The 72,089-nt window shown below is 38.5% G+C and overlaps 1 protein-coding gene across 1 annotated transcript; it reads left to right on the forward strand.

Moving 5' to 3' along the window:
- The first annotated feature begins 35,585 nt into the window (after positions 1-35,585).
- LOC147637303 (uncharacterized) lies at positions 35,586-36,497 on the forward strand. The gene is made up of 2 exons (XM_086799921.1): positions 35,586-36,084; positions 36,308-36,497. Exons 1-2 carry the CDS (start codon positions 35,827-35,829, stop codon positions 36,365-36,367), a joined length of 318 nt encoding a protein of 105 aa, XP_086656047.1. The 5' UTR covers positions 35,586-35,826; the 3' UTR covers positions 36,368-36,497.
- The last annotated feature ends 35,592 nt before the right edge of the window (positions 36,498-72,089 follow it).

Here is a 72,089-nt window from a genome sequence, read left to right on the forward strand (position 1 = left end):
AAGAGGCCATGCAAATGGATGACATGAAGAAGTGGGAGAGAGCTATGAAATCAAAAATGGACTCGCTACTTAAGAATGAGATGCAGGATTTGGTGAAGGATAAGCACAAGAATTACCATGTAAATGGGTCTACAAGATGAAGGTTATGCCGAATGATAGCAAAACAAAGTACAAGGCAAGACTCGTTGGGTGCTAAATTCTTTAAGCAATAGCAGGGTATTGACTTTGATGAGATCTTTTCTCCTATTGTCAAGATGACTACCCTACGATGTGTTCTTGGGTTGGTTGCCAGGAGAGGACATGGAACTTGTCCAAATGGATGTTAAAATAGTGTTCTTGCATGGTGACCTTCATGAAGATATCTATATGCAGCAAACAAAAGATTTTATTAAGAAGAGCAAGGAAAAGTTGGTGTGCAAGTTAAAGAAGAGCCTTTATGGCTTGAAACAGGCACCAAGAGAGTGGTACAGGTTTTTAAACTACTAGTCACACGAGAAACTCTAAAAGTTCATCTTCATTTTGGTCAGTTGAGGTTTAATCCATCGGATATTAGGTCCACCGCATCCTCAATAATGTTGGATATGTAAGGTTTTTAAAAGGTTACAGAATTACATTTACAAGAGGCTTTTTTAAAAACCAAAGTTTATGAAGAAAAAGGGATCATTATGCTCCTAAAAATATGCCTAGGGTATTCTAGAGACTTTGGGTATAGACTACAAGGTAGATTCATGTATTAGAATCCTTCTTGCTATGTAGGGTGGTGGCCTTTCTAGCAAGGTTTGCAAGGTTTTGTGTGTCCTTAATGAGTGCTTGGTTCTTCACCAAGTTGACCTTTTCTTGGATGGAGTCTTGATATTCTTTTAGCTTTGGTAGGATAGCATTGTCCACCTTAATACATTTCTTATATGCTCTAAGGATGCTATCTAAGGTCTCATTCACCTTATCCACAAGTACCAAGCTACTGGAGTTTGTCTCCTTCTTCTAACTTGATTGCACTTCAACTTGGTCTAGAATCATAGCTCCATGTTTCACTTCTTCACCTAAATTTCCTCTCATAGGTGCATCCTCAACCCATTCCACATTCCAATTAGAATCAAAATAACTAGGGCTGGGCATTTTGTCCTATTTTTGTTGTTTCCTATGTCTTATCTTTTTTTTAATTGGTGATGGTTTTTCACTTTTTGCCTCAACCTTTTCCTTTTCCCTTCTTGCTTAGGCTCGTGTGATGACTCTCAAGGATGCCATTTCATTCTAAGTTTCCATTTCAAAAGATGTGGGGGAGATGGTACAACACCTATCAAACCCAGGGGTAGGTGCAAGTTCAATACACTTGTTTGGGAAATCTTTGGCAAGATGCTCAATACCACATCCCTAAGCACAATATCTAAGTACATGAGGCCAAACCTATGAGCCACTTGTGCCAAGCTACTCCCCTTTGCCTTCATCAAAGCTTAGCCTAGTATACCACCACATTCAAAACATGGTCTAGTGGTGAAGCCAACCTTGTGCTTGTAGTTCTCCTTAGATATCCTCCAAGGGATCTAAAAGCACATTAGGCAATAAAATACAAGGCTTGAGCTTGTATTTGCACCACTTGGCATTACCTACATCAAAATCACTCATTCATTGATTGCATGTTGTAATTATTAAGATATAGGCCTTGGAGCCTTAGTGAACAAGGGTGTAGAAGGTGTGTGGGTGTGAATGGTCCTAAGGGAGCCACCTAACCCTAGGCCACTAGCAAGTCTATTTAAAGGCACATACCAAAGGCATTTATATGAAGCATGAAGCTTAGTTGTATTTTGAGCAACTTAACAAGCAAGATATTTTCTTGTATATTGTGAGTCTCTCTCCTCCACATAATGATCTAGCATGAGCACCACGAAATTCTATCATGGTATCTAGAGCTTTGGTTGATTAGGCCTTTTTGTGGTGTAGAATAGGTCAAATTTTTCACTTTTTCTTGTGTGGAGCTGAACCTCCTGCCAATGGAGGAGCTCTGGCAGCTCGTGGAGGCAAAATCTTCAACTAAGAAAGTGAAGAGGACATGTGGGCGGACATTTTCTTATAGGTCACTAGCTGAATCGCCCTCTCTCCAAGACATTGCCACTTGTGCAGGCCGGCGCAGTACCTGGCTGCCGTCGATGTCGTACATGAATTCGACATCTGCGGTAGCGCATAATAGGCTGCGTGGGCTTTAGGGCTTTTGAATCCCATAGCCTCAAGCATCTACAATTCTAATCTCAGCCCCAATGGCTGCTCCATGCGTGTGCTACAATCAAAAGACCAGGCTACTCTTTTGGTAGCCATTGAAGCTCACCATTAAAGCTTCAAAATCTAAGGTTTTCTTTCACTAATCTCCTCTTATTAGCTTCAAATCTCTTAAGTGCTTCTTGAAAGTGTTTTGCTCTAGATTCTCTGATGTTGTGGGCATACACCATGAGGTATTCATCACTCAGCCTCATTCTCATCAAGCTTCATCAACAACTTCAAGTACACAAAGCTTCTCAAAGTGTGCTTATAAGCACTAATAGTGTTGCTTAACACTAATAGTGGTCATAACCATTAAAGGAGGAGGTATTTAACACTAAGGAGGCTCTTCTTCATCAATATTGGAGGCCGAGCACACACCATAAGTGTCGCATTATAAGTCTTCATCGTCAACCCGCTTCTATGCTTACCTTGGCAAGCTTCCAAGGAGAAATGGTGCAACCATAAACCATTGTCTTCATCCCATAAGCCAAAGAGGTTGAATTTTTCTCATTTTTCATCATTAAGCTCAGTTTCTTAAGTACCTTCAAACCCTAATGGGTATCATGTAACCAACATGCACAAAAGCTTTTGTTGTAATCAAGGAGTAGACAATACCCTTGACCAATCTATAAGGCAAGTGGTAAGACCCTCCCTTTCCCTTCCCCATATAAATCTACCTCATAACCATTACTCTAAAGAAGGCCCTCATTGCCCATGAGGAGGTATAATATGCAGATAAGCATCAAGCATGTTGAAGGAACATCTATGTGCAAACCACTTATTAAGCATGGGTGGTAGCCTTGTTTTGATCATTGTGTGAGAATGGTCAAATGGAAAGCATGTGGAAGCAATGACATCCAAAGCATGTCAACTACAAGAGATCAAGCAAGCACAAAGAGTGGGGTGCACCATTATTAAGGTGTACATCTTCATCGACATCAAATAAAGACTTAGATGGCATCATTGTATTAGCCTCTAAGGCTCTAAAAACATAGTTGTGAGTCCTAGATAACCACACCACCATGAACATTCTTGTAAGCCTAATGTTATAAAGGTATTTTTTTTCCATATGTCCAATACCACCCATTCCAAGCACATTTTCATGGCTGGTATTGAGGGGGGGTATTAAGATATAGGCCTTGGAGCCTTAGTGAACAAGGGTGTAGAAGGTGTGTGGGTGTGAATGGTCCTAAGGGAGCCACCTAACCCTAGGCCACTATCAAGTCTATTTAAAGGCACATGCCAAAGGCATTTGTATGAAGCATGAAGCTTAGTTGTATTTTGAGCAACTTAATATGCAAGATATTTTCTTGTATATTGTGAGTCTCTCTCCTCCACATAATGATCTAGCATGAGCACCACGAAATTCTATCACAGTAATGAGGTTAGATCATCCTCATACAATAAGGTCCTAATGGCACCATTTCCATAGAAGTTCCACTGTCATCTATATCCATAGAGTAGAGAGGGGTGGTTTATGGTGGTGCTAGTTGAGCCTTCAACCCAGGTCTCGCTCTCTCACTTGCTCTAGCATTTAGTGGAGCCATTAAAGGGCTAAGGTTTGATAATGGAGCTCCTCCTATTTCCTGCAATTAGTGCTATCTACTATAGCACTCATTTGTGCTATGATTGCCCATCTTTTGCAAGGGTCACACCATTTGAGAGGTCCTTGTGGGTTATCTATTAATAACGGTGGTGTTGGTTAGTAAGGGCAATATTGCATGCCTAGTTGATTATCTTGCCTTAGAAATTGTACTATTTTCTCTGCAATACTTTGTGAAATCACATCCTTGTTATGCCTTCTTGCAGTGCTTGAAGTAGTAATGAGGTTAGATCATCCTCGTACAATAAGGTCCTAATGGCACCATTTCCATAGAAGTTCCACTTTCATCTATATCCACATAGTAGAGAGGGGTGGTTTATGGTGGTGCTAGTTGAGCCTTCAACCCAAGTCTCGCTCTCTAACTTGGTCTAGCATTTAGTGGAGCCATAAAAGGGCTAAGGTTTGATAATGGAGCTCCTCTTATTTCCTGCAATTAGTGCTATCTACTATAGCACTCATTTGTGCTATGATTGCCCATCTTTTGCAAGGCTCACACCATTTGAGAGGTCCTTGTGGGTTATCTATTAATAACGGTGGTGTTGGTTAGTAAGGGCAATATTGCATGCCTAGTTGATTATCTTGCCTTAGAAATTGTACTATTTTCTTTGCAATACTTTGTGAAATCACATCCTTGTTATGCCTTCTTGTAGTGCTTGAAGTAGTATGCCTTTGTTTCTCATGTGAGTGAAGGTGATCACATTTGTCATCTAATCACTAAGCTTTGAAGCAACACACATCAAATTTAGTGTGCTTTTGAGCAAAGAGAGTCATGAAGAGTTAGGGATCTTTTAACCCTTCTAGAAGACATGAAACTAATCTTTCTTACTTCAACTTCTCAGAGATTGGAATCTAACTATGTGTACTATTTAAGCCTATTCATGCATTGATGCACTGTCTCACTACCTTTCTGCTTAAAATTAAGGATTTTAGTGACGATGTTATGTTTGATTCCAATATTTGTGTGTGCCTCAATGAAGCAATCGATAATATCTCATCCCCAAGATACTTTTTATGTTATGTTTCTGAAAGGTGGGTGAGATACCTTCCATGTGTCTAGGGGTTGAGACATTGTACATAGTTTCCCCTAGCCTAGCTGTAGTCCTCTTTGACATTGATTTCTATTTCTAAGGTAGAGCATACACTCCCAAATGAAATATTGGCTCACCATCACAAGTGTATGACCATAGAGCATCCTCACTAACAATCACATACTTATTCCCCCAATCACCCCTTATTTCAATTCTAACTATATGTCCTCTTTTTGATAGACATGCAACACTTGCTTGGGGGGATATGGACATCCATGCAAGCATATAGTTTTGTATACTATACCTACGAAGTGTTACATACTTACTATTGGTAAGACCCTTTTCATAAACATATGATACAATGCTAATTCAATTGGAGCTATTGGTTCAAAGCTTACCTCTCCATTCTTTACTTTGCCTTTATCCATCCTCATTTTTGGGCCCATCAAGGGTGGTGCAAATGGTGCATAACCTAGGCTTGGACTTCATCTTTCACCACTCTATCTTGGCTCATAAAGGGTGGTGCAGATGGTGCTAATTGGACTTTCCCTTTCACCACTTTATTTTGGCCCTTGATATATTGGTTCCAAATGTTCTTTCCTTTTAGGATTTGGATGTATCACTCCTGCATAATGCTTACATTCAAACATAGGTGAAAGCACATATCTCCATGAGACTCATGTATGGGCATGGTCACCTTGGTAGCTGACCTCAATGGGGGATGGTATGTCCTTAATTTAAACAACCATTTGGTTCATCAAATTGCTATAGAGCTTTGTGCCAAGAATATTCTTGCAAACATGTACAAGCTTAGTGTCAAATCAGAGAGAGGTCTAGAACCCCTCGTAGTGATGAAGTGGAGGATGCATGCATGTTTTGGTCCATGAACTCTTCCATTGGATAGGATGCCTCACCTCTTGTTGCAATTGGCATACCAAAAGATTGATCCTCCCTTATGATAGTGCCTTTTTTCCTTGCTTAATGTTCCCTTGGGTTGAGACCCATGTGTTAAGTAATAGTATGCTTTTGAAGATGATGAGTACTTTGAAAATTACTCCCTAATCACCCTGCAACCCTCTTACTAACAATTCTTAACACCCTAACCTATGCATTTTGTCAAGTTCCATTTTGTCAAGTTGAGTGAATCATGAAGTGATGTTATGGCCTATTGAGATTAGAAAGCACTCTCTTTACCCCCATAAAGGGTTCAAGATCATAACTAAGTAATAGTATGCTTTAAGATGATGACTAATATGATAATTACTCTCTGATCACCCCATAACCCTCTTACTAACAATGCTTAACATGCGAACCTACGCATTTTGTCAAGTTCCATTTTGTTAAGTTGAGTAGATCATGAAGCGATGTTATGGTCTATTGAGAGTAGAAAGCACTCTCTTCACCCATAAAGGCTTCAAGATCATAACTAAGTAATAGTGTGCTTGAAGATGATGACTAATATGATAATTACTCCTGGTTTTTTGGAAGCTTTCCATTGAAGCTTGGAAGCGGTGATGTATGGTGAAATAAATGCAAATCTAGCAAAGAAACATGTATGTGACAAGGATGAATGTATTGGCAACTCATGTACAAGCCCTACAACTGATTTTGGAGCAATTTGATGCATTTGAATGAGTGGAAAATTATTGGTTTTTGAGCTCTCACAAAACAGAGAAATAGAGGTCAAATTTTGATGAAATTAGAGCAAGGTTTTTGCAAAAATCATACCATTAATGGATTGTACACTTGCCTAGGTGTGTTGGGCATCTAATTGCATCATCAATTTTAGCACTATAACCTTCTCAAATCCTCTCTACAACAGGCGGCGCAGCCCATACAGAGAAACAGGGTAGTTTGTTTATTTTTTTGATGTGAGGAGGCCAAATACTACCTGGTTGCTTGATTAATTTCAAAATTGGTTTAGCAATTGGTTGATACATACACTTAAGAAGGAGGCTATATGATTGGATTGAGCAATTATCATCTATGGAGCTGGAAATGAGCTGATGTCTACTGGTTATTGTAGTGAAACAGAGTGTGATTATTTGACTAATTACTCTCTGGTCTTAAACAATTGGTCTGATTCCTTTTACATGGAGTTAGTGGACATCATTGCTAAGCTAATGAATGCCTAGTCTCTCAATTTTGACAAGGATTGAAGAAATTAGAGCAAATTTACTACTGGTTTTACTCGTTTTTCTATTTTTTCTCAAAACAAAGAAGGGGGTTTGACAAAATTGATATGTACGCATCCTGGATGGTGTTGATATTCAACATTGAGGTTGTTTAGGTGTCAATGCAAGTTATCCACACTTGATTGAACCACTACATTGCAATTTGGAGCCTTGGAAAGTGCGTCAAAGCAGGGTATCTTGGACTGTGTAAACCAGTTCATTTTGGATGCATACAGTTTGATTTTCTACATCAAAATTGAAGGTGGTTGTGTACTTTGGAGTATCTGGAACACTCATTACAGTGTGGTTGAGCTGAGGAAGGCTCGTTTATAGATTTGGACGTGTGCAGAAGGTGTATGCATTGAGCAAACATGTCGGATAGTCCAGTACAAATTGTTGGTGAGAAATTGGATAGGAAGAACTTTCAGGCATGGAAGTACAGGATCAAAAGTTTTCTGAAGGGAAAAGGTTTTTGGAATCTCATTACAAGTGCTGAGCTAGAGCCGAAACTACCCCTACAACCTACACAGCACAGCAGGTTATAGCTCATAATAAGCAATGGTCAGAAAGAGCATACAAAGTGTTGCATTATCTCTCTATATGTATTTCGGATGCTATACTCATACACATTCATGATGCTGAGAATCCCAAGGATGCATGGGATACATTGGTGAAGTTGTTTGATACAGACACTAGTGCTCGCAAGTCTCAGTTGCGACAACAGATTCATAATGTGAAAAGGAATAGAAGGAGCATCCATGATTATGTACAAGAGATAAAGAAGTATGCAGATGCATTGGCAACAATCAATGCCCCCATGCCTGATGATGATTTGGTAGACATTACCTTGCGTGGTCTTGGCAAGGAGTATAAATCTTTTGATACATCCATCTTAGTTCGGAGTACAGGTTTACCAGATTTTGATGAGTTGGTTTCACTCTTGCTTGTTGAGGAAATTAAACTCAGTGATTCTTTTCATGATACATCTACTAGCCATGATGATAATGGCAGAAATCAGGCTTTCTATTCACAAAGAGGCTTTAGAGGCAGGGGGAGATTTACATCACGTGGACGTGGTAATGGTCGTGGATGGCAGGACAGGTCATCACAACAAAATTTTCAGCCTTCATATGGTGCTAGAGGTGGTCATGGATATACACCTCAGAGAGGCAGAGGTAATCCTCATGGTAGAGGACGTTGGCAAGGCCAACAAACATCTATGCAAGATGTGGAATGCCATTACTATGGAAAATTTGGTCATATGGCACGTGATTGTTTTCGCAAACAAAATGATTTGAGAGGGGGTAGAGCACAACATCATGGACATTATGCACAACATGGTGCTGGTGGAAATTATGCATCAAGCAGTAAATGATGGCAGTGCAAATCACTTGTTTGCTATGAAACATGTTGTGGGATCTATGATAACAAATGCTGAAAATGATGATAATATGGACTCTAGAGCATCAAACCATATGACTTGTCATGGTGAATGGTTTGAGCATATGAAGCCTATGGATGTGAAAGGCTATGTGGAAACAGGAGATGATACCCAACATGCCATTACACATGTTGGAAGTGTACCATTGGTTATGCACAATGGTCAAACAAAGTCTATGTCAGATGTATTGTATGTGCCTTCTATCACAAAAAGCTTGGCCTCAGTTGGTCAAATGGTGGAACAAGGATTATAGGTTCGTTTCAAACAACGAGCATAATTGCTTCGTTGAGGATTTCAAAAATGGATGTAGAGTCATTAAGGCAAGAAAGAAGGCAGGTTGTTTAAGCTGGATGTTGGGATTTCTGAGTTGAAATCAGCCATGTTCTCTAAAAGCCGAAATGTGGTACAGGACATTGACATGTGGCATAAGAGGATTGGACATGTGAATATACAAAGGTTAAAGAACATGCAGGCAAGAGGCATTGTAAGTGGGCTGCCTAGATTCAAGTATGATGGGAATATGCATGTTTGTGAAGCATGTTTGTTTGGAAAGCAGGCAAGGTTGTGGTTTTCTAGAGAAGGCAACATGAGTAGCAGGCCACTTGAGATAGTACATAGCGATGTATGGGGTCCTGCACAAAACCCACATCCATTAAAGGCAGTTTATATTATGTGACATTCATTGATGATTTCAGTAGAATGACTTGGATATACTTTCTCAGAGAGAAAAGTGAAGTGTTGGGAAAGTTTATGGACTTCAAAGCTTTTGCAGAGAAGCAATATGGTTCTTGGATTAAATGTTTGAGGACAGATGGAGGTGGTGAATACACCTCACATGCTTTTGAACATTTCTTGAGAAAGCATGGCATAAGAAGACAATTAACTTGCAGGTATACACCTCAGCAAAATGGTGTTGCTGAGAGAAAGAATAGAGTCATTTGTGAAGTGGCCAGGGCAATGCTCAATGAAAAGAGCATGCCAGATTATTATTGGGCAGAAGCATGTGCCACTGCGGTGTATATACTGAATAAGACACCCACAACAGCCATACATGGAAGTACACCAGAGATGCGGCTTACAGGTTCTAGGCCAGACATTGGACACCTCAAAGTATTTGGTTGCATAGCTTATGTACATGTGCGTGGCGAGAGAAAGAGGAAGTTGGATCCTAAGGCAGAAAAGTGTGTGTTTGTTGGATATGCACAGGACCGTAAGGCATACAAATGTTACAATCCACAAACTAGGCAAGTGGTTATCTCACGAGATGTGGTGTTTGATGATCTTGCTAGTTGGTACAAAGCAAAGGATGAGGGTGTCATTGATTCTCTTGAAGCTGATGTGCATGTGAACTTGCCACAAGCAAGTTCTACTTCTACTTCTATGTCTGGGCCAGCAGAGGCTGAGAGTAGTACTGTACGTCCATGGTCGAGACGTTTGAGGCATGAGAGTGTGAGCACTGGGAGTAGTGCTATGGATAAAGGAATGAAGAAGGTTGAAGGAATTGGAATTACAGGTTATGAGTCGTCAAGTTCAGAGAGTTTGGATGAACTTGGCATACCTGTTTTACGCACACCTGGTGCAAGGCAGGATATATATGTGCCACCACATGCTAGAGTGACAGGTGTTCAGAGTGATCCACATGCATTGCGGAGATCCCAAAGGGTCAGATATCCAGTTAAAGGAATTGGAATTACAGGTTATGAGTCGTCAAGTTCAGAGAGTTTGGATGAACTTGGCATACCTGTTTTACGCACACCTGGTGCAAGGCAAGATATATATGTGCCACCACATGCTAGAGTGACAGGTGTTCAGAGTGATCCACATGCATTGCGGAGATCCCAAAGGGTCAGACATACCGTGATTTTGCTATGCATTATGCATATATGATGTCTTTGGTGAAGCATGTGGAACCTACATGCTATACAAAAGCTATTGGAAAGCATGTATGGGAGAAAGCAATGGATGTTGAGATGGACGCATTGGTTCATAATGATACATGGGATTTGGTTGCATTACCACAAGATAAAAATGTCATTGGTTGTAAATGGGTTTACAAAATGAAATGCAAGTCAGATGGTTCCATTGAGCGACATAAAGCGAGATTGGAAGCTAAGGGTTATGCCCAAACCCAAGGCTTGGACTATGAATGAAGCATTAGTCCAGTTGCAAAGATGGGAACAGTGAGAGTAGTCATTGCTATGGCTGTAGTTGGGAAATGCATCAAATGGATGTGAAAAATGCATTTCTAAATGGTGATCTACAAGAAAAAGTGTATATGGCACAACCAGAAGGATATGTACACCCAAAGTAACCCACTCATGTATGCAGATTGAAGAAAGCTTTATATGGTTTGAAGCAAGCACCTCGTGCTTGGAGTGATAAGATGAGCAGATATCTTTTCTCCCTTGGATTTCAGGTTTCTACAGCAGAGTCTTCACTCTATGTGAAGAAAACAGATCATGGGGATTGTTTTACTTGTCATCTATGTGGATGACTTGATTATCATAGGAGATCATGGTACATATGTGATGCATGTCAAGAAAGCATTGAGTGGGCAGTTTGACATGAAAGACTTGGGTGAATTGAGATACTTTCTTGGAATTGAAGTGATCAAAGACCATGCAGGTACATGGTTAGTGTAGCACCAATATGCATTGGATATGTTGGCAAAATATGGCATGACAGGGTGTAAGCCAATGAGTACACCTTTGGAGCAGAATGTAAAATTGCGGGCTGATTTTGGCAAGGAGTTGGATGATCCATCTATGTACAGAAAGATCGTTGGTAGTCTCATTTACATGACTATCACAAGCCCGGATTTGAGTTATGCTGTGGGGCTAGTAAGCGAGTTTATGTAGAGCCCCAGAAAACCTCATTTGGATGCAGTGAGACGCATTATGCGATATGTAAAGACCACTGCACATTATGGTCTTCTTTACGAGCATGGTAAAGGCTTGGATATACATGGCTACACAGATGCTGATTGGGTAGGTAGCTCATATGACAGGAGGTCTACTAGTGGTTATGCCTTTACACTTGGAAGAGCCGTGGTGAGTTGGAGTAGCAAGAAGCAACCTACAGTTTCTTTATCTAGTACAGATGCTGAATATAGGGGTGCAGCCATTGCTACTTGTGAAGGAATATGGTTAAAGAATCTTTTGGCTGATTTGGGTGAGCCTATTGATGGCAAAGTTTTCATTCATTGTGACAACATGAGCAGCATACAGTTGGCCAAGAATCCAGTGTTTCATGCATGGACCAAATACATAGAGGTCCATTATATCACTTTGTCAGAGAGAAAGTGCTGGATGGTACAGTGGATCTATAGTATGTGAAGACTGAAGAGCAGGTGGCATACATCTTTACAAAGCCACTTAGCAGGGAGAAGTTTGAGTACTTCCGTACTATGTTGGGAGAACGTGGGATGAGCTTGAGGGGGAGTGTTGAGTGCCTTGATAGCCCAAGCTCATCTACATCTTCATCTATGGCAATACATCATGAGCTTGAGAGGGGCTATTGAGATTCAAGCTCGATGTCAATTTGTGTGCCAGCTGTGCTATGTGCTGGCATGTTAGGTAGGAACATGTGTGAGACATAAATGACCGTGTTCAGCTGGTCATAGTGTGTGGACATTAGCTAGGGTTAGATGTGTGTGGACACAACACATAGTGTGTCTTGTGTATTATGGATTATGTCTTTATGCATTGTGTGAGAAGGGAGATGGCTTCCCTCTATGGTTAGGGTTTGCAATATACATTAGGGTTTTCTCCTGTGTGTGTATCTCCTCTCCCTCTACCTATTTTTCAACACCTCCTCTCGTCAGGCACATGTACATAACCTATGCAACCAAATACTTTGAGGTGTCCAATGTCTGGCCTAAAACCTGTAAGCTGCATCTCTGGCGTACTTCCATGTATGGCTGCTGTGGGTGTCTTATTAAGTATATAGACTGCGGTGGCACATGCTTCTGCCCAATAATAATCTGGCATGCTCTTTTCATTGAGCATTGCTCTCGCCACTTCACAAATGACACTTTTCTTTCTCTCAGCAACACCATTTTGCTGAGGTGTATACCTCCAAGTTAATTGTCTTCTTATGCCATGCTTTCTCAAAAGCATTTGAGGTGTATTCACCACCTCCATCTGTCCTCAAACATTTTATCCAAGAGCCATATTGCTTCTCTGCAAAAGCTTTGAAATCCATAAACTTTCCCAACACTTCACTTTTCTCTCTGAGAAAGTAAATCCATGTCATTCTGCTGAAATCATCAATGAATGTCACATAATATAAACTGTCTTTAATGGATGGGTTTTGTGCAGGACCCCATACATCGCTATGTACTATCTCAAGTGGCCTGCTACTCATGTTGCCTTCTCTAGGAAACTGTAACCTTGCCTGTTTTCCAAATTGATAGGCTTCACAAACATGCATATTCCCATCATACTGAATCTAGGCAGCCCACTAACAATGCCTCTTGATTGCATGTTCTTTAACCTTTGTATATTCACATGTCCAATCCGCTTATGCCACATATCAATGTCATGTACCACATTTTGGCTTTTAGAGAACATGGCTGATTTCAACTCAGGAATCCCAGCATCCAGCTTAAATAACTTGCCTTCTTTCTTTCCTTTGGCAATGACTCTACATCCATTTTTGAAATCCTCAAAACGAAGCAACCATGCTCATTGAAACGAACCTGTAATCCCTGTTCCACCATTTGACCAACTAAGGTCAAACTTTTTGTAATAGAAGGCACATACAATACATCTGACATAGACTTTGTTTCACCATTGTGCATAACCAATGGTACACTTCCAACATGTGTAATGGCATGTTGAGTATCATCTCCTGTCTCCACATAGCCTTTCACATCCATAGGCTTCATATGCTCAAGCCATTCACCATGACAAGTCATATGGTTACCAAGTGTCATCATTTTCAGCATTTCTCATCATAGATCCCACAACATGTTTCATGGCAAACAAGTGATTTGCGTTGCCATCATTACTGCTTGATGCATAATTTCCACCACCATGTTGTGCATAATGTCCACCATGTTGTGCTCTACCCCCTCTTCAAGTCATTTTGTTTGCGGAAACAATCACGTGCAATATGACCAAATTTCCCACAGTAATGGCATACTCACCACGACCACCTCTAGCACCATATGTAGGCTGAAAATTCTATTGTGGTGACCTGTCCTGCCATCCAGGACCATTACCACAGCCACGTGATGCAAATCTCCCCCTGCCTCTAGATCCTCTATGTGAATAGAAAGCCTGATTTCTGCCATTATCATCATGGCTAGTAGATGCATCATGAAAAGAATCATTGAGTTTGATTTCCTCAACAAGCAAGAGTGAAACCAACTCATCAAAGTCTAGTAAACCTGTACTCCGAACCGAGATGGATGTATCAAAATATTTATACTCCTTGCCACCCAAGACCACGCAAGGTAATGTCTACCAAATCATCATCAGGCATGGGGGCATTGAATGTTGCCAATGCATTTGCATACTTCTTTATCTCTTGTACATAATCATGGATGCTCCTTCTATTCCGTTTCACATTATGAATCTGTTGTCGCAACTGAGACTTGCGAGCACTAGTGTCTGTATCAAACAACTTTACTAATGTATCCCATGCATCCTTGGGATTCTCAACTTCATGTATGTGTATGAGAATAGCATCCGAAATACATATAGACAGATAATGCAACACTGTGTATGCTCTTAACCTGTGGAAAATTACAATGTAGTGGTTCAATCAAGTGTGGACAACTTGCATTGATACCTAAACAACCTCAATATTGCATATCAACACCATCCAAGATGCATACATACCAATTTTGTCAAACCCCCTTCTCTGTTTTGAGAAAAACTAGAAAAACCAATAAAACCAGTAGTAAAATGGCTCTAATTTCTTCAATCCTTGTCCAAATTGAGAGACCAGGCATTCATTAGCTTAGCAATTATGTCCACTAACTCAATGTAAAAGGATCTAGACCAATTGTTTAAGATGAGAGAGTAATTAGTCGATTAATCACACTCTGTTTCAGTGAACACAGTAGATAGCCTGTTTAATCAGCTCATTTCCAGCTCCATAGATCATAATTGCTCCAAAAAATCATGTAGCCTCCTCCTTGGGTTTGTGTATTAGCCAATTGCTAAGCCAATTTTGAAGTTAATCAACCAACCAAGTGGAATTTGGCCTCCACTTATCATAATATGTGAAAAATTGCCCTATTTCTTTGTAGATGCTACGCCGCCTGCTCCTAAGGGTATTTGGAGTGATTAAACTAGCAATTGATGGTGTATAATGTTGTCTAACACTCCAATGCAAGTGTACAACCCATCAATGAATTGATGTTTGCCAAAAACTTGCTCTAATTTCATCAAAATTTGACCTCTTTTTCTCTGTTTTGTGAGAGCTTCAAAACCAATAAATTTTAATCACATAAATGCATCATATTTGCTCCAAAATCAGTGTAGGGCTTGTACATGAGTTGTCAATACATTCATCCTTGTCACATACATGTTTCTTTACCAAATTTGCATCTATTTTCACCATACATCACCGCTTCCAAGCTCCAATGGAAAGCTTCCAAAAAACCAGAATTTTTCTTTGCTTTGGGAAACCCTAATTTGCTTTGTTTGTGCCTGAATCACCTGCAATCTGCTCAAGGGTGTTTAGAATACCTTACCCGGTAGGCCAAGCTCTCATATCTGATAGAAATCGGTGTGCTCCAAGCTTCACAGCTTTTCTTCACAGCTTCTTCTCCCTCTTCTTTCACTCACTCATAAACCCTAATAGAGAGAACCAAGCTCTGATACCATGTTGAAAAATAGGTAGAGGGAGAGGAGACACACACACAGGAGCAAACCCTAATGTATATTGCAAACCCTAGCCATAGAGGGAAGCCATCTCCCTTCTCACACAATGCATAAAGCCATAATCCATAATACACAAGACACACTATAAGTTGTGTCCACACACTACTAACCCTAGCTAATGTCCACACACTATGACTAGCTGGACGCGGTCATTTATGTCTCACACATGCTGCTACCTAACATGCGCACATAGCACAACTGGGACACACTGACATCGAGCTTGAATCTCAACACTCTGGACACCTCCCGTAAGCCGTATTTTTGCCATTTTAGGTTCTTCGAAGACCCGTTTTTACTTCGTATGGTACGGTAAAATACGATCTTTAAAAAAAATACTTACAAACTTCAGTATTAAGACAAGTTGTCACATGACATAAACCAAAATTCCATTAAATGCAAGTTGAAAATATACATAGGCTAAGTCATACAATGCGAGGCGCTCTAGACGCAAGTAGTAGTAAGTACAAGAAGAAGTGTACAAAAAAGAGAGGGTAGAACGTTGGGGCTAGAATCTAGATGGAGAAATGATCACTATCAAAATTTGAGCTCTCGCTAGGATCATCTCAATCAGAAGAGTTCCCATCGGAGTGCTCGCCGTAGTCACCTTCGCTAAGGATGTTGCCCTCGTCATCAAACTCGGGCACTCTAATGTCCTGTGAGAAGGCAATTGGAGCATCCTCATTTGCAAGAGCGGAGGAAGACCTATTGGAACCTCACTGTGTGTAGGTTTGCACTGTGCTACACGAGCCGAGATGAAAGATGTATCCACAAGTGCCTACTTGCACTCCTGTGCTACTAGGCCGAGTTGTTGCATGCCCTAGGAAAATCTTCCATGCACTTTTGAAGTGAAATTCACCTTTTGGTACTTCTCTTGCCTTGAATCCACTTTCATACATGCCTCTTTGTCCTTCCATATGTGCTTTCGTGTGCCTTTTTATCTCAAATGTGGCCACTTTTAGAGAGAGAAAAGCCTTGATAAAGCACGATATTCATCAAACTTTAATTTTGATGACATTACCTCTCCCTTGAGTCGTCCTCGACTATGCTTGTATTAAGTGAAAGGAAGCCCATCTATACTTTGGATCCACATTTGAGTATAACTCACTTTCCTGGACTAGATGGCTAGTCTAGCAAGTGCTTAGGAGACGAAGTCATCGCTAAGCTGAGATTTAGTTACTCTTTATCACTCTGCATGCACATTTGAGTGATATTGACATTCCTGAACTAGATAGTAAGTCTAGCAAGTGTTTAGGAGGTAAGTCTCGCTAAACCATTTCTTAAAAACATTGGTGTACACCTATTAAAACATTTTAATGCACATTTAGAAAGAAAAAGAATCTTTGCATTAAATCTTTGTATCTTTTTATACATCGATGTCTTGATTATCATCCAAAGTGTGAAGGAGCTTATAGTCTTGCAAGGCAAGAGAATCCTTCAATTGGGGTTCCTGCATCCATTTAGCATCTTCTAGAGGATAATTCTTAAATTTAATTAAATACTTACATATTTCGAAGAATATTGTCCTCGTGCTTAAGGATGGCCTCAGGTTGTAGGATCTCCTCTTGGTCCTTAATTTCAGGAGGATCCTCTCCTATTGGGTCCATTGGAGGTGTGCCTTTAAACGGCTTTAATAGACTCACATGGAAGGCATTATGTATATGTCAATGCTCTGGTAGCTTGAGTCTAAAAGACGTTTCATTGATTCTTTCAAGAATCTGAAATGGACCATAATAATACCTCTTGGAGAGCTTAGGATATATCTTTTGATGACCTATGGGACTTCCTTGCCAATCCTTGCCTATCTTTTGACATAAACAGGCCTTGGGAAACTTGAGCAAAACCCATTCATCCTCTTTTAGCTCTAAAGGCTTTTGATGCTTATCCACAGCTTGTTTTTGCTTTTCTTGTGACACTTGAACAGCTTCTTTTATCTTTTGAAAAGCTATCTTGATGTCATGCACATATTCATGAGCCGTCGCCGCGAATATACTTGAATGCATCCTTAAGATTGTTGAGATATCGAGCTCGTCTAGTGAGGCGGTGGACACTGATGACCCGCTGGGGGATAGGCCCCACACTTACACCACGGGCATGGTTGGTGAGATCTTGGGTGATATGCGGCCAGTGGGATGACAGGCTGTGTGACAGCCATTCTAGAGACTGGCATAGTTATAGCGCCACCTCATTTAGTCAGGTTCACACTATAGAGAACCCGTGTATGTATTGGTTGAGTACCTTTCATATTATTGTGTACTCTTATCTTGTATATGTAGTGTTGAGTGTTGAGTAGAGAAGAAGAAGATTTTCAGCCTCTCACCTTGTGTGTTCTCTATTAGGGTTTTGTGAGTGTGTGTGTGCTTGCAAGAGCTCAAGCTCTCTTCCCCCTTGCATCTTTTCATGGTATCAGAGCCTGGTTTGTGCTAAGGACTGAGCTACAAGCAAGAGAACCACAAGAAGCAGTACGAGGGTAAGAGCTGCAACTACTCTTCCCTATTTGTGTTGGTGACTACACCCTTGTCGGGAGCTCTACGGGAGGCACCGGCAAACGATCTCTGATTGAGGAGCTTTCTTCGTGGGAGTAAAGCTATAGGGCAACTATACTGTCCTATTGGAAAACATTCTTTGGGCCGAAAATGCATTACGAGCGCGTCTGGACCTCCGGTTTTCAGAAAGCACAGGCGATTTCGAGCACTGCGGGTAAGTCATTGATTCTCTGCAGAACTCTGTTTTAAGAACTGTAGGAAGACAGATTGACTGTGCAGACACTGTGGGTGCTGCAAAGAGGTCTACAGTTGCCATTGGGTGTATGTATGCACATTGAAGTCACTGGTTGTGACATTTGAGAGTACTACAGTACCGCTGCAGAAAATACAGCATTTGTGCAGGAAAAACCAGAGTGCAGTTTCTGGTAAAATTGTGTGTTTGGCAAGATGTCTAATGATGGCATAACACAGATTGTGGCTGAGAAGCTGGATAAGAATAACTTCCATGCTTGGAGGTTCAGGTTGACGAATTTCCTGATCGGAAAAGGCTATTGGGACTACATAGAAGGTGAGCATGAAGAGGCACCGGAGATACCGGATATAAATCCGACTGCTGCTGCAGATGTGAAAGAGTTTAAAGACTGGAACCAAGGAGCTAGGAAGGTTATGTATTGGCTCTCCATTAGTATACAGGACACCATGATTGGGCACATTCAGGATGCCAAGTCCCCCAAGGAGGCATGGGACACCTTGGTAAAGCTCTATGAAACAAATACCAAGGCACGTAAGATACAGTTGAAGAATGAACTTCATATTGTGGAGAAAAAGAGCATGTCGGTGAATGACTATGCGTTGAAGATAAAGGGTATTGTGGAATCCCTTGCATCTATTGGTGTGTCAGTAGATGATGATGATAAGGTGGAGGTCTGTCTACGTGGTCTTGGGCCACAATACAAGGCGTTCAAGACGTCTATTCAGACTCGGGAAAACATTCCCAACTTTACAGATTTGGTGTCTATGCTGATTATCGAAGAGAAGAACTTGGGTGAAGACCAACAGTCTTCACAAAGCAAAAACAGTTCAGAGCAACAGGCCTTCTACACGAGTTCAGGAAGAGGACGAGGTAGAGGAGGCCGTGGACGCGGTCAAGGAGGTGGCCGAACAGGTAATCAGAATTATGGCCAGCAGCAGCAGCAACAACAACAGTCCCAGAATCAACAACAACAACAACACGCAGGTGGAAGAGGCAAATTCAGAGGCAGGGGGAGTCAAAGAGGCCGTGGAAATTGGCAAAGGCAATATAATGATGCACGTGAATGCTATTATTGTGGTAAGCCTGGACATGTGCAGGCAGAATGTTATAAGAAGCAGGCTGACATGCAAAATGGGAAAGTGCAGCAAAACAACTATGCATCCTCAAGCAGAAATAATGAGGATAATGAAAGGTTGTTTGTTATGCAGCATGTCGTGAATGCCATGTCTGAAAATGTTGATGCAGCACAAAAAGATAATGTATGGTATGTGGATTCAAGCGCTTCGAACCACATGACAAGTCATGGGGAGTGGTTCAAGGAGATGAAAAACCCGAAAAGACCAGGTTTTGTGGAAACAGGGGATGACACTGCTCATCCAATTGCCCACTTTGGAGATGTGCCATTGTCTATGCAGGATGGCAAAGTGAAGTACCTTGCAGATGTACTTCATGTACCAAACATAACAAAGAATCTGGTTTCAATTGGCCAGATGATTGAGCAGGGTTTGCAAGTCCAGTTTAACCCTGATGGGTGTTATGTTGAAGATTTTAAAGACAAGTGCAGGTTGGTTGCAAAAGGCAACAGAGTGGGCAGAATGTTTATGTTGAATGTAGACATGCCTGAAATGAGTGCTGCGATGTTTGCAAATGGTTCAGGAGTTGTTGCAGACACAAACATATGGCATAAAATAATTGGACATGTAAATGTGCAGAGATTGAAGTCTATGCAGACAAAAGGAATTGTGACAGGGCTGCCAAAATTTAAAGTGGAAGGTATGCAGAAAATATGTGAAGCATGCCAATTTGGGAAGCAAACAAAGCATGTGTTTCCACATAACAGATATGTGAGCAGAAATGCACTAGATGTTGTGCATTCAGATGTATGGGGTCCTACGAAGACCATATCTATGGGAGGCTGCAGGTATTATGTGACTTTCATTGATGTGACCACACAAGGAAAGTGTGGGTATATTTCATGAAAGAGAAGAGTGAGGTGTTCACTCACTTTCAGAATTTCAGAGTTTTGGTTGAAAAGCAAACAGGGAAATATGTAAAGTGCCTAAGGTCAGATGGAGGGGGAGAGTACTTCTCCAATGAGTTCTCTGAATTTTTGAAGAAGAATGGTATTCGGAGACAGTTTACATGCAGATACACTCCGCAGCAAAATGGAGTTGCTGTGAGCGAAAAAACAGGCACATTGCTGAGATTGCGCGAGCATTAATGGAAGAGAAGAATATGCCGCATTGCTATTGGGCTGAGGCTGTTTCTACAGCAGTATACATCATGAACAGGACTCCAACTGCAGCCATACATGATGTAACTCAGAGGAGAGGTTTACTGGGAGAAAACCAGATTTGTCTCATATGAAAGTCTTTGGATGCATTGCATATGTGCATGTACCAGATGATCTGAGAACTAAGCTGGATCCAAAAGCTGAAAAATGTGTGTTTAATGGTATTGTTGTATTGGATCGAGCTGCTTGCCTTGAGCGATGTGGACAATCACGAGCCCAATGGGGTTCTCCGCACTCATAACAAGGGCCCATTAGTTTGGCTTCTACTTTCCTTTGCTGCCATTGACCTGAGGGGCATGGAGTCCTAGGTTGGTAGCCGTCTAGCAACATCAAAGAGTTTTGTTCCCCTCGTTGAGCCTCTAGTGCTTGGCTTGGATATGCGGGACTTTCAAAGAGATTTTCCTTGGATGAATATGATGCATATTCCTCCTCCACATAGCCTGGGTTTACCAAGTCTCTACACATATTTGAATTGTCGTAGTCAACAACCCTCACAGGAGCAGTCCCAGGAGCAGGAGGTTGAGCACCAAGAACAGGTCGTGCTTACCCTTGTGCCATCGGTGGCTTACGTTCAAAATTAGTATACTGTTGATGCATTTGTGGAGCCACTCCACCCCTTTGCTGCTCACGCTCCTGTCTCATTCTTGCAATGCGAGTACATTCCTGTGTGGTGTGGGTAAAGTTCTAAGCACAAGCTTGGCACCACTTCTTTGTGGGTTGGTTTGTGACTAGAGGAGAAAAGGTATTACATTCTTCGGTTTTATGGTTACCGCCACATGCTCCACAAAGATGAGGACCTGTAGGTAGTACACTCCTCATTCGCTGCTGCTACTGTTGTTGTGGCTGCATGGGTGGACGATAGGTTTGTCCCAATCTCCTTAGTACTAGGTTAGCTATCTGGTCTGGATTTACTAGCGCACTAGACCTTGAACTTTGGTCATCACCCCACTGATCTCTAGGTTTCACCTTAGGGCCAGAACCATCTTGGAATTTGAAGTTATCTGTGAAATCCATAGCATCATGGCAACATTCATTGAAATTTCTATGCTTCTTTGCATAGAGATGTGTATGCAGTGTTGAATTTTGGATCCCTTTTAAGAAGAGAGAAATTAATCGACTCTGGGTGGGCTTCTCCTCTTCTGGGCAACGATTAATGTACTGCTTTATCCTATTTACACAATCTCTAACACTCTCAGTCTCGCCTTGCTTGAAAGAGTAGATGTTTGTTACCGTGTCATGCTCAATCCCCATCAAGAAAAAAGCAGCAATGAATCTCTCTTCCAGAACTCGTAAAGAAGATTTGTCTGAATCCTCTAGTGCCTGAAACCAAGCAAGGGCCTTTCTCTCAAGAGTGAGCCCAAATCCTTCAATTTGAGTATGCTTGTCAGCCACTTGCTCAGCTCGAACTGCTTGCCTAAATGCTACTACATGGTCATACGGATCTCCCGACCCTTCGTACTTCTTTACCAGTTTCTGAAGAGTTGATGGCCTTACTTGTCTTGAATATTCATCATAGGGCCTACGGCCTCTCACTCTTAGTGGGAATTGTTCCTCTCTTTGGTAAGATGGTCCACATGCATCCCAAATTGGTGTGGGTATCCTATTACCTGCCTCACCAACCCCCTCCAAAGATCTTGTTGCCCGCATTTCAGGAGGTGTATTTATGGGAGGCCGAGTTGGCTCTCCTACCCTCTGATTGTCATAGTGAGAAAAACGTTGTTGTGGTGTGATATGTGGTTGCACTTTTGGTGTAGGACAATATCTTGGTGCTAGGGTTGGGCTACTTGCAGTGGTCCACTTTGATGTTGAGGGTCCCTCTCTAATGAACTCTCGTAGGGGAGGAGCAACAGTTTCTCCAAGAAAGGCTGTCTCTCCTGGTTTAGCTGTATTTGTTGAGAACACTTCCATGAATAATGGTTGTCCTTTGCACGTGAGCTCCCGAATCTCCTTCCAATTTAAGGTTCGGTATTCATTGGCCCATTTATCAACGATTCGGTTCATGTGTCCTGCAAGCTTCTCGACTACCACCACAAGTGCTAGAGGAAGATCTAGCTCTGGCAATCTAGTTGTGGCATAATGTCCTTCTAAAGAGTCCTTATAGACCTCTTGAAGTGGGTCATCCTGTAAGACCTTTGTCACTGGAATTTGTCGTACAAACTCCCATTGGTTCTCAGCCCCCTGATCCAATTTGCTCTTGCCTTTCCTATCCCTTTCCAAATTTATATCTACAAGAAGTAAATCATCTTTGGATATCTTTGAGGACTGGGCATTGGATGGTCCAGGCATGTCCGGCTCAATGAGCCAATCATCTCTAGACTCCCTTGCTCTGGAAAGCTTTGATAAGTCTAAGAACTCGCTTTTAGAGAGCTCCCCTAATTTGTCTACATTCTCTGGATGATAGGTGACTTCGTAGCGAACACCATCTCCACCCATGTACATGTTACCATGGTCATTGACTAGAGGTGCTCTATCAAGTTCTGAGAAAAAGTCTGCGATCTTAACAAGATATCGTTGTTGTGGATCTCTAAAGATCTCAGCTCCTTGAGCATTCGTATAGACATATTGGAGTCTCACATTGAGTGTCGGCTTCAAATGGATTAAAAGACATATTGGAGTCTCACATTGAGTGTTAACCCCATGGTGTCGGCTTCAAATGGATTAAAAGATCTTGTGGGTGTCCTATTTGGGGCTAAGGGATGACTATTTGATGGCCCTAGATTGTCCATGGACAATGAGCTAGCTGTTCTGGAAAGGGTATCAGATTGAGATTCGGAAAAGGTTTCAGCAATATCTGCCAAATTTCCTACTGATTGGGTCCCACTTTCCTGCGTAGGTACTCTAGAAGGTGCCCTAGGCCCTATGGCAGTGTCTATGTGACGTCCCAACCGCAAGTGCATCAGGTCAATTTTTTTTCTTTTTTTAATTATTTTTTTAATTATATATATATATATTTATGTATATATATATATATATATATATTTAAACCCTACCTAACCACTAAATGCAACTAAAATGAGTATGTGTGTAACTATTTATTTTTTTTGGTAATTTTATTTTTTTACTTTTTTTAAAAAACTTTTTTCTTAATTACACAAAAATATGAATTATGCTAAAAAAATACGAATTATGCACAAAATTACAAAAATTTTAAAAAATGCAAGTTACTCTAATTATGCAAAAAATTATAGAAATTTTAAAATAAAAAATTACAGAATATGCAAAGAATATGGATTCCTAAAGAAAACACATAATTTACAGATTTTTTTTCTATTTCTATTTCTTTTGTTTTGTTTTCTTCTTCTTTCTTTCTTTTTTCTTTTTTTTAATTTCTTACTAATTACACAAAAATACTAATTATGCATAAAATTACAAAAATTTAAAACAATGCAAGTTACACTAATTATGCAAAAAATTTACAAAAGTTTTTTTTAAAAAAATGTAAATTATGCAAAGAATATGGACTCAAAATAAAAACACAAAAATTGATTTTTTTATTTTTTTTGGTTTTTTTTCTTTCTTTCTTTCTTTTCTCTCTCTCTCTCTTTTTTAATTATATATTTTTTTATTTTTTATTTTTTATTATTTTATTTTTTTTAAAATGCAATAAATAATTAAAAAAAAGAAAAAATCACTAACCTTATCTACCGCCTCCGGATTTCTCGCTGCCTTCACGTGCCTGGATTCTTTTTCTCCCCGTTTGCTGCAGCCAGCTGTGCCGGTCGTCTCCACACCGGCCACTCTCCACGCCGACCTCCACTCTACTGCCCTCGCTCTCAGGCGCCCTCCATGCTGGCTTTACCTCCACGCGGCCGGCCAGTCGCCTCCGCTGCCCGCTTAGCAGCTGCCTGACCTTCTTTTGCTCTCTCTTCGCCGGCCTCTGCTGCCTCTCGCCTGCCAGCTGCCTCTCTCCGGCTTTTGCCTCCACGCTTTGGCTCCAAGCACCCCGCCAGCCTTCGCCCGTCTTTTCTGCTTTCTTGCGGCAGCGGCCACTTCACCAACGCCACCACTCTCCACGCAAACGGCCACCCTTCTCTTTCGGCCAGCAGCCGCCTCTTTCGGCTTCTTGCACGCTTTCCTCCTCCTCCTCTGCGCCTCGCCAGCCTCTTCTCCTCTGCCTCTGCTCGTCGCTGCTCTCAAGCCAGCCACCTGAGACGAGAGCCCATGTCGCAAGCACAGGTCTTGGGCCGAGATGGAGGAGGAAACTAAGAACATTGACCTGGCCTCTGGAGAACGGCGCACCAGGCACGCACAGCTAGCCGTTGGGAGATGTTAGTGAAGTTGGCGGTGGCACTGTTGCACTTGTGGTCAGGGTGTGAAGTTACCATTCCGCCATCCTGTCGTTAGAAAGGCCCTTTTCGTTTGATTCTGCGAGCTAAGCAACTCGAGCAAGAGGTGATCATGGTCGTGGTGGCAACGCCTAGGAGAGGCCGGCTGTTGTTGCTAGAAAGCAGGCAGCAGGCTTGCGGGTGTCTGTTTCTGTCGACTTTCCAAGTATGATACAGCAGATGCAGCACTCTCCACGTGGCCTCAGATGCAACCGGCCACTCTTGCCTTCTTTTGATGTAGCCTTCAACGGCCACCCAATACTTCCACATGGCCTGTCTTCACAGTCTCCACGCAGCCACTTCTTTGTTTTTTTCACAGCCAGGCAGCCAACCGCCGCCGGTTGTGTGTTTTTTTTTAATAAAAAAAATATAACAAAAATAAAAAATAAAATTTGCAACCTCTCTGCTCCTCTTTTTTTCCTTTCTCCCTTCTCTTTCCCTCTCTCCTCTCTTCCTTAAGCGGGCTTCACACTTGGGAGCCTATGGAGCTTGCATAAGCTATGGAAGAGCTTAGCAACGCACCTCTTTTATTTTTTATTTTTTTTACTAATTACATGTTAGCGAAAAGCATGAAAGCATGAAATGACCAAAAACAATGAAGGTAAGCATAATGAACGGTACTTGAAAAAGCATAAAAGCAATAAAACATAAAAAAAACAATGCGGGAGAAACCTCAACCGCTCAATGGGTTTTTCTTATCCTAACCTTATCCACTCACACCGGGATCGCACACCCGAACTTAACCTAATCACTCAATGGTTTTGCAACCAAAAGAGGAAATAGTGGTGGTTTCCACACACTCTCAACCGGATTTGAGTCTTCTCCCCGGCAGCGGCGCCAATGGAGAGACGGAAAACTCTCTCACTTGTAGCAAGAGTAGTATGATCCACATGTAGCTCAATCCAATGGGATTTGCATCCCTTTCGGAGCTAGGGATTCAACCCGTACCGGTGCACAAAAGCTTATCCATTTGATGGAGAGAATGCTAAGAATACTACTACTATTGACATAGACTTAACACCCACACAAGCTCAATCTTGCCATGCTCACTCACTCATCATCCCACTCATTCATACATTCAAAACAAGAAGAAAGCTAAGCTATTGCATACACAAGATCAAAGCATTCTTCATTCTCAACACTCATTTCCCTAGCATGCACACAAACCTTGAAGCTATCAACAAGAAACATGCACACTAGAGAATTGACATGAGAAGAGAGACAAACATCAACTCATTGCATTGGATTGACAAAAATAGAACTTACAATAATGTAGATGGGGAGAGAGAAGAGCTTGCACCTCTATGGGAAAAGAGGGAGAGCTAGTCTCAAGAGAGCTCAAACATGAGTTTTCCCAATGTATCCATAAGCTCTCAAATGAGCCACTTTTTATACAAAAACTCTAAAACTCCCAAAAGTTCCCATGTGGGATTATTGTCAAGCCCACTCCCACACTCATCTACAACTTGGAACTCCTTACAAGAGCCCTAAGTATCTTTTTGTTGCATCCTTGCATTGATCTTCACTCGTCATGCAACAATCCCTCTACAACCTTTGTCAATGCAATACATAGCACCTTATTTTTGTGCTTTTAGCCTGTTCGTTTCCTTGAAGATGATAAGGCGTAGAATTGCGGTGGATAACCATGAATTCTCCAAGGAGATGTTCAATGACCTTGTTTAAGAAATGTGTGCCTTGATCACTCACGAGTTTAATAGGAGGCCCATATCTTGTGAAGATATACTCATATAAGAATTTTGCAGTGGTGGCCGATGCATCATTTTTAACTGCGGCCTTTGCTTCTACCCATTTGGTCAAATTATCAATTGCTACAAGAATGTATTCAACATGAGTAGCTCTTGCCAGTGGCTTGATTGGTGCTCCTACAAAGTCTATCCTCCACTTTGCAGCAAAAGTTCTTGTCCTCATGAGAGGATGAAGGGCATGCAATCATACATGGTAGGAGGCTTTGATCTTTGACATTGATCACAATGCTTTACAAATTGTTCAAAGTCGAGACGTAAAGTTGGCCACCACAGGCCTGACCACATAATATTTTTCATTGTTGTTGTTTCAACACTAAAATGTCCACTCCCTAGTCTCGAGTGTGCTTGGTGAAGGATTGGGATATATTCATTCTCTTTGATGAACAAATGCAACTAGTGGTTAGGGCCCTTGTGATAGAGCTATTCACTAATGATTGTGTAATATTGAGCTTCCAACTCTAAGCATTCATTTCCTGTGCAGCAGAATGTTTTTGCTCATTTTTCCTATGGTGTGAGTAATTTAACAATGTCTTCACTCCACTTAGAAAAATGTGTGATTTGGTAGAGAGTTGAGTGTGAATTATTGGGATGTGCTCTACACTTGGTGCAATGACTCGTAATGAAAATTGCTACATCATGGTCTAAGGTTAGCCACCAATAACTCCCACATAGCACTTGTTGAATTGTTCCTCACTTCAAGAAGTGTTGACCTATTAAATTTTTGTGTGCATTATACAAAATAAGTGGATATTCCTGGGAATTGGGTACTAGTCTGAGGATACTATCATCTCCCATGTGGTACAATCTTCCAAAGATAAGCTAAAACTGATTATAGGCCTCCAAGATATTGGTTTTGCCATGTAGTGCCTTAGTAGGACTAGAAAACGACACCATGGACAAAAATCTTGAGATGGCTTCACTCCATTTTGGAACTGTCTCAATCTTGAAGAGAGAAGCATGTGGAAGCTCATCATCCACTCCTATAGGATCCTCTCCATTCGTTAGTCAGCTCATGTGATTTGCTCTTTGATGTGTTGAGCCTTTCCTTACAACGACTGTGAAGTCAAACTCTAGTAAACTTACAAACCATCGTACAATCCTTCCTATTGTGCAGGATTTGTTTACTAAGTAGAGGAGAGCTTGATGATCGACAAGGAAGACAAAATGGTTTCCCAAAAGATAATGGCAAAACTTTTTTACTATGTAAATCATAGTGAATCCCTCTCACTCCATCGTGGTGTAATTTTTCTCAGCTCTGAGCTCAATTGTCTACTTGCATATGAGATAGGGAAATCCATTTTGAGCTCACCAGGCTGAGCAAGTATACACCCTATCACATAGTTTGAAGCGTTAATGTGTACATGAAATGATTTAGCCCAATTTGGTGCTTTCAGAATTGAAGCGCTAAGTAAAACTCTCTTTAGCCTCTCAAAAGCCTCATCACATTCTGGTGTCCATTCAAAATTCACTAACAAAGCGTATGCAAATGAAACGCCTATAGTAGCCATAATGGCCCATGAAAGCCTGCACTTCCTTAGCATTCATAGGTCTTGGTAAATCCATGATTATGCGGATGTTTTCCAAATCTGTTGAGATGTCATTCTTGGATACTATATGCCCTAGAATTTTTCCCTGTTGTACCATGAATTTGCACTTCTCAGGATTAAAATAGATGTGATAAATCTGGCACTGTATGAACACTTTCTCAAGGTGTGCTATATGATCTTCTCATTTTATGGAATGCACACATAAGTTATCCATAAAAAATTTCTAAAAAATCTCATAAATAAGCCTTGAAAGCATGAGCCATCAATCACTGGAATGTGGCTGGTGTATTACTTAGCCCAAATGGCATGACTCTGTAGGCAAAAATCCCCCCAAAAGCTATCTTATGGTAATCATTCTTAGCTATTGCCACTTGATTATAACCAGAGAAACCATCAAGGAAGCTATATGCTGTTTTCCCTGCTACCCTCTCAAGTACGTGATCCATTATTAGCAAAGAAAAGCTATCACCCCGATGGTAGCGACATTCACTTGCTTCAGATTTACACATACTTGAAGCTTTCTTTTTTTCTTAGGAATAACCACAATGGGGGAAACCCATTCAGTATGTTCAATTTCATATATGAACTCAGCTTCTAATAGCTTGTCAATTTCTTCCTTAATTTTCTTCCCAAATGTGTCATTATACGTGTAAGGTCTCTGCTTTCTTGGTTTTGCATCATCTTTCATTGGAATAGTGTGTTGATAAATTTTAGGATCTACCCCTTTTAGATCTTGATAACTCTAGGCAAAGACATCCCTGTACTCTTTAAGAGTAGAAATGAGGAGTTCTTCTTCTTCTGGTGTTACATTGGTTGCAATATACTCCGGGCGAGGCTCTTAACCTAGCTCTATCAAATCAACTTTTTTTGCATCTTTGGGGCCATCATATAATTAATTGGTGTTTGGGGATTTCAACCGCTATGGTTGTTGCAGCAAGACCTTAGAAAACCTACTCAAATTCTATGTACAAGGAAATTTGAATATGTTTAAAGAAATTGATGCAGGTATATTGTGAGGCTATAAATTTTACAAAAAGACAATTGAGGCAAAAGGAAGCGAGTATGCTAGTTTATAATATGTGATGTAGGAAGATTGTCATGCTCTAAATTTTATACAAACGAGAACTTCCTTTTTATAATTGAGCCAAAAAGGAAGTGAGTGTGATATATATATATATATATATATATATATATATATATATATATATATATATATATATATATATATAAAAGAACTAACGATAGATGATATAGATAATAGTTAAGATGATTTATATGATATTTAGATATTTAGACTTTAGAAAATTCTGGACTATGTAGGTATGTATTTAAGACTTAGCTCAAGGCTCAATGAAAATTGAAGGAAAAAAATAATCAAAATTGGATTAAAAAGCTTTCAAAACATGGAATATCCCGATCAATGAAAACTATCTTAGGAAAAGAAGTTGACCCTGGATAGGGCTCAATTTTAAGCCTTTAGTGCCCTTTAGATAAAGATACCCAAAAAATAGTCTTTCAAAAGAAAGGTGAAATTTTCAAAATTCCTTAAGTAACCCTTATTACATATAGATTAAAAAAGGCATAACATATAGATTAAAAAAAAGGCATAACATAATTTACCTTTCAAATAAAAGTTTGGTGCCACCCTTAAAAAATGAGTCCTATATCCACCACAATACCTTTGCCTCCAATAGGCCAAAATTTCAAAGTTTAATATAGCCTACCTGCTTATAGAAGATATTCAAACTCAAAAAGTTACTATAGGCTAACTTATAGTAAAGTGGCCTAAAAGCTTGATGCTTAATGTAACCTGAGGGTGAGTTGTACTTTCTTTTGGAAGTAATAAAATCTCTTTTTTGTGTGTGTGTGTAGAGAGAGAAAGAGAGAATAGGTCTCTTAAAAGAGAATTGTTACCTTTTTGACTTACTGTTTATTTAATATACCAAACAACTTCACCAACTTTTTTCCCTCTTAATAAAAATTTTGTGAGAAGAAATATGCAATTTATTTAATGCATGATCTTTCGCAGATAGACACACACGCTCTCTCTCTTTCTCTCCCCCCTTGGAATAATTACATTTTCCAAAATTTTATTTATGAGACTTGCGGGAGTGAAATTTAAAGGAAAGCTTTCTAGTTTCAAGATATCCTCTAGCCACCCTGCTAGCTTGCATATGCCTCCATCGCCATGTTAGCTCCCTCTCTTGCCTCATTGGTGGACACACTTGAGCCAACCCACCCAGTTGCACATGCGTGATCTTGTTTTCACTTGTCTCTGCATGCTTTGTGTTCACTTATGCCCCCTTGAACTAGTCTCCTTATGGTGAACAAAAATACTATCATTAGCTCAACTCCCCCTTGAACTAGTCTCCTTATGGTGAGATTATTCTCAATTTAAGAAACTTGGGTTGCCTTCATACATTGAAAATGGACCAAGTTTTGTTGCCATTCACAAAGGCCCATGTCTATGGACACTAGAAGTAAAAAATGGACCAAAGTTTGTTTGCATGCACAAATACATCCACGCAAATACGAGCTTTCATTAGTGTAATGGTATGTGTCTATCTCTTTGTACCTCTCTCCTTCTCTCTCTCTCTCTCTTCCCCCTTTGACTTCTTTATTTCTACCTAGAATAATTCAAATTTTAATAACTATAATTGTAAACCCAATAGAGCATGTAGCCCTCATTGGATTGTACATCACTAATTGTGAGGTTTTAATTGAAAGACACAAAGCCTCATAAAACATACAACGCATCTCTCAAGTTGCAAATTTGCATTAATGCATGAAAAAGGAAAGGAGATTTAATTAAAAATTCAAGATATTCACCCACTTTTTAAAAAATATTAAAATCCCTTTAAATTTTGAAAAAAATAAAATAATACCATTGTAAGTTGTATTTTAAAAAAATACAATTTATTACTTTTATTGAAAAAAACTCCCTAATCATCTCTCCATGTAAAATAAAAATAACTACCTCTTTCCTTAATCTTACTAAACTTAAGGGTTAAAACCATCAAATCTATTAAATCTAAGAGCTAAAACCAACAAATCTAATATAGCTCTCACTAGATTTTTTCATTGAAAATGAATACCTTAAAAAACCTTCTTAAATTTTATGCACAAGGATATATGCTAGTCTAAAAAAGTTAATGTAAGCATATTGAGAGCGCTAAATTTTACAAAAAGGCAATTAAAGTGAAAGGAATTGAGTGTGTTACTTTATAATATATGCTATAAGAAGATTATCACGCTTTAAATTTTACAAAAAAGAGAATTTCCTTTTTACAATTGAGCCCCAAGGCATCCTAATATGAGGCGCCACCAAAAAGTAGGGGTGGAGCCTTACTTTTGGCTTGCACCTCACTTTTTGGTGCTAAATTAGGAAAAGGGCTACTTTTCCCAAATTGAGTGGAAAAAAGAGCCCTAGCTTGGGGTGTGGGGCGCCAATGCATGCATGGGGGGACTCTAGAGAAATCTCTCACCATCCTCTATGTCTATATAAGCTTGGTTCATGCTCTTTCCTTGGGATCTAATGACTTCTCCTTGGTGGCCTCTTTCTTAGATTAATTTACAGTACTTAAGCCATAAGGGCTCATACGATCATTGACTACGGATATTTTCCTTTTCTTCGTAGGTACTCTTGATCCCTTGAGATCATTGAAGCCTTGAGAAGAGGAGAACGAATCTTGCACGTGCCCAAGGATTATGGAGTTCTTAGCCTCCATAGTCCCTATGAAGTATTAACTTACGCATAAGTCATCTCTCTTTCTTTGATGTAAGCTTAATGGACTTGATTAATACAAATCCTTTTGATAGGGGACCGACCTCATAAATGCAGCCCTCAACGTTGTCGTGACGTGGGCGGTATTGCTGGGCAAGTGCGAGACTTCTGGCTGTGAGAGTCGTTTCAAATCCCAGCAAGGGAACAGAATATATATCTCTTCAAGGGGCACCACCAGCAGAAGCTAGAACCATAATATTTACATACCAAATCTCAGCAAGACATATGAGTTGTACCAAAAACCATCATAAGCATCATGGTTCAAACCAAAATCCAAGGTTGATAACATTATAACACAAGCAAAAAAAAAACAACTCCTTTTTGTCGCTATCACCGGCGATCCCCTCTCCTCCCGTCTGTCTCTGCACAAGTGCCCGCCAGCCCTCTTTACATACAAGGCGGCAACACTTCTTTACTTCTTCGCCTGTCTGCAGAACCCGGGGCTTCACTCTCTCTCGCCTCTGCAGACTCACGAGCCTCTTCTCTGCAAGCGATCTCCCTCGCTCATCTACACCCCGACTCCACACTCGCACAGGCGGCTCCCAGTGCCTTCAGCTACTGCTGCTCTGCGCCAGCCTCTGCTTCCTTTACTCACCAGGTGGTATATAGCTGCGCCTAGCCACACAAAAAACAAAAGCACCTTGGCTGCCGGCGGCTGCGCTCCCTTCACACTGTCTCTTCACGATTTCCAGCGGCTCTCCAGCTACTGCTCGCCAGCCTCTGCAGCGTTTCTCTGCAGCAACAACATCCACCAGGCCTCCTCACGTCGTTGGCGGCAACCTGCTTCCACCCTTCTCTTATCTGTAGAATCGGGCCTCGTTCTCTAGGCAGCCACCTCTCTTTTTTTTTGTCCCCCCCTAGAGACCTGCTCTCCTGCCAGCTCTCTTCGCTTACCCGCCAGGCGCCCTTTCTCCTGAGAGGCCCAGTTCTGTAGATAAGAGAAGGGTGGAAGCAGGTTGCCGCCAACGACGTGAGGAGGCCTGGCGGATGTTGTTGCTGCAGAGAAACGCTGTAGAGGCTGGCGTGCAGTAGCTGGAGAGCTGCTGGAAATCGTGAAGAGACAGTGTGAAGGGAGCGCAGCCGCCGCCGCCCACAGCCAAGGTGCTTTTGTTTTTTGTGTGGCTAGGCGTAGCTATATACCGCCTGGCGAGTAAAGGAAGCAGAGGCTGGCACAGAGCAGCAGTAGAGCTGAAGGCACTGGGAGCCGCCTGTGCGAGTGTGGAGTCGGGGTGTAGATGAGCGAGGGAGATCGCTTGCAGAGAAGAGGCTCGTGAGTCTGCAGAGGCGAGAGAGAGTGAAGCCCGGGGTTCTGCAGACAGGCGAAGAAGTAAAGAAGTGTTGCCGCCTTGTATGTAAAGAGGGCTGGCGGGCACTTGTGCAGAGATAGACGGGAGGAGAGGGGATCGCCGGTGATAGCGACAAAAAGGAGTTGTTTTTTTTTGCTTATGTTATAATGTTATCAACCTTGGATTTTGGTTTGAACCATGATGCTTATGATGGTTCTTGGTACAACTCATATGTCTTGCTGAGATTTGGTATGTAAATATTATGGTTCTAGCTTCTGCTGGTGGTGCCCCTTGAAGAGATATATATTCTGTTCCCTTGAAGAGATATATATTCTGTTCCCTTGCTGGGATTTGAAACGAATCTCACAACCAAAAGTCTTGCACTTGCCCACCAGCAATACCGCCCACGTCACGATAGCATTGGTGAACCCGACGTGAAACTGCTGGGGTGAGAGTTAGTGGTGAAATACACAGTGCAAGCTATGGCTAAGAATCCTGAGGGACAGGGGGTTCGTTTTGACCATGGGGTTATGCAAATGTTTCAGATGTTTACTATGTATATGCAACAGCAGCAAGCGGCTGAGAGGGGGCAAATTTCCACGACTAAAGCACTGCAGTCAATCGTGAAAAAGGTGGATCATTTTGATGGTAAAGACATCACAAAGTACATGTGGAATTACACAAAGGAAATGGAGCTAAACAGGGTGACTGAGGAGGATATGGTTCGAAGCTTTGAGCTGGTATGTGTTCCCGAAATAAGAGAGCGCATAAGAGGATTACAGGCAGCACATGGTGGCAGAAATTGGGAGGAGTTCAAGCTTGCTTGAAGGATGATTATTTCATGGAGGATTCCGAGCGGGTGACCAAGCAAACTTTCTTGGAGTGGGTTATAAAACCCAAAATTGGAATTTCTGCCCCACAGAGTTGCTAAGAGAATTTGAGAAGCGCTATGCCCAGCTGTCAAGGGATAGAGCGCACAACCTTAGATAGGGAAAAAATAGAGCTCTTCTTACAAGCAGCTGGGAAAGATCTCCAAGAAAAAGTGGAAATTCTCCTTGAGGATAAGGATACGGAGCAGGGGTTAAAGAATGATTGGAATGATGTCGAGGATGCGGTCACCATGCTAGCAAAGCGGCAGCGAAGGAGGGATAAAATGGTGATGAGCTCGGCAACTCCTATAACTATTACCCCCCTGAGAATCTACCAAAACCTGCTGTTGCAATCCCAAAGGTAGAAGGGCCGATGGATGAGCTTATTAAGGGCATACGAGACCTAAAGTTGAAGATGTCCAGGATTGAGGAAAAAGGGCTACCATTAGGACAGGCTTCTATGCAAAAGCCTCAAAGCAAGGAAGGGTTTACATTCAGATGTATATGGTGTGATGACCCAGAACATGCAAAAAAAGATTGTGCCAGCTAAGGAAGCCCTCAGAAACTAACTTGATGGAATTAAAGAAACTCTTTTCTTCAAAAAAAAAACTTAAAACTTTGAAGGAGCAACCTGAATCACCAATGAAGAATTTGTAGAGATTCAGGTCCATGCTCAAAGTTTTTTCATCCGGTACGTGTTGGGTTTTTATATATTCTAAGGCTAATGAGTAAGGCGACAGACCCTAGGATTAACCAAACCTCCTTTCATAACAAGCTCCTTTGATTCCTTTACTTCATTGCCCAACTTGTTGCCCTTTCCCTACTCTATCAACCACTTAAATCATACTTAAGGGGGAATGCTCAAACAAGGAGCCATGCGATACCACACACACAAAACTTGAAGGAAGCCATAGCTTAAACTCAATTACATGAAATTTCAAACAATGATCGTTGAACAAGACAAGAGAGAAAAGATACAAGGGGAGAGAGACATGAACATGAAGAGTTGAAGCCTTCCAAGCCTTACGTACATTCAAAGGAGCACATAGTGTCTCTTTTAACTCAGATTTGCCTAAAGCATTAATTTCCCATTGTGGTGGACATAAAATACCTATTTTGTCCTCCAAGCATATAAAAGTCATATATAATCACATTGGCCTTCAAAGTGATTCAAAACATACACAATTGCAAGACCAACTCCCTAAGTTGGTTATGGCCACATTGGGAGCTATAACCCATTCGCTATCTTTAGTACTTTGGAAAAATGATACGGGCCACGCTCGAATAATTATGTTGAAATTCAAAAAGCAAAGTTTCTTTTTGTTTAGGTACCACAGGTCAAGAGTTGTAAGGATTGTAACCTTGACAATGGGGGAGTTTGGTACAGCGGTTTGAGCGTGTGGGTGTGTAGTGGGGTGTGTGGGTTCAAACCCTGCCTTGCTACAAATAAAAAACTATTCGCCCATGTTAGCATGTGGCATTGCAAAAACAAAGAATTGTAACCTTGACAGGTTTATTGGCACGCGGAGTACTTTTTTGACTATTCAATGTTCGAGCGTAACTTTACGCTGCCGCATTACCCTTCATCGCGCAACAATAAGTGGGGTGAGACTGAGTGCATTCATTGTGTGTGTATGTTTGAGAGAGAGAGAGAAGAATTTGAGAAGCCGAGCATTATGGCATAGTGGAAAACAATCTTTTCTCTGCGACGGCAAGAACAACTGTTGTGGCGCTAGCTGCAGCCCCACTGGCAATTCCTGCTGCGGTTGGGGCACTAGGATTTGGAGCAGGTGGGATTGTGTCCCGCTCATGGGCAGCAGGCTTGATGAGCCTCTATGGAGGTGCGGTGCCCGCAGCAGCAGGAAGCCTTTCTGCCGTTCTGCAGAGCGTTGGTGCAGCGGGGCTTGCCGGAATGACGATCGCGGCCTTGGAGGGTGGTGATGTAGCTGCTGCAGCGGCGAGGTTTGGCGTGGCCTGGAGAAAACTCTTTGCTCCTACTTCAGAAGACCTCGGGGATAAAGCAGTTGTTTCTGCGTCAGATGCCCCCAAGGATGAAGTAGATGATGACGACGATTCTAAAGAGGTAATTCTAGAGCATCCCAAGATGAATTATAATGGGCGGATGTTGCAACTATGTTTCAAAACCTTAATCACTCTTGTTTGCTATAGTTTTCTATATATGTCCTTTACGCTTTCCTTGAATACTGTATGCAATGTTAGTTCATCCAACATCTTTTTTTGGGCCATTTCATCTCGAAGGAAAATTGTTTTATTTAAAATTTCTAAGGATTTGTTATGTCCCTTAGGAAGTGGTGTGGATTTTGCACATATCTTGGACCTCGACTTGGCGGCACTTCTTTCTCTGATGAAGAAAATAGGTCAAGAAAAGTCCTTTCCTTACTCGCAGTGCTATTTTCTCTCTACAATTCTCTCTCTTTCTCTCTCTCTCTCTCTCTCTCTCTCCACTTATAGTGAAAAAGTAAAAGCCCCCAGCACATGTGACTCGGTCCGAAAGTAAACCAAGAAGGTGCATCCTTTCTCTACAAAGACATAGAAGACTAATCAAATACACTTGGAAAGATGACACTATCTCTATTGAAATTGAAATCATTTTAGAAGACTTAAGAAGGTAAGCATCCCCTCTCTTTCTCTAGGGCCTCTACTTTGCACAAACATAGACAAGAAAAACATGTGCTAAACAAAATGTATATGCAGTTCATGTATTCTCATACAAGTCCATGCATATTACATCATTATTTCTTGTTGGCATGGGACTATCTACTAGTATTTCTCAGCCTTAGGGGATGCAACTCCAAAAGTGTAATTGTATCATGTGAGCTCATCAAGAGTGTTTATAAATTAGTAAAAATTGGTTAGTTTTACATAAATACATAAACCCATGCTCCAAATGGTTTTTTATTGCTTAGTGTTCTCATCCTAGTGATGAAGATAACTTTATTATTTTGTGAATTCATTAGCTCTTTGTGTAGAGATCCCATCTTTGCCATGGAAATGGCTTTGTTATTTTATTGTCTCATTTGATCTTTTGATTGATGTCCAACGGATATAAGTTTTGCATCATAGGCTGATGTGGCCTCTTTGCACACATTAATATAAATTTCTTTCTTTCTTCATATCACCCAAGTGTCGTAGATAGGTTAGCCTAGACTGTTCAATGAGTGTGAAATGAATGCTCTACCTAGAGAGAGAGAGAGAGAGAGAGAGAGAGAGAGAGAGAGAGAGAGAGAGAGACTCTACAAAAGTAGACATTTGAGAGTTTCCAAGACTCTCTAGCTTTACTTCTTCATGGTGAGACTAGTAAAAAATAGAGAGATAGAGATAGAGACAGAGAGATGCAAGATACTTTAGATGATAATAGGAGTAATTTTGTGTGTGTGCATGCATGTAAGAGCAATGTTTGCATGTGCTTGTTCATGTGCATGTGTGTGTGTATGTGTGTGTGTGAGAGAGAGAATGTGTACAATATTCATGAACTATAATTGTTTTCAAGTGTGTGTAGTTATTCTATTGGTTTTCTCTCTCTTGTTGTTGTTGGTCATTTCAATGCAACCCTTGTTTGGATTGATGCCAAACAAAACATGAGATTAACCCAGTCCCATCTCCTATGTGGAAATGCATGCAAAAGTCCTTCATAATTGAGTCTAAGAAAGTACATTTTGTAATTGACTTTTAATGAAAGTCTAAGAAGATATATTGTGCTCCCATAATTGAGTCTAAGAAAGCACATTTTGTAATTAACTTTAGTAAAATGCCACATACATTTCTGTGCTTGTTATGAATATGAGTGCTTAAGAATCACTTGAGTGATTTCATGATGCAAACAACTCTTGACTTCTTGCTTTCACATACCCACATGCATAAGATTTTCCAAATAGCTTGGTACTTAACTTCTGGTCACATCTTTGACATGCTCAAACTTCCCATAGGCCCTCTTTTTAGAGGGCCTTCCTCTAACTAACAATCCCTCCAACAAAGAGTTGTACCTTGTCATGTGCAGCTTAGGGTTCCTCCCCTCGAAAAGTATACAATTCTATGTCTTCCCACTCACCAAATTTTAAATTCACTCGAGAATAACCATGGCAAGCCTTTAGAAAACTCTCCTTGTTTGAATATATATAATCTCAAGAAGTCAAGCTAAACTTTCAAGAAATTAAATGAGAATAGTGGAGAAAACATCATACAATGAACCAACTAATTTGAATTTGTATTTTCAATACTTAGCATGTTCAAGTTTCAAATTTTAAGATAACAAAATTATTAAAAGGAAGTAAACTAGATCACTTAATTATAGAAGAGAAGTAAATACTAGCTTACACCACATCATTTGAAATTCTCTTTTACAAACTTACCTCGAATGCAACCATAATAACTTATTAATTTATTGGTAAGAAAATCTTGTTTCATTACAAAGTCAAGTACCATCTTTGATATAGAGAGTGTTTTTCTAACCTTTGAAAAATACCTTTGATATTTTTTTGTCTTTAATTCCCTAGAGTACTCAATATGTTATAAATCTATTAGTGGGGCTCAAACATTAATTTGAATAGAATTACCATCAAGTCAATTGTGTTAAAAATTGGAAATCCAAATTTAATTCATATTACAGGTCCCTTAGAAAAGGGAAGTGAAGGATTTCAATTGGAAATCAAAAATCTCAAATAATTAATAAATACATGATTCATTACATGAGTTCTAATATTCATACACATTCCATGCTTGATAGGTCCCAAAAAGAACCATTCACCATCCCTCACTAAAGAAGCTTTAAGGCTCTCTTTTTCTTTTTGTGTAGTGTAATATAAAAATAAAATATATTTTTTATCTTTTACTCATGTGTACTAATAGGCCATTATGAAATAAGAAAAATCATAAAACATAGAAAAAAATCCAAATTCAAACTTGATTGAATTTTAGATTCTTATCTAGACATGTGATGTCAAAAGGTTTGGCTTTTTGCGAGGTAGTTTGTTGATCAAGATAGTGTAGTTTACTAGGGTCCAGGGGGAAGGGAGGGCAATGGGATCATCTTATTTTTTTTAGGGTAGTCCCCTAAGTATTTTTTACTAGATTGTTTGGAAATAAAAGTTCCAATTTTGAGCAAGCAATGTTTGTCAAAGTTTGAAATAATTTTTGATCAGAATTACTTTTTCAAATACATAATAGTCAAAGAATTGTGCTTAAGTTTCATTTTGAAGATGTATTTTACTAAACTTTTACATAGGTTCATTCATTTACACTATGTTTTTTAAGATAAAAATTCATAAATTTTCCTACACAAGACTAAATATGTCTTACATAATGCTCGTATGATTGTAGATCATATGTAATGTTCTTGCCGCCTTATTTATTATGGTGAAAATCCTAGGCTTAGATATATATATGTACATATATGTACACGAGAATGTGTGTTACATTGTGTATAAGTGTGTGTTGCATTGCCACTTTGTTGTTGTTAAGAGTGCATGTGTGTTGTTGTCATGATGCCACCTTTCCCAAGTGTAGAGAGCAAGAGAAAGTTTGTGTGTGTGTGTGTGTATTCTTGCATCCACATTGAAGAGTGTGTGCCTGCTTGTGTGATCTCGTGAGAGAGAGAGAGAGTGTGTGTGTGTGTAGGTGTGCGGTAAAAAGGTGAGAGATAGAGAAAGAGAGAGAGCATGTGTGTGTGCCTATGTATATATTGTCTAGAATTTCTTTTTAGCACATGGGGGTGGGTAGAATTCCAAGTGATAGGATTGATTTGTAGGGATAGGGTGAGGTGGAGGATATATATACAAACCTGCTATCAAATAGTGGTGATTTTCATGAGTTTAGTATGTTTGATTGTTGACATGGAAAAATATAAGAGGAAAAGTTGATGATGAGACAAAACACGACAGTGGATTAAAAGAGTGGAGACAAAACCAACTCACGATTCAAGAAGGTAGATTTCACATCCATTTGATACACTAGCCATTGTTTCTTGCCATCTACATGAAGAGTGGTGAGGTGGAAAATAATTAAAGAGCACATAACTAAATGTAATATTGTGTAGGGTTAAGTGGGAGCATCAATATAGAGTGTTAACTCTAAAGTGGTGTATAAAAAGGGGGATTTTTTTTGCGAGCTTTTTGTTGCCGAGCTTTTTGGAGCAATGAACAAGTAGTCCGAGCTTTGCAAAGGACCAAGAACTTGCTATGAGCTTTGTAAAGGACCAAGAACGAACTTACATATAAATAACAAGCTTTGAAAGATTTACAATATAAATTTCAGTCTTTTAAAGATCTAGTCCATAAAAATATTAATTACAAAGTCTTTTGATCCACATCATACTTATTGATATAATTACATATATACATATACCTATCTAAATTCATGCACCTCATACATATACACATACAAAATATACATATACATACATACATGCAAGAGCTACCTACATACTGACATATATACATACATACATACATACATACTTTCTTACTTACTTACTTACTTAAGTATAAAAAACAATCCTTTAAAGATTAAAAAATGTATATACCGATCTTTAAAGTTCCAAACCATGAAAATCTCGATTACAAAGTCTTTTGATCCACATCATACTTATTGATATAATTATATATATACATATATCTACCTAAATTCACACACCTCGTATATATACATATACATACATACATACAAGAGCTACCTACACACTAACATATATACATATAAAACACAATCTTTTAAAGATCAAAAATGTATATATCGATCTTTAAAGTTTCAAACTATGACAATCTCGATTACAAAGTCTTTTGATCCACAAATTATAGCATTCTTCTACATGTCCTCTAATGAGAAATCTCCCAGAAATGCTCTGGCTACCTCTATGTCATTCTCTATCCCCATATAGTACCTTTTTAACTCTTGGCATGCACGTCCCAAGCCTCCACATCCCGCAAATATATCCAAGACACCATCTCCTCCACTTGAAAAGGTCTCCACTAGACACCTACAATGAAATGCAATCATAAACGTGCATCTAAGTATTTTGAAAAAGTAGCTATGAAAATGAACAGAATGAAAATTGTCTCACCTAAAGAACATAGGAGATCTTTCTGTACCACCTCAAATGTAGCGCTCCAAGACCATCATGCGTTGGAATGGATGCTTCTTATTCTTCTCAAAAATGAAATTTCGTTGAGCGTTGAATAATTTCTTTGAAACATTTTGCCCAGCCTCACGATCAATAATAGAGACATGGTAATTTACTCGATAGAACATAATAAGCGCCAATGTATCCACCTACCATAATGAGAAAACATTATGTTTGGATATCCATACCACATAACATGTATAGATAAAGGGAAATATTTGAGAGATTATGACTTACCTGGTCTCCATTCTCATACAAATAATTGCTCTGATTGGAATGAACTACTGAGTTACAAAGTTGGATGTTACCTTTAGGTGAGACCTGCTCTATGATTGGAATGAACTCCTGAGTTTCAAAGTTGGATGTTACCTTTAGGTGAGAAGTGCTATGATTAGAATGAATGTGACTAAAAAAGCATAGTTTTCCTAATATAGTTTTTTAATGGTTAGTAACTTCATTACTTGAAAAACACTATGTATGTGTAACAAGTGCAAAATTGAGAGGTACAACTAGTTACAAGCAATATAAAGAGGGTTCTTGCATTTCTTATGCAAGAGATAACATTGATGTTAAATGATCCTCTAACCAATATTTTAATCCAGATGGTAAAAAGCTTAGGAGGAGATGTGAATACTATGTAACATGCAAGCAATGTATTACCCCCCCACATCCTTGAGATTGTGGGGTCGTTATGTACTAATCACCATCTTTAATTAATAAAAATACTTTTTAACTTTAATAAAATTTATGATTATATTTTAATTTTTAGATTCTTTGAAAATAGATGTTTAATGTGTAGATTCTATGAGAATTATAATTATAAGTATATCTCCAAGTCACTTTATTTGTAAGTATAAGTATAAATATGAATGGTAGTAAATATAAGTATAGTTATGAGTAAAAATACTATAGACATAAGTATAGTTATGAGTATATCTATTAAGTATATTAGTATAAATATAGTACTAGTATGGTTTAATAATTTGCTCTACACTCCCTAGCTTCTACCCTCCTCTCATGTTATCACACTCATCATGCTATGATCGAGATGCCTTTTGATGAGTGGATTAGTAGAACTCCTTATCCTCACCTCTCTTGTAAGATCCCTGTTCCCACCGTGCAACAGATTCGGGGTACTAGTAACGGAAGTAGCACTTCATGCGCGTGGCAGGGACCCACACTCGGGGCCTCGTCCACGGATATCCGGACAAGAGACTAATCCGTCGGTTTTTCCAAAACCGAACCCGAAAAACCTTCCCTTACCCGGAAAGCATGGGCGATTCCACCAGGATAACTCTTTACTCTAACGCAGTCAAGATCATTACAGATCAACTGATCTGACTGCACCTTTAACGGTACTTGGTCAAATCAAGGAAGAAACTTGCACTTGGATCATTGGGATCAACGCTTTCTTCCCCATCAAGAGGCACAGCCGTTGATTCCTATCCATAGAACAATTTCTGTCCGGGATTTACTTCATCTATCGTAATAATAGAAATTAAATCTCGATTTACGGATCCATCAGTCCAGCCTAACCCCATCCGATCCCATGGGTTAGCCAACCACCCAACCACTGTAGTGATGGGATCCAATTTGGAATTTGGTTAGGTTTTGTCCCGGGTACCAAGGAAAAGAGTTCCAAGGCCCCCTAGCCGGAAGTTCATGCAAACATAAAACTAGCCACACCACTTACACACCCAATATGAAAATTGCCTTTTTCTTAGCATCAGCTAACTTTAAAACAATCCTTTAATGAAACCATAGTACCACTGATCACAATCTTCCAATTTATCCAGTTGATTCATAATTTCCCATCATTCCTTCATCAGAGTATCTATGGCATCATTGGCAACTAGAACACTCACCACCTGTCCACACAGGGGCCTTTTCAATAGTTCCTAGCCCATAATACTCGGCAATGTAATCACTTATAAAAATCAAGATGGACTCTCGTTGAAGATCAGCAAGATCAACCAACAGATCCATATAAAGAGCCATGGACTCATCCATTGAAGACCAGCAAGGTCAATCAACCAGATCCATGCCCGGTTTCACAAAAACAACTCTTACTCCTTGTTCCAATATCTTCCTCGACGCACGCGTGGGTATCCTAGGCGACCCAGAGCCCGAGCACCGTATGGTCAGCACCCTCTAGGATCCTTCGCAGGTGACCTAGCGCTTCACTCATAGGCCGCTTCCTTGGTCCCTCATCCACCGTACCGGAAGCTCACCATTTTAATCGAACCGAGGCTGGTCAAGACCTCGGCCGACCTTGCTACGCGAGACGTCCTCCATTGACTCTCCGTCAGCAGTTGCAACTTTATCAGTTAGGTCTCCACGACCTTAATCACAAGACGGTCAAAATTCTTTCCCAGCATTCTTGACATAAAACAGCCATTTACAAACAGTTTGCAAATACAGTTTCTATATTAACTCTAATTTTTCCACATTATCCCTCATATAATCCACATTACCTTTTCCTCATTCCATTTATATGTGTACTCATCCAATCACATCATTTTCCATCTCTTCACTTCAGATTCCTTCACATCACATATCATATATTCACATCCATACATCCACATCCACATCCACATCCACATCCACATCCATATATCCACATCTACATGCTTACCTCCATTTTCACATCCTCATTTATACATCCACATCCCATATCCACATTCATACATACACATCCATATCCACATCCATACATCCACATCCACATGCATACATCCACTATCACGTCCTCATTCATACATCCACATCCACATGCATACATCCACTATCACGTCCTCATTCATACATCCATATCCACATACATACATACATCCACATCCACATTCCCATTCACATCTATACATCCACATCTACATCTACATGCATACATCCACTATCACGTCCTCATTCATACATCCACATCCTCATGCGTACATCCACTATCACGTCCTCATTCATACATCCATATCCACATACATACATACATCCACATCCACATTCCCATTCACATCTATACATCCACATCTACATCCACATACATACATACATCCACATCCACATTCCACATTCACATCTACATCCATATACATACATACATCCACATCCACATTCCACATTCACATCTATACATCCACATCTACATCCACATTCACATATATCCACATCCACATTCCCATTCACATCTATACATACACATCTACATCCACATACATACATACATCCACATCCACGTTCCACATTCACATCTATACAACCACATCTACATCCACATTCACATACATCCACATCTACATTCACATTCACATCTATATCCACATCTATATTCCCATTCACATCTATACATCCACATACATACATACATCCATATCCACATTCCACATTCACTTCTATACAACCACGTCTACATCCACATTCACATCTATGCATATACATCTTCATGCATACATCCATTTTCACATGCATACATCCACACTACCATCTCCACATCCACACATCCACATACATACATCCATTTTCACATTCCCATTCATATAACCCCATATGCCTTCATATCTAATCTTTTATATCACATCCATTCTCTCCCTATCACAACCCATATACATCTTATCTCATCTCATACACTTCTTATCTCATCCCATACACATCTTATCACATCTTAACTCATCTTATATGCATCTTATCATATCTTATCACTTCCCATATCTTTTATGCATACTTCTATGCATGAAATTCAATTATGCTAAAAGTAACACTTTTATAATAAAATAATCATCTCTTATGCATACCTCTATGCATGAAATTCAATTATGCTAAAAGTAACACTTTTATAATAAAATATTCATCTCTTATGCATACCTCTATGCATGAATTTTAATTATTGTAAAAGTAACACTTTTATAATAAAATATTCATCTATTATGCATACCTCTATGCATGAATTTCAATTATTGTAAAAGTAAAACTTTTATAATAAAATATTCATCTCTTATGCATACCTCTATGCATGAAATTCAATTATGCTAAAAGTAACACTTTTGATATAAAAATTTATCCATTATGCATACTTCTATGCATGAAAATAAAAATGATAAAAGTAACACTTTTGATATAAAAATTTATCCATTATGCATACTTCTATGCATGAAAATAAAAATGATAAAAGTAACACTTTTGATATAAAAATTTATCCATTATGCATACTTCTATGCATGTAAATAAAAATGATAAAAGTAACACTTTTGATATAAAAATTTATCCATTATGCATACTTCTATGCATGTAAATAAAAATGATAAAAGTAACACTTTTGATATAAAAATTTATCCATTATGCATACTTCTATGCATGTAAATAAAATGATAAAAGTAACACTTTTGATATAAAAATTTATCCATTATGCATACTTCTATGCATGTAAATAAAAATGATAAAAGTAACACTTTTGATATAAAAATTTATTCTTTATGCATAATATAAAAATTTAATTTCTCCATGATTATAATGAAATTCTTTCAATTAATCTAGGATGATAATTCCTAGAATATGGTAGGAAGTCCTCTTTTTATGCTTTGAATGAAATTATTTTATGCGTAATTTTTGTAAAAATTTTGCCATAGCTCCGCTGCTATGACTGATAAATCTCAATTTTTCTAAGGGATAAAGCTTATCATTAAGGAAATAATTAGAATGGTCTCTAATTGGATCATCAATCCATAATGGATTGAATCATCAATATGCATAAACTAAAAGCATAGAAAAAAGCCATTAATTTGGCCTCAAGCATAGCTTAATCTTGGATTAAGGAAAAGCTTTATGAAAAGCTTCATTTGGATTGAGAATGGGTCATGAGTATGACCATTTCTTGAGTGAGAGAGAGAAATTACATAAAAACCATTAGAATTTAAACATAAATGGAAATTAACTTCAATAGCATTTATTAAATTATGTAGCTCTTCACTACTATTCACCAATTAACTGCAATAGCATTTAAAAAAACCATACCAATTAAGCTTCTCAAGCTTGAGAGGGGTTGAGAAGAGAGAAACATTGAGAAATTATAGAAAAGATCAATATTCACTAATTACCTTACAAATTGCTTGATTCTTTGTTTACGGTAGAGGCCCCCAACCAATCAATTGGTTAAGTATGTTGATGGAGCCACTAATGGGAATTGAAGAAAGAGGGAAGCTCCAAAAACTAGTGAATTATTAAATGAATTCACAGTTCTTAGCTTAGGTGGAGTAGAGTAACGATGCATAAACACTATATATTTTTCAACAAGGGGGAGGCTTCTATTTATAGGAAAAATTGAGCTCCTAACCAAACAAACTAATTCTAGAATTTTCCAAATCAGTTTGGTCAATTTTTGACCATTTTTAGGTCAGTTAAGCTAACTTTTAGGCCCCGAAAAATTTCCTTCTGAACATTCCTCCACGGGAATTTCATTCAAGTTCTCAATTTGTCATCCCTTAACTTGATCTAACGGTCAAGTATTAATAGTAGCAATCTGACAGCACAATCCACTAATCTCATAGTGATTTGCTGAAATCATTATCATCATTCCAGTTATGAATATCATCACAGGGACTCGTCCCATTCATCCTCTTTGAGGTTTCGCTCAGCTTATTACATTTCAACCAAATTTTAGGGATCATCATTTTTCAATCAAAATCCAAATCAATTCATCAATTCTCAAACAGAATTAAAAATCATATCAACCACATTCGAATTCATCCTCTGGATAGCATTAACGCTTATAATTTCAAGTCTTAGATTTACTCGTATATACTGTCAGTAAAGAGCTGCAGTATACTCTCGGTATATACGGGTAGTCACGGCCCTTGGAATTATAAGGTAAATACCATCATGTCTAGGCCTCAAGCAAGTCAGGGATTCTATATAATTACGGTACTTCCATCTGAAGACCCAATTACCAAATTACGAATTTCAGTTTGAATATCAAATTGTATGAATTATATCACACAATTACAACCTTTTTGTTTTTCTAGATAATTTTTTGACATATTTGGCTTCTCAGTTGATCTTTATTAACCAATTCGCTCTGATACCAACTGTAAGATCCCTGTTCCCACCGTGCAACAGATTCGGGGTACTAGCAGCGGAAGTAGCACTTCATGCACGGGGCAGGGAACCACACTCGGGGCCTCGTCCATGGATATCCGGACAAGAGACTAATCCGTCGGTTTTTCCAAAACCGAACCCGAAAAAACTTCCCTTACCCGGAAAGCATGGGCGATTCCACCAGGATAACTCTTTACTCTAACGCAGTCAAGATCATTACAGATCAACTGATCTGACTGCACCTTTAACGGTACTTGGTCAAATCAAGGAAGAAACTTGCACTTGGATCATTGGGATCAACGCTTTCTTCCCCATCAAGAGACACAGCCGTTGATTCCTATCCATAGAACAATTTCTGTCCGGGATTTACTTCATCTATCGTAATAATAGAAATTAAATCTCGATTTACGGATCCATCAGTCCAGCCTAACCCCATCCGATCCCATGGGTTAGCCAACCACCCAACCACTGTAGTGATGGGATCCAATTTGGAATTTGGTTAGGTTTTGTCCTGGGTACCAAGGAAAAGAGTTCCAAGGCCCCCTAGCCGGAAGTTCATGCAAACATAAAACTAGCCACACCACTTACACACCCAATATGAAAATTGCCTTTTTCTTAGCATCAGCTAACTTTAAAACAATCCTTTAATGAAACCATAGTACCACTGATCACAATCTTCCAATTTATCCAGTTGATTCATAATTTCCCATCATTCCTTCATCAGAGTATCTATGGCATCATTGGCAACTAGAACACTCACCACCTGTCCACACAGGGGCCTTTTCAATAGTTCCTAGCCCATAATACTCGGCAATGTAATCACTTATAAAAATCAAGATGGACTCTCGTTGAAGATCAGCAAGATCAACCAACAGATCCATATAAAGAGCCATGGACTCATCCATTGAAGACCAGCAAGGTCAATCAACCAGATCCATGCCCGGTTTCACAAAAACAACTCTTACACCTTGTTCCAATATCTTCCTCGACGCACGCGTGGGTATCCTAGGCGACCCAGAGCCCGAGCACCGTATGGTCAGCACCCTCTAGGATCCTTCGCAGGTGACCTAGCGCTTCACTCATAGGCCGCTTCCTTGGTCCCTCATCCACCGTACCGGAAGCTCACCATTTTAATCGAACCGAGGCTGGTCAAGACCTCGGCCGACCTTGCTACGCGAGACGTCCTCCATTGACTCTCCGTCAGCAGTTGCAACTTTATCAGTTAGGTCTCCACGACCTTAATCACAAGACGGTCAAAATGCTTTCCCAGCATTCTTGACATAAAACAGCCATTTACAAACAGCATTTACAAACAGTTTGCAAATACAGTTTCTATATTAACTCTAATTTTTCCACATTATCCCTCATATAATCAACATTACTTATTCCTCATTCCATTTATATGTGTACTCATCCAATCACATCATTTTCCATCTCTTCACTTCAGATTCCTTCACATCACATATCATATATTCACATCCATACATCCACATCCACATCCACATCCACATCCATATATCCACATCTACATGCTTACCTCCATTTTCACATCCTCATTTATACATCCACATCCCATATCCACATTCATACATACACATCCATATCCACATCCATACATCCACATCCACATGCATACATCCACTATCATGTCCTCATTCATACATCCACATCCACATGCATACATCCACTATCACGTCCTCATTCATACATCCATATCCACATACATACATACATCCACATCCACATTCCCATTCACATCTATACATCCACATCTACATCTACATGCATACATCCACTATCACGTCCTCATTCATACATCCACATCCTCATGCATACATCCACTATCACGTCCTCATTCATACATCCATATCCACATACATACATACATCCACATCCACATTCCCATTCACATCTATACATCCACATCTACATCCACATACATACATACATCCACATCCACATTCCACATTCACATCTACATCCATATACATACATACATCCACATCCACATTCCACATTCACATCTATACATCCACATCTACATCCACATTCACATATATCCACATCCACATTCCCATTCACATCTATACATACACATCTACATCCACATACATACATACATCCACATCCACGTTCCACATTCACATCTATACAACCACATCTACATCCACATTCACATACATCCACATCTACATTCACATTCACATCTATATCCACATCTATATTCCCATTCACATCTATACATCCACATACATACATACATCCATATCCACATTCCACATTCACTTCTATACAACCACGTCTACATCCACATTCACATCTATGCATATACATCTTCATGCATACATCCATTTTCACATGCATACATCCACACTACCATCTCCACATCCACACATCCACATACATACATCCATTTTCACATTCCCATTCATATAACCCCATATGCCTTCATATCTAATCTTTTATATCACATCCATTCTCTCCCTATCACAACCCATATACATCTTATCTCATCTCATACACTTCTTATCTCATCCCATACACATCTTATCATATCTTAACTCATCTTATATGCATCTTATCATATCTTATCACTTCCCATATCTTTTATGCATACTTCTATGCATGAAATTCAATTATGCTAAAAGTAACACTTTTATAATAAAATAATCATCTCTTATGCATACCTCTATGCATGAAATTCAATTATGCTAAAAGTAACACTTTTATAATAAAATATTCATCTCTTATGCATACCTCTATGCATGAATTTTAATTATTGTAAAAGTAACACTTTTATAATAAAATATTCATCTATTATGCATACCTCTATGCATGAATTTCAATTATTGTAAAAGTAAAACTTTTATAATAAAATATTCATCTCTTATGCATACCTCTATGCATGAAATTCAATTATGCTAAAAGTAACACTTTTGATATAAAAATTTATCCATTATGCATACTTCTATGCATGAAAATAAAAATGATAAAAGTAACACTTTTGATATAAAAATTTATCCATTATGCATACTTCTATGCATGAAAATAAAAATGATAAAAGTAACACTTTTGATATAAAAATTTATCCATTATGCATACTTCTATGCATGTAAATAAAAATGATAAAAGTAACACTTTTGATATAAAAATTTATCCATTATGCATACTTCTATGCATGTAAATAAAAATGATAAAAGTAACACTTTTGATATAAAAATTTATCCATTATGCATACTTCTATGCATGTAAATAAAATGATAAAAGTAACACTTTTGATATAAAAATTTATCCATTATGCATACTTCTATGCATGTAAATAAAAATGATAAAAGTAACACTTTTGATATAAAAATTTATTCTTTATGCATAATATAAAAATTTAATTTCTCCATGATTATAATGAAATTCTTTCAATTAATCTAGGATGATAATTCCTAGAATATGGTAGGAAGTCCTCTTTTTATGCTTTGAATGAAATTATTTTATGCGTAATTTTTGTAAAAATTTTGCCATAGCTCCGCTGCTATGACTGATAAATCTCAATTTTTCTAAGGGATAAAGCTTATCATTAAGGAAATAATTAGAATGGTCTCTAATTGGATCATCAATCCATAATGGATTGAATCATCAATATGCATAAACTAAAAGCATAGAAAAAAGCCATTAATTTGGCCTCAAGCATAGCTTAATCTTGGATTAAGGAAAGGCTTTATGAAAAGCTTCATTTGGATTGAGAATGGGTCATGAGTATGACCATTTCTTGAGTGAGAGAGAGAAATTACATAAAAACCATTAGAATTTAAACATAAATGGAAATTAACTTCAATAGCATTTATTAAATTATGTAGCTCTTCACTACTATTCACCAATTAACTTCAATAGCATTTAAAAAAACCATACCAATTAAGCTTCTCAAGCTTGAGAGGGGTTGAGAAGAGAGAAACATTGAGAAATTATAGAAAAGATCAATATTCACTAATTACCTTACAAATTGCTTGATTCTTTGTTCACGATAGAGGCCCCCAACCAATCAATTGGTTAAGTATGTTGATGGAGCCACTAATGGGGATTGAAGAAAGAGGGAAGCTCCAAAAACTAGTGAATTATTAAATGAATTCACAGTTCTTAGCTTAGGTGGAGTAGAGTAACGATGCATAAACACTATATATTTTTCAACAAGGGGGAGGCTTCTATTTATAGGAAAAATTGAGCTCCTAACCAAACAAACTAATTCTAGAATTTTCCAAATCAGTTTGGTCAATTTTTGACCATTTTTAGGTCAGTTAAGCTAACTTTTTGGAACTAGACTTGAATTAGGAGAGAGGAGAGATGAAATATCTTAATTTTTATGAGTTTAAAACTCATTCAAGCATGTGAAATATGCACCTCCTTTAAAGAACTCCCCTTCCTTACATATGTCATATTTTTAATATTGCTCATAGTTTTTTACTAATAAACCTTGTACATTTTCAACTCTTCATCTTATGTGAAATATGCACCTCCTTTAAAGAACTCCCCTTCCTTACATATGTCATACTTTTAATATTTCTCATAATTTTTTTTTACTAATAAACCTTGTACATTTTCAACTCTTCATCTTATGTGAAATATGCACCTCCTTTAAAGAACTCCCCTTCCTTACATATGTCATACTTTTAATATTGCTCATAATTTTTTACTAATAAACCTTGTACATTTTCAACTCTTCATCTTATGTGAAATATGCACCTCCTTTAAAGAACTCCCCTTCCTTACATATGTCATACTTTTAATATTGCTCATAATTTTTTTTACTAATAAACCTTGTACATTTTCAACTCTTCATCTTATGTGAGCATTTACTCATTTTTGGGTATCTTCTTTTACAAATTGGATTTATCTCCTCCCTACACATGGATTGATGCTATTGACCCATAGGAACCTTAATTGGACCATAATCCAAAATTTTTTGAAAATCTAGACCCTTAGACTAAGGTCCTTTATACACATTTCCAATTAATTCCAATTGCACATTGGAAAGTTCTTTTTGAATTTCTGTTTCAGGGGAACTTATTTTAATAAGATGAGATAATTTTCTATCCAAAAATATTAAAAATCTGAATATTCTCTCTCAAGAATATTTTCTCTCTCTAGGTTAAAACAGTTAGAAACAAGTCTTTTATATTTCTGAAGAGGGATTGATTATAGAAGAAGATACTAGACATCAAAAGGGGGTTTGGGGGAGGAATCTTACATTCTACCCCACTTAAAAAACGCGAGATGTCCTCATCTCGCAAACTGGGATAATTTCGCAAGATGCACGAATTATGAGACTTAGAGAAAAATTTGAATCAGGATTAACCACCAAGAAAAAGTCTCAAAGAGAGCAAGATTCAAGATAAGAACAAGATTTAAACTTTATTCATTCTCGGAACTTATACAGTAAAGATAGAAGAACTCTTTACACTTCCATAAGCCCGTCCATCATATGATCACAAAAGCAGCACTCACAAGCTGCGCATGTATAAGGTAACTCATCTATGGGAATAATTTTGTTGGTTATTGCTGCACCTATCTCAGTGGTATGAGGTGATCTAACAAAAGGACCTCTGAGAGGTAAGCCAAAAATGGGGTAACGGCATATCTTCTGATGAGGAAGAAAACACGCCAGTAAGAAGACCCGCTCAGAAAACCCAAGATGCCGTGATCTCATGACGCAGTAGTATCGGGGACCCAAACCCAAAGCTTCAATAACCATGGCTAAGCGGACATTGTTACGAAAGTGCTGCTGACCCCAGGGTGTTACCCTAGTTATGTCTTGATAGGTCCGCCATTTGGTCTGAGCTACAGAAGTTCCCAAGTGAGGGAAAAGTGAGCGCTCATACTGTTCTATAAAATCCTTCTTCACAGACTCACTTGCGTCTTGAAGGTGAGGAATCATTATGGATAAAACTAGTTCTTGTTGCCAAGCCATGAAGGAGATTAAGAAAGAAAGGAGATCGATGGAAGTAAGATTACTGTGAGCGACAAGTAAAAGTTACGACTTATATAAAGGAAGGAGCTAGCGTAACTTAGAGGCCAACGGTATCTTGCCACTGAAGTTTTACCGTCTTTCCATGATTTGGGTTTGGCACATATTTCTATGAAATACATTAAGAACTTTGAGATGAGGAGATAAAAGAAGCTCGTAAGCTAAGTCACTTACTTTCTTTGAATTCAGATAAGGCTCACAATATCTGGGGGATAACTTCTTAAACTCCCCAATAGATAAAGAACTTCTTTTGGGCCGTACTCGAATGAAGACCAAAACCTTGGTATCCAAAACACCGATTTTTACTTCTAAACTCATTGTTCTGAATCCTTAAAACAGGTGGAACACCGATTTTTACTTCTAAACTCATTGTTCTGAATCCTTAAAACAGGTGGAACTCCTGAGAAGTATTCTAGGGAAAGGGTCTTCCTTTTTTAAACAGAATCTTTCTTTTATTTTAGAGAGGGAATAATTATAAGATCAAAAAGGGAGATTCTTACTCCTGTATACCTCGAAGGTTGGGGAGGAATCTTACATTCTACCCCACTTAAAAAAGTGCGAGATGTCCTCATCTCGCAAGGTAGAGGGTAACTCTTTTTCTTAAGATCCAATTTTATTCTGGGGTTCCTTATATTCTGGTCAACCCAACAGAATACTGGGATAAATATCCCTTAGAACTCATCAACAATTTATTCAGATCATATCATAAATATCTTTAACATGATAATGGCCCATTAGACCGAAAAATTTCCTTCTGAACATTCCTCCACGGGAATTTCATTCAAGTTCTCAATTTGTCATCCCTTAACTTGATCTAACGGTCAAGTATTAATAGTAGCAATCTGACAGCACAATCCACTAATCTCATAGTGATTTGCTGAAATCATTATCATCATTCCAGTTATGAATATCATCACAGGGACTCGTCCCATTCATCCTCTTTGAGGTTTCGCTCAGCTTATTACATTTCAACCAAATTTCAGGGATCATCATTTTTCAATCAGAATCCAAATCAATTCATCAATTCTCAAACAGAATTAAAAATCATATCAACCACATTCGAATTCATCCTCTGGATAGCATTAACGCTTATAATTTCAAGTCTTAGATTTACTCGTATATACTGTCAGTAAAGAGCTGCAGTATACTCTCGGTATATACGGGTAGTCACGGCCCTTGGAATTATAAGGTAAATACCATCATGTCTAGGCCTCAAGCAAGTCAGGGATTCTATATAATTACGGTACTTCCATCTGAAGACCCAATTACCAAATTACGAATTTCAGTTTGAATATCAAATTGTATGAATTATATCACACAATTACAACCTTTTTGTGTTTCTAGATAATTTTTTGACATATTTGGCTTCTCAGTTGATCTTTATTAACCAATTCGCTCTGATACCAACTGTAAGATCCCTGTTCCCACCGTGCAACAGATTCGGGGTACTAGCAGCGGAAGTAGCACTTCATGCACGGGGCAGGGACCCACACTCGGGGCCTCGTCCACGGATATCCGGACAAGAGACTAATCCGTCGGTTTTTCCAAAACCGAACCCGAAAAAACTTCCCTTACCCGGAAAGCATGGGCGATTCCACCAGGATAACTCTTTACTCTAACGCAGTCAAGATCATTACAGATCAACTGATCTGACTGCACCTTTAACGGTACTTGGTCAAATCAAGGAAGAAACTTGCACTTGGATCATTGGGATCAACGCTTTCTTCCCCATCAAGAGGCACAGCCGTTGATTCCTATCCATAGAACAATTTCTGTCCGGGATTTACTTCATCTATCGTAATAATAGAAATTAAATCTCGATTTACGGATCCATCAGTCCAGCCTAACCCCATCCGATCCCATGGGTTAGCCAACCACCCAACCACTGTAGTGATGGGATCCAATTTGGAATTTGGTTAGGTTTTGTCCCGGGTACCAAGGAAAAGAGTTCCAAGGCCCCCTAGCTGGAAGTTCATGCAAACATAAAACTAGCCACACCACTTACACACCCAATATGAAAATTGCCTTTTTCTTAGCATCAGCTAACTTTAAAACAATCCTTTAATGAAACCATAGTACCACTGATCACAATCTTCCAATTTATCCAGTTGATTCATAATTTCCCATCATTCCTTCATCAGAGTATCTATGGCATCATTGGCAACTAGAACACTCACCACCTGTCCACACAGGGGCCTTTTCAATAGTTCCTAGCCCATAATACTCGGCAATGTAATCACTTATAAAAATCAAGATGGACTCTCGTTGAAGATCAGCAAGATCAACCAACAGATCCATATAAAGAGCCATGGACTCATCCATTGAAGACCAGCAAGGTCAATCAACCAGATCCATGCCCGGTTTCACAAAAACAACTCTTACACCTTGTTCCAATATCTTCCTCGACGCACGCGTGGGTATCCTAGGCGACCCAGAGCCCGAGCACCGTATGGTCAGCACCCTCTAGGATCCTTCGCAGGTGACCTAGCGCTTCACTCATAGGCCGCTTCCTTGGTCCCTCATCCACCGTACCGGAAGCTCACCATTTTAATCGAACCGAGGCTGGTCAAGACCTCGGCCGACCTTGCTACGCGAGACGTCCTCCATTGACTCTCCGTCAGCAGTTGCAACTTTATCAGTTAGGTCTCCACGACCTTAATCACAAGACGGTCAAAATGCTTTCCCAGCATTCTTGACATAAAACAGCCATTTACAAACAGCATTTACAAACAGTTTGCAAATACAGTTTCTATATTAACTCTAATTTTTCCACATTATCCCTCATATAATCCACATTACTTATTCCTCATTCCATTTATATGTGTACTCATCCAATCACATCATTTTCCATCTCTTCACTTCAGATTCCTTCACATCACATATCATATATTCACATCCATACATCCACATCCACATCCACATCCACATCCACATCCACATCCATATATCCACATCTACATGCTTACCTCCATTTTCACATCCTCATTTATACATCCACATCCCATATCCACATTCATACATACACATCCATATCCACATCCATACATCCACATCCACATGCATACATCCACTATCACGTCCTCATTCATACATCCACATCCACATGCATACATCCACTATCACGTCCTCATTCATACATCCATATCCACATACATACATACATCCACATCCACATTCCCATTCACATCTATACATCCACATCTACATCTACATGCATACATCCACTATCACGTCCTCATTCATACATCCACATCCTCATGCGTACATCCACTATCACGTCCTCATTCATACATCCATATCCACATACATACATACATCCACATCCACATTCCCATTCACATCTATACATCCACATCTACATCCACATACATACATACATCCACATCCACATTCCACATTCACATCTACATCCATATACATACATACATCCACATCCACATTCCACATTCACATCTATACATCCACATCTACATCCACATTCACATATATCCACATCCACATTCCCATTCACATCTATACATACACATCTACATCCACATACATACATACATCCACATCCACGTTCCACATTCACATCTATACAACCATATCTACATCCACATTCACATACATCCACATCTACATTCACATTCACATCTATATCCACATCTATATTCCCATTCACATCTATACATCCACATCTACATCCACATACATACATACATCCATATCCACATTCCACATTCACTTCTATACAACCACGTCTACATCCACATTCACATCTATGCATATACATCTTCATGCATACATCCATTTTCACATGCATACATCCACACTACCATCTCCACATCCACACATCCACATACATACATCCATTTTCACATTCCCATTCATATAACCCCATATGCCTTCATATCTAATCTTTTATATCACATCCATTCTCTCCCTATCACAACCTATATACATCTTATCTCATCTCATACACTTCTTATCTCATCCCATACACATCTTATCACATCTTAACTCATCTTATATGCATCTTATCATATCTTATCACTTCCCATATCTTTTATGCATACTTCTATGCATGAAATTCAATTATGCTAAAAGTAACACTTTTATAATAAAATAATCATCTCTTATGCATACCTCTATGCATGAAATTCAATTATGCTAAAAGTAACACTTTTATAATAAAATATTCATCCCTTATGCATACCTCTATGCATGAATTTTAATTATTGTAAAAGTAACACTTTTATAATAAAATATTCATCTATTATGCATACCTCTATACATGAATTTCAATTATTGTAAAAGTAAAACTTTTATAATAAAATATTCATCTCTTATGCATACCTCTATGCATGAAATTCAATTATGCTAAAAGTAACACTTTTGATATAAAAATTTATCCATTATGCATACTTCTATGCATGAAAATAAAAATGATAAAAGTAACACTTTTGATATAAAAATTTATCCATTATGCATACTTCTATGCATGAAAATAAAAATGATAAAAGTAACACTTTTGATATAAAAATTTATCCATTATGCATACTTCTATGCATGTAAATAAAAATGATAAAAGTAACACTTTTGATATAAAAATTTATCCATTATGCATACTTCTATGCATGTAAATAAAAATGATAAAAGTAACACTTTTGATATAAAAATTTATCCATTATGCATACTTCTATGCATGTAAATAAAATGATAAAAGTAACACTTTTGATATAAAAATTTATCCATTATGCATACTTCTATGCATGTAAATAAAAATGATAAAAGTAACACTTTTGATATAAAAATTTATTCTTTATGCATAATATAAAAATTTAATTTCTCCATGATTATAATGAAATTCTTTCAATTAATCTAGGATGATAATTCCTAGAATATGGTAGGAAGTCCTCTTTTTATGCTTTGAATGAAATTATTTTATGCGTAATTTTTGTAAAAATTTTGCCATAGCTCCGCTGCTATGACTGATAAATCTCAATTTTTCTAAGGGATAAAGCTTATCATTAAGGAAATAATTAGAATGGTCTCTAATTGGATCATCAATCCATAATGGATTGAATCATCAATATGCATAAACTAAAAGCATAGAAAAAAGCCATTAATTTGGCCTCAAGCATAGCTTAATCTTGGATTAAGGAAAAGCTTTATGAAAAGCTTCATTTGGATTGAGAATGGGTCATGAGTATGACCATTTCTTGAGTGAGAGAGAGAAATTACATAAAAACCATTAGAATTTAAACATAAATGGAAATTAACTTCAATAGCATTTATTAAATTATGTAGCTCTTCACTACTATTCACCAATTAACTTCAATAGCATTTAAAAAAACCATACCAATTAAGCTTCTCAAGCTTGAGAGGGATTGAGAAGAGAGAAACATTGAGAAATTATAGAAAAGATCAATATTCACTAATTACCTTACAAATTGCTTGATTCTTTGTTCACGGTAGAGGCCCCCAACCAATCAATTGGTTAAGTATGTTGATGGAGCCACTAATGGGGATTGAAGAAAGAGGGAAGCTCCAAAAACTAGTGAATTATTAAATGAATTCACAGTTCTTAGCTTAGGTGGAGTAGAGTAACGATGCATAAACACTATATATTTTTCAACAAGGGGGAGGCTTCTATTTATAGGAAAAATTGAGCTCCTAACTAAACAAACTAATTCTAGAATTTTCCAAATCAGTTTGGTCAATTTTTGACCATTTTTAGGTCAGTTAAGCTAACTTTTTGGAACTAGACTTGAATTAGGAGAGAGGAGAGATGAAATATCTTAATTTTTATGAGTTTAAAACTCATTCAAGCATGTGAAATATGCACCTCCTTTAAAGAACTCCCCTTCCTTACATATGTCATATTTTTAATATTGCTCATAGTTTTTTACTAATAAACCTTGTACATTTTCAACTCTTCATCTTATGTGAAATATGCACCTCCTTTAAAGAACTCCCCTTCCTTACATATGTCATACTTTTAATATTTCTCATAAATTTTTTTTACTAATAAACCTTGTACATTTTCAACTCTTCATCTTATGTGAAATATGCACCTCCTTTAAAGAACTCCCCTTCCTTACATATGTCATACTTTTAATATTGCTCATAATTTTTTACTAATAAACCTTGTACATTTTCAACTCTTCATCTTATGTGAAATATGCACCTCCTTTAAAGAACTCCCCTTCCTTACATATGTCATACTTTTAATATTGCTCATAATTTTTTTACTAATAAACCTTGTACATTTTCAACTCTTCATCTTATGTGAGCATTTACTCATTTTTGGGTATCTTCTTTTACAAATTGGATTTATCTCCTCCCTACACATGGATTGATGCTATTGACCCATAGGAACCTTAATTGGACCATAATCCAAAATTTTTTGAAAATCTAGACCCTTAGACTAAGGTCCTTTATACACATTTCCAATTAATTCCAATTGCACATTGGAAAGTTCTTTTTGAATTTCTGTTTCAGGGGAACTTATTTTAATAAGATGAGATAATTCTCTATCCAAAAATATTAAAAATCTGAATATTCTCTCTCAAGAATATTTTCTCTCTCTAGGTTAAAACAGTTAGAAACAAGTCTTTTATATTTCTGAAGAGGGATTGATTATACAAGAAGATACTAGACATCAAAAAGGGGTTTGGGGGAGGAATCTTACATTCTACCCCACTTAAAAAACGCGAGATGTCCTCATCTCGCAAACTGGGATAATTTCGCAAGATGCACGAATTATGAGACTTAGAGAAAAATTTAAATCAGGATTAACCACCAAGAAAAAGTCTCAAAGAGAGCAAGATTCAAGATAAGAACAACATTTAAACTTTATTCATTCTCGGAACTTATACAGTAAAGATAGAAGAACTCTTTATACTTCCATAAGCCCGTCCATCATATGATCACAAAAGCAGCACTCACAAGCTGCGCATGTATAAGGTAACTCATCTATGGGAATAATTCTGTTGGTTATTGCTGCACCTATCTCAGTGGTATGAGGTGATCTAACAAAAGGACCTCTGAGAGGTAAGCCAAAAATGGGGTAAAGGCATATCTTCTCATGAGGAAGAAAACACGCCAGTAAGAAGACCCGCTCAGAAAACCCAAGATGCCGTGATCTCATGACGCAGTAGTATCGGGGACCCAAACCCAAAGCTTCAATAACCATGGCTAAGCGGACATTGTTACGAAAGTGCTGCTGACCCCAGGGTGTTACCCTAGTTATGTCTTGATAGGTCCGCCATTTGGTTTGAGCTACAGAAGTTCCCAAGTGAGGGAAAAGTGAGCGCTCATACTGTTCTATAAAATCCTTCTTCACAGACTCACTTGCGTCTTGAAGGTGAGGAATCATTATGGATAAAACTAGTTCTTGTTGCCAAGCCATGAAGGAGATTAAGAAAGAAAGGAGATCGATGGAAGTAAGATTACTGTGAGCGACAAGTAAAAGTTACGACTTATATAAAGGAAGGAGCTAGCGTAACTTAGAGGCCAACGGTATCTTGCCACTGAAGTTTTACCGTCTTTCCATGATTTGGGTTTGGCACATATTTCTATGAAATACATTAAGAACTTTGAGATGAGGAGATAAAAGAAGCTCGTAAGCTAAGTCACTTACTTTCTTTGAATTCAGATAAGGCTCACAATATCTGGGGGATAACTTCTTAAACTCCCCAATAGATAAAGAACTTCTTTTGGGCCGTACTCGAATGAAGACCAAAACCTTGGTATCCAAAACACCGATTTTTACTTCTAAACTCATTGTTCTGAATCCTTAAAACAGGTGGAACACCGATTTTTACTTCTAAACTCATTGTTCTGAATCCTTAAAACAGGTGGAACTCCTGAGAAGTATTCTAGGGAAAGGGTCTTCCTTTTTTAAACAGAATCTTTCTTTTATTTTAGAGAGGGAATAATTATAAGATCAAAAAGGGAGATTCTTACTCCTGTATACCTCGAAGGTTGGGGAGGAATCTTACATTCTACCCCACTTAAAAAAGTGCGAGATGTCCTCATCTCGCAAGGTAGAGGGTAACTCTTTTTCTTAAGATCCAATTTTATTCTGGGGTTCCTTATATTCTGGTCAACCCAACAGAATACTGGGATAAATATCCCTTAGAACTCATCAACAATTTATTCAGATCATATCATTTATATCTTTAACATGATAATGGCCCATTAGACCGAAAAATTTCCTTCTGAACATTCCTCCACGGGAATTTCATTCAAGTTCTCAATTTGTCATCCCTTAACTTGATCTAACGGTCAAGTATTAATAGTAGCAATCTGACAGCACAATCCACTAATCTCATAGTGATTTGCTGAAATCATTATCATCATTCCAGTTATGAATATCATCACAGGGACTCGTCCCATTCATCCTCTTTGAGGTTTCGCTCAGCTTATTACATTTCAACCAAATTTCAGGGATCATCATTTTTCAATCAGAATCCAAATCAATTCATCAATTCTCAAACAGAATTAAAAATCATATCAACCACATTCGAATTCATCCTCTGGATAGCATTAACGCTTATAATTTCAAGTCTTAGATTTACTCGTATATACTGTCAGTAAAGAGCTGCAGTATACTCTCGGTATATACGGGTAGTCACGGCCCTTGGAATTATAAGGTAAATACCATCATGTCTAGGCCTCAAGCAAGTCAGGGATTCTATATAATTACGGTACTTCCATCTGAAGACCCAATTACCAAATTACGAATTTCAGTTTGAATATCAAATTGTATGAATTATATCACACAATTACAACCTTTTTGTGTTTCTAGATAATTTTTTGACATATTTGGCTTCTCAGTTGATCTTTATTAACCAATTCGCTCTGATACCAACTGTAAGATCCCTGTTCCCACCGTGCAACAGATTCGGGGTACTAGCAGCGGAAGTAGCACTTCATGCATGGGGCAGGGACCCACACTCGGGGCCTCGTCCACGGATATCCGGACAAGAGACTAATCCGTCGGTTTTTCCAAAACCGAACCCGAAAAAACTTCCCTTACCCGGAAAGCATGGGCGATTCCACCAGGATAACTCTTTACTCTAACGCAGTCAAGATCATTACAGATCAACTGATCTGACTGCACCTTTAACGGTACTTGGTCAAATCAAGGAAGAAACTTGCACTTGGATCATTGGGATCAACGCTTTCTTCCCCATCAAGAGGCACAGCCGTTGATTCCTATCCATAGAACAATTTCTGTCCGGGATTTACTTCATCTATCGTAATAATAGAAATTAAATCTCGATTTACGGATCCATCAGTCCAGCCTAACCCCATCCGATCCCATGGGTTAGCCAACCACCCAACCACTGTAGTGATGGGATCCAATTTGGAATTTGGTTAGGTTTTGTCCCGGGTACCAAGGAAAAGAGTTCCAAGGCCCCCTAGCCGGAAGTTCATGCAAACATAAAACTAGCCACACCACTTACACACCCAATATGAAAATTACCTTTTTCTTAGCATCAGCTAACTTTAAAACAATCCTTTAATGAAACCATAGTACTACTGATCACAATCTTCCAATTTATCCAGTTGATTCATAATTTCCCATCATTCCTTCATCAGAGTATCTATGGCATCATTGGCAACTAGAACACTCACCACCTGTCCACACAGGGGCCTTTTCAATAGTTCCTAGCCCATAATACTCGGCAATGTAATCACTTATAAAAATCAAGATGGACTCTCGTTGAAGATCAGCAAGATCAACCAACAGATCCATATAAAGAGCCATGGACTCATCCATTGAAGACCAGCAAGGTCAATCAACCAGATCCATGCCCGGTTTCACAAAAACAACTCTTACTCCTTGTTCCAATATCTTCCTCGACGCACGCGTGGGTATCCTAGGCGACCCAGAGCCCGAGCACCGTATGGTCAGCACCCTCTAGGATCCTTCGCAGGTGACCTAGCGCTTCACTCATAGGCCGCTTCCTTGGTCCCTATCCACCGTACCGGAAGCTCACCATTTTAATCGAACCGAGGCTGGTCAAGACCTCGGCCGACCTTGCTACGCGAGACGTCCTCCATTGACTCTCCGTCTCAGCAGTTGCAACTTTATCAGTTAGGTCTCCACGACCTTAATCACAAGACGGTCAAAATGCTTTCCCAGCATTCTTGACATAAAACAGCCATTTACAAACAGCATTTACAAACAGTTTGCAAATACAATTTCTATATTAACTCTAATTTTTCCACATTATCCCTCATATAATCCACATTACTTATTCCTCATTCCATTTATATGTGTACTCATCCAATCACATCATTTTCCATCTCTTCACTTCAGATTCCTTCACATCACATATCATATATTCACATCCATACATCCACATCCACATCCACATCCACATCCACATCCATATATCCACATCTACATGCTTACCTCCATTTTCACATCCTCATTTATACATCCACATCCCATATCCACATTCATACATACACATCCATATCCACATCCATACATCCACATCCACATGCATACATCCACTATCACGTCCTCATTCATACATCCACATCCACATGCATACATCCACTATCACGTCCTCATTCATACATCCATATCCACATACATACATACATCCACATCCACATTCCCATTCACATCTATACATCCACATCTACATCTACATGCATACATCCACTATCACGTCCTCATTCATACATCCACATCCTCATGCGTACATCCACTATCACGTCCTCATTCATACATCCATATCCACATACATACATACATCCACATCCACATTCCCATTCACATCTATACATCCACATCTACATCCACATACATACATACATCCACATCCACATTCCACATTCACATCTACATCCATATACATACATACATCCACATCCACATTCCACATTCACATCTATACATCCACATCTACATCCACATTCACATATATCCACATCCACATTCCCATTCACATCTATACATACACATCTACATCCACATACATACATACATCCACATCCACGTTCCACATTCACATCTATACAACCATATCTACATCCACATTCACATACATCCACATCTACATTCACATTCACATCTATATCCACATCTATATTCCCATTCACATCTATACATCCACATCTACATCCACATACATACATACATCCATATCCACATTCCACATTCACTTCTATACAACCACGTCTACATCCACATTCACATCTATGCATATACATCTTCATGCATACATCCATTTTCACATGCATACATCCACACTACCATCTCCACATCCACACATCCACATACATACATCCATTTTCACATTCCCATTCATATAACCCCATATGCCTTCATATCTAATCTTTTATATCACATCCATTCTCTCCCTATCACAACCTATATACATCTTATCTCATCTCATACACTTCTTATCTCATCCCATACACATCTTATCACATCTTAACTCATCTTATATGCATCTTATCATATCTTATCACTTCCCATATCTTTTATGCATACTTCTATGCATGAAATTCAATTATGCTAAAAGTAACACTTTTATAATAAAATAATCATCTCTTATGCATACCTCTATGCATGAAATTCAATTATGCTAAAAGTAACACTTTTATAATAAAATATTCATCTCTTATGCATACCTCTATGCATGAATTTTAATTATTGTAAAAGTAACACTTTTATAATAAAATATTCATCTATTATGCATACCTCTATGCATGAATTTCAATTATTGTAAAAGTAAAACTTTTATAATAAAATATTCATCTCTTATGCATACCTCTATGCATGAAATTCAATTATGCTAAAAGTAACACTTTTGATATAAAAATTTATCCATTATGCATACTTCTATGCATGAAAATAAAAATGATAAAAGTAACACTTTTGATATAAAAATTTATCCATTATGCATACTTCTATGCATGAAAATAAAAATGATAAAAGTAACACTTTTGATATAAAAATTTATCCATTATGCATACTTCTATGCATGTAAATAAAAATGATAAAAGTAACACTTTTGATATAAAAATTTATCCATTATGCATACTTCTATGCATGTAAATAAAAATGATAAAAGTAACACTTTTGATATAAAAATTTATCCATTATGCATACTTCTATGCATGTAAATAAAATGATAAAAGTAACACTTTTGATATAAAAATTTATCCATTATGCATACTTCTATGCATGTAAATAAAAATGATAAAAGTAACACTTTTGATATAAAAATTTATTCTTTATGCATAATATAAAAATTTAATTTCTCCATGATTATAATGAAATTCTTTCAATTAATCTAGGATGATAATTCCTAGAATATGGTAGGAAGTCCTCTTTTTATGCTTTGAATGAAATTATTTTATGCGTAATTTTTGTAAAAATTTTGCCATAGCTCCGCTGCTATGACTGATAAATCTCAATTTTTCTAAGGGATAAAGCTTATCATTAAGGAAATAATTAGAATGGTCTCTAATTGGATCATCAATCCATAATGGATTGAATCATCAATATGCATAAACTAAAAGCATAGAAAAAAGCCATTAATTTGGCCTCAAGCATAGCTTAATCTTGGATTAAGGAAAAGCTTTATGAAAAGCTTCATTTGGATTGAGAATGGGTCATGAGTATGACCATTTCTTGAGTGAGAGAGAGAAATTACATAAAAACCATTAGAATTTAAACATAAATGGAAATTAACTTCAATAGCATTTATTAAATTATGTAGCTCTTCACTACTATTCACCAATTAACTTCAATAGCATTTAAAAAAACCATACCAATTAAGCTTCTCAAGCTTGAGAGGGATTGAGAAGAGAGAAACATTGAGAAATTATAGAAAAGATCAATATTCACTAATTACCTTACAAATTGCTTGATTCTTTGTTCACGGTAGAGGCCCCCAACCAATCAATTGGTTAAGTATGTTGATGGAGCCACTAATGGGGATTGAAGAAAGAGGGAAGCTCCAAAAACTAGTGAATTATTAAATGAATTCACAGTTCTTAGCTTAGGTGGAGTAGAGTAACGATGCATAAACACTATATATTTTTCAACAAGGGGGAGGCTTCTATTTATAGGAAAAATTGAGCTCCTAACCAAACAAACTAATTCTAGAATTTTCCAAATCAGTTTGGTCAATTTTTGACCATTTTTAGGTCAGTTAAGCTAACTTTTTGGAACTAGACTTGAATTAGGAGAGAGGAGAGATGAAATATCTTAATTTTTATGAGTTTAAAACTCATTCAAGCATGTGAAATATGCACCTCCTTTAAAGAACTCCCCTTCCTTACATATGTCATATTTTTAATATTGCTCATAGTTTTTTACTAATAAACCTTGTACATTTTCAACTCTTCATCTTATGTGAAATATGCACCTCCTTTAAAGAACTCCCCTTCCTTACATATGTCATACTTTTAATATTTCTCATAATTTTTTTTAACTAATAAACCTTGTACATTTTCAACTCTTCATCTTATGTGAAATATGCACCTCCTTTAAAGAACTCCCCTTCCTTACATATGTCATACTTTTAATATTGCTCATAATTTTTTACTAATAAACCTTGTACATTTTCAACTCTTCATCTTATGTGAAATATGCACCTCCTTTAAAGAACTCCCCTTCCTTACATATGTCATACTTTTAATATTGCTCATAATTTTTTTACTAATAAACCTTGTACATTTTCAACTCTTCATCTTATGTGAGCATTTACTCATTTTTGAGTATCTTCTTTTACAAATTGGATTTATCTCCTCCCTACACATGGATTGATGCTATTGACCCATAGGAACCTTAATTGGACCATAATCCAAAATTTTTTGAAAATCTAGACCCTTAGACTAAGGTCCTTTATACACATTTCCAATTAATTCCAATTGCACATTGGAAAGTTCTTTTTGAATTTCTGTTTCAGGGGAACTTATTTTAATAAGATGAGATAATTTTCTATCCAAAAATATTAAAAATCTGAATATTCTCTCTCAAGAATATTTTCTCTCTCTAGGTTAAAACAGTTAGAAACAAGTCTTTTATATTTCTGAAGAGGGATTGATTATAGAAGAAGATACTAGACATCAAAAAGGGGTTTTGGGGGAGGAATCTTACATTCTACCCCACTTAAAAAACGCGAGATGTCCTCATCTCGCAAACTGGGATAATTTCGCAAGATGCACGAATTATGAGACTTAGAGAAAAATTTAAATCAGGATTAACCACCAAGAAAAAGTCTCAAAGAGAGCAAGATTCAAGATAAGAACAAGATTTAAACTTTATTCATTCTCGGAACTTATACAGTAAAGATAGAAGAACTCTTTACACTTCCATAAGCCCGTCCATCATATGATCACAAAAGCAGCACTCACAAGCTGCGCATGTATAAGGTAACTCATCTATGGGAATAATTCTGTTGGTTATTGCTGCACCTATCTCAGTGGTATGAGGTGATCTAACAAAAGGACCTCTGAGAGGTAAGCCAAAAACGGGGTAAAGGCATATCTTCTCATGAGGAAGAAAACACGCCAGTAAGAAGACCCGCTCAGAAAACCCAAGATGCCGTGATCTCATGACGCAGTAGTATCGGGGACCCAAACCCAAAGCTTCAATAACCATGGCTAAGCGGACATTGTTACGAAAGTGCTGCTGACCCCAGGGTGTTACCCTAGTTATGTCTTGATAGGTCCGCCATTTGGTTTGAGCTACAGAAGTTCCCAAGTGAGGGAAAAGTGAGCGCTCATACTGTTCTATAAAATCCTTCTTCACAGACTCACTTGCGTCTTGAAGGTGAGGAATCATTATGGATAAAACTAGTTCTTGTTGCCAAGCCATGAAGGAGATTAAGAAAGAAAGGAGATCGATGGAAGTAAGATTACTGTGAGCGACAAGTAAAAGTTACGACTTATATAAAGGAAGGAGCTAGCGTAACTTAGAGGCCAACGGTATCTTGCCACTGAAGTTTTACCGTCTTTCCATGATTTGGGTTTGGCACATATTTCTATGAAATACATTAAGAACTTTGAGATGAGGAGATAAAAGAAGCTCGTAAGCTAAGTCACTTACTTTCTTTGAATTCAGATAAGGCTCACAATATCTGGGGGATAACTTCTTAAACTCCCCAATAGATAAAGAACTTCTTTTGGGCCGTACTCGAATGAAGACCAAAACCTTGGTATCCAAAACACCGATTTTTACTTCTAAACTCATTGTTCTGAATCCTTAAAACAGGTGGAACACCGATTTTTACTTCTAAACTCATTGTTCTGAATCCTTAAAACAGGTGGAACTCCTGAGAAGTATTCTAGGGAAAGGGTCTTCCTTTTTTAAACAGAATCTTTCTTTTATTTTAGAGAGGGAATAATTATAAGATCAAAAAGGGAGATTCTTACTCCTGTATACCTCGAAGGTTGGGGAGGAATCTTACATTCTACCCCACTTAAAAAAGTGCGAGATGTCCTCATCTCGCAAGGTAGAGGGTAACTCTTTTTCTTAAGATCCAATTTTATTCTGGGGTTCCTTATATTCTGGTCAACCCAACAGAATACTGGGATAAATATCCCTTAGAACTCATCAACAATTTATTCAGATCATATCATTTATATCTTTAACATGATAATGGCCCATTAGACCGAAAAATTTCCTTCTGAACATTCCTCCACGGGAATTTCATTCAAGTTCTCAATTTGTCATCCCTTAACTTGATCTAACGGTCAAGTATTAATAGTAGCAATCTGACAGCACAATCCACTAATCTCATAGTGATTTGCTGAAATCATTATCATCATTCCAGTTATGAATATCATCACAGGGACTCGTCCCATTCATCCTCTTTGAGGTTTCGCTCAGCTTATTACATTTCAACCAAATTTCAGGGATCATCATTTTTCAATCAGAATCCAAATCAATTCATCAATTCTCAAACAGAATTAAAAATCATATCAACCACATTCGAATTCATCCTCTGGATAGCATTAACGCTTATAATTTCAAGTCTTAGATTTACTCGTATATACTGTCAGTAAAGAGCTGCAGTATACTCTCGGTATATACGGGTAGTCACGGCCCTTGGAATTATAAGGTAAATACCATCATGTCTAGGCCTCAAGCAAGTCAGGGATTCTATATAATTACGGTACTTCCATCTGAAGACCCAATTACCAAATTACGAATTTCAGTTTGAATATCAAATTGTATGAATTATATCACACAATTACAACCTTTTTGTGTTTCTAGATAATTTTTTGACATATTTGGCTTCTCAGTTGATCTTTATTAACCAATTCGCTCTGATACCAACTGTAAGATCCCTGTTCCCACCGTGCAACAGATTCGGGGTACTAGCAGCGGAAGTAGCACTTCATGCATGGGGCAGGGACCCACACTCGGGGCCTCGTCCACGGATATCCGGACAAGAGACTAATCCGTCGGTTTTTCCAAAACCGAACCCGAAAAAACTTCCCTTACCCGGAAAGCATGGGCGATTCCACCAGGATAACTCTTTACTCTAACGCAGTCAAGATCATTACAGATCAACTGATCTGACTGCACCTTTAACGGTACTTGGTCAAATCAAGGAAGAAACTTGCACTTGGATCATTGGGATCAACGCTTTCTTCCCCATCAAGAGGCACAGCCGTTGATTCCTATCCATAGAACAATTTTTGTCCGGGATTTACTTCATCTATCGTAATAATAGAAATTAAATCTCGATTTACGGATCCATCAGTCCAGCCTAACCCCATCCGATCCCATGGGTTAGCCAACCACCCAACCACTGTAGTGATGGGATCCAATTTGGAATTTGGTTAGGTTTTGTCCCGGGTACCAAGGAAAAGAGTTCCAAGGCCCCCTAGCCGGAAGTTCATGCAAACATAAAACTAGCCACACCACTTACACACCCAATATGAAAATTGCCTTTTTCTTAGCATCAGCTAACTTTAAAACAATCCTTTAATGAAACCATAGTACTACTGATCACAATCTTCCAATTTATCCAGTTGATTCATAATTTCCCATCATTCCTTCATCAGAGTATCTATGGCATCATTGGCAACTAGAACACTCACCACCTGTCCACACAGGGGCCTTTTCAATAGTTCCTAGCCCATAATACTCGGCAATGTAATCACTTATAAAAATCAAGATGGACTCTCGTTGAAGATCAGCAAGATCAACCAACAGATCCATATAAAGAGCCATGGACTCATCCATTGAAGACCAGCAAGGTCAATCAACCAGATCCATGCCCGGTTTCACAAAAACAACTCTTACTCCTTGTTCCAATATCTTCCTCGACGCACGCGTGGGTATCCTAGGCGACCCAGAGCCCGAGCACCGTATGGTCAGCACCCTCTAGGATCCTTCGCAGGTGACCTAGCGCTTCACTCATAGGCCGCTTCCTTGGTCCCTATCCACCGTACCGGAAGCTCACCATTTTAATCGAACCGAGGCTGGTCAAGACCTCGGCCGACCTTGCTACGCGAGACGTCCTCCATTGACTCTCCGTCTCAGCAGTTGCAACTTTATCAGTTAGGTCTCCACGACCTTAATCACAAGACGGTCAAAATGCTTTCCCAGCATTCTTGACATAAAACAGCCATTTACAAACAGCATTTACAAACAGTTTGCAAATACAATTTCTATATTAACTCTAATTTTTCCACATTATCCCTCATATAATCCACATTACTTATTCCTCATTCCATTTATATGTGTACTCATCCAATCACATCATTTTCCATCTCTTCACTTCAGATTCCTTCACATCACATATCATATATTCACATCCATACATCCACATCCACATCCACATCCACATCCACATCCATATATCCACATCTACATGCTTACCTCCATTTTCACATCCTCATTTATACATCCACATCCCATATCCACATTCATACATACACATCCATATCCACATCCATACATCCACATCCACATGCATACATCCACTATCACGTCCTCATTCATACATCCACATCCACATGCATACATCCACTATCACGTCCTCATTCATACATCCATATCTACATACATACATACATCCACATCCACATTCCCATTCACATCTATACATCCACATCTACATCTACATGCATACATCCACTATCACGTCCTCATTCATACATCCACATCCTCATGCATACATCCACTATCACGTCCTCATTCATACATCCATATCCACATACATACATACATCCACATCCACATTCCCATTCACATCTATACATCCACATCTACATCCACATACATACATACATCCACATCCACATTCCACATTCCACATTCACATCTACATCCATATACATACATACATCCACATCCACATTCCACATTCACATCTATACATCCACATCTACATCCACATTCACATATATCCACATCCACATTCCCATTCACATCTATACATACACATCTACATCCACATACATACATACATCCACATCCACGTTCCACATTCACATCTATACAACCACATCTACATCCACATTCACATACATCCACATCTACATTCACATTCACATCTATATCCACATCTATATTCCCATTCACATCTATACATCCACATCTACATCCACATACATACATACATCCATATCCACATTCCACATTCACTTCTATACAACCACGTCTACATCCACATTCACATCTATGCATATACATCTTCATGCATACATCCATTTTCACATGCATACATCCACACTACCATCTCCACATCCACACATCCACATACATACATCCATTTTCACATTCCCATTCATATAACCCCATATGCCTTCATATCTAATCTTTTATATCACATCCATTCTCTCCCTATCACAACCCATATACATCTTATCTCAT

This window comes from Cibotium barometz, chromosome 7 (genome assembly GCF_041138505.1).
Source record: "Cibotium barometz isolate CiBa-2024 chromosome 7, ASM4113850v1, whole genome shotgun sequence".
Taxonomy (NCBI): Eukaryota; Viridiplantae; Streptophyta; class Polypodiopsida; order Cyatheales; family Cibotiaceae; genus Cibotium; species Cibotium barometz.

What these genes read in the sequence shown, in the direction of transcription:
- LOC147637303 (XM_086799921.1), top strand. Translation starts at nt 35,827, where the DNA reads ATGAGCCTCTATGGAGGTGCGGTGCCCGCAGCAGCAGGAAGCCTTTCT. An exon ending in ATGACGACGATTCTAAAGAG is followed by an intron (nt 36,085 to 36,307) that starts GTAATTCTAGAG and finishes TATGTCCCTTAG; the next exon opens with GAAGTGGTGTGGATTTTGCA.